Genomic DNA, 72089 nt, shown 5'->3' with positions numbered 1-72089 from the left:
TAGATAAAAATAAATCTTGCATGATGCATGTGACCCTAGGTGAAAATTTTTGAATTCAATGGTATAAACTTGTGTTTTTCACGCTTCCATTCCTTCAATTGGTATCAGAGCCACTATATTTGCCATTTAGATTGTTTATTATATGATTTAATTGTGTGATTTGATCATGAGATGATTGATCCATTGCTGGTTGGATCAAGAGGTGTGGCGGCATGCTTGATGAACTCCAACATGGTGCGCATGGCTTTGGAAGATCATGGTGCGCATGGTTGTTATTAAATTCTGCAATTGTTGCATGATGAAAGGTTCATCATATGACTAATTAAAATGTTTAATTAGGAATTTTAATCACACAATTAAATTATGATTCAAATCAGAATTTAAAAATTGTTTGAATGTGATTCAAATCTGAATTTTAAAAGTTGTTTGAATGTGATTCAAATCTGAATTTTTAAAGTTGTTTGAATCATATTTAAATCTGATTTTTTAAAAAATGTTTGAATGTGATTCAAATCTGATTTTTTAAAAAATGTTTGAATGTGATTCAAATCTGAATTTTTGAAGTTGTTTGAATGTGATTCAAATCTGAATTTTTAAATTTGTTTGAATGAGATTCAAATCTGAATTTTTAAATTTATTTGACTCATATTCAAATCTGGATTTTTAAGTTGAATATGAGATATTCAATTTAATTTAAGTATATATATTTTATTTAATTGTTAAATAGTGATATGCATGATGGATGATCATGGACTATAAAAGACCAATGTGATTGGATTTATTTCTTTTATGTTTCTTTGGGATTGTAAATTAATTAATTTATTTTAATTTATTTTGGGCATGTATTATTAAGTTTGTAATAATTTTTGGGTTGTAATTTCATTTATTTAAGTTCTTGTAAATTCGCCTTGGTATGCTAAGGATTACTATGTAATATTGGATTGCAAGAAGTTCAAGGAGGTCAAGAGCATTGGTGGGACCAGTGGGAGGAATTCAAGATCAAGTGTTGATTATGTACTCCTTCAGCAACTCTTGTATAATGAATGAATGAAATGCACCTAGGAATGCCCTGATTCAATTCTTGGTGGCTCAGAATTGAATCCCTTAGAAAGTCCATGATCATACCATATTTACTGCTTATCTATGAATGCATGAGATGTATGGGAATGTATGCAATTATATGATATATGCATGCTAAATAGATAATGTGCAAAGTGAGACCTTAATAGTAAATAGAATGACCATAAAATCTTCCAAACAAATGATTAAGTTGGAAATGCTATAATTAAAGTAATTATAACATAGGCCCTCCATTGGGGCAATTATTTTAAGAAATTTTAAATAGTTGCATAAGATGCAATTTATTTAAGAGATTTTCTTAAGAATAATTGTTAAGCATGAGATGTTGTAAATATGTAAATGGTTTAGTGGCCAATATTGGATGTACCTGAGGACATTAAAATTATTTGCATAATTACTGGCTCAATGGGATCAACTTAACTAATGCAAGATAAGTCAATAATGGATATACCTGAGATTTTGAGCATTAGGGGCTAGGTAAAGGATTGAACCTCACATGAGATGTGATGGGCAAAGAGTTGCTCACTTATAGTTTATTGTAATTCCAATAATGGATGTACCTGAGGATGATCAATAGAATTATAAGAATTCAATCACCCACTAGAAATCCATCCAACTAGGATTTCCGTTTTCTACTTTGGAAGTGTAGGATTCGCTAAGTTAGTGGGAGGACCAATTTGATTAAAAGACCATAATCATTTTGGTTAATTATATGATACATTTACTAATTAATCTGGTTATTTCTGCAATTAATTTTCTGATAATAATGAGCACAGAACAACCACCACCATCCAATATCCTTGCAAGCATACTTGATCACAATAGGTTGACAGGACCTAATCTGTCTGATTGGCTAAGAAATTTGAAACTTGTCCTAAACCTTGAACATATAGGATATGTTCTAGATTCAAATGTTCCTGGTCCCTTACCTCCAGAGGCCACACAAGAGGAACATGAAACTTTGGACAAGTGGAAGGAGCATGATATGAGAGCTAAGTGTTACATGCTTGCTTCCATGAGTAATGAGTTCTGAAGCAACATGAGAACATGCAGTGCGAGTGAGATCCTCCTTCACCTACAAGAGTTGTATGGTGAGCACAAAGAGAATACTAGGTATGAGATATCTAGACGGCTATTCCGTATGAGGATGTCTCGAGGGATGTAATGTTGGGGATCATGTCCACAAGATGATTCGGTGATTGAGCGGTTGGAACATCTTGACTTCAACATGGATTTCCAACTACGGATGGATTTGATCCTTCATCCCTTCCCGAGTCTTTTGGGAATTTTGTGACAAATTTCCATATGACTAAACAGAATGCACCTTAGCTGGTTTACTCAATATCTTTGGTTATTGCCCAAAAGAATACGCCAGGCAATAAAGGAAAAGAGGTAGCTTTGGTTGCATCTTCTTCTGCTGGAAAGTCCAACAAGAAGAAGGGCAATAAGAAAAAGAAACTTCAGATTCCTGGTCCTTCCAAGAAAATAGCTAAACAGAAAAGGAAAACCAAAGCTGACAAAGGCAAAGGAAAGTGTTTCCATTGCCAGTAAGAAAGTGTTTCCACTGGCCAGAGTATAGTAATCTAAAAGAATGCAATGCCATGGTGAAAACCAACTCAAGTTCAAAATATATTTGGCACTTAAGGTTATGTCATGTTGTAGAAGATAGGATTGCAAAATTGGAGAAAATGGGGATTCTATCCTCATTGGGCTCTGAGCCTACTCCAACTTGTGAATCTTGCCTTCAGGGTAAAATGACTAGATCACCCTTTGTTGGACAAGGGCTAAGAGCTGAAAATATTTTGGAGCTAATACATAGTGATGTATGTGGTCCATTTAAAGAAATGGCTAGAGGGGGTTTTCATTATTTTATTACCTTTACTGATGATAAATCAAGGTTTGGGTATTTGTATTTGATGAAATACAAACATGAATCTTTTGAAAAGTTCAAAGAATTTAAATCTGAAGTAGAAAATCAAACAGAAAAGAGTATTAAAGCTCTTCGATCAGATCGTGGAGGTGAATATTTGAGTACTGAATTTGATGAATACTTGAGAGAGCATGGCATTGTTTCTTAGCTGACTCCTCCAGGAACGCTACAGTTGAATGGTGTATCTGAAAGGAGAAATCGTACCCTATTGGATATGGTACGTAGTATGATGAGCTATACTGATATGCCAATCTTTTTTTGGGGATTTGCATTAGAATCAGCTTTGTATATTCTGAATAGGATTCCATCAAAATCAGTTTCTTCCACACCTTATGAGATATGGCATGGGAGAAAACCAAGTCTTAAGCATGTTAAGATTTGGGATTGTCCAGCTTATATCAAAAAGCTGAACACTGATAAATTGGAGACCAGATCAGAAAAACGTCGATTTGTTGGATATCCAAAAGATAGTTTTGGATATTATTTTATTTGCCTACTTCACAAAAGGTTGTTATAAGTAGAGATGCCACATTTCTTGAACAACAGTTTGTTCAAGAAGGTGGCAAAGGAAGGCAAATAGAGTTAGAATTGGAGAATTCTGACCAACCAACAGATCAGATGGATATAGATCCATCTAGTCAACCAATACCCGTTGATGAAACATCTACAGTTGTTCCTCGTAGAACAACCAGGGTATCTCACCCACCAGTGAGATATGGTTTTCTTCATGAAGAAGAATAAGAGTTGTCTACTCATGAAGAAGTAGATCATGGAGATGATCCACTTACCTATGAAGAAGCTATATCAGATATAGACTCTTCAAAATGGATTGATGCTATGAAATTCGAGATTGATTCCATGTATAAGAATCAAGTTTGGGATCTTGTTGACCCACCTGAAGGTATTATAACTATAGGGAACAAATGGGTTTTCAAGAAGAAAATTAGTTCTGATGGAAAGGTAGAGACCTATAAGGCAAGGCTAGTAGCGAAAGGGTTTCGCCAAAGGCAAGGAATCGACTATGAGGAGACTTTCTCGCCTGTTGCCATGCTTAAATCAATTAGGATTTTATTAGCAATAGCTGCATACTATGATTATGAGATTTGGAAGATAGATGTCAAAACAACTTTTCTCAATGGATACATTGAAGAAAACATTTTCATGGAACAACCTAAGGGATTTGAATCCCAAGATGGTTCCAAGGTATGCAAGCTAAAGCGATCCATTTATGGGTTGAAACAAGCTTCGAGGAGTTGGAACATCCGTTTTGATGAAGCCATTAAATCCTTTGGTTTTATAAAAAATGAGGATGAGCCATGTGTATATAAGAAGGTTAGTGACAGTGCTATCAGTTTCCTTGTCTTATATGTGGATGACATACTGTTGATGGGTAATGACACAGGTATGTTGACGACTATAAAGGTATGGTTGTCAAATACATTCTCCATGAAAGACTTAGGAGAGGCAACCTATATTCTTGGAATTCGCATCTATAGAGATAGAGCGAAAAGAATAATTGGTTTATCCCAAAGTCTATACTTGGAAAAGGTGTTAAAGAGGTTTAACATGCTTGATTCCAAGAGAGGATTGTTACCAGTGAGACTTGGTATCCATCTTTCTAAAGAGATGTCTCCAAAGACACCTGAAGAAAGAGATAAGATGGCCAAGATTCCATATGCTTCGGCTATTGGAAGTTTAATGTATGCAATGTTGTGTACTAGGCCGGATATCGCATATGCTGTTAGTTTGACTAGCAGGTATCAATCCAATCTAGGTTTGGAACACTGGATAGCTGTCAAGAATATTCTTAAGTACTTGAGAAGAACTAAGGATTTATTCTTGATTTATGGAGGTGGAGACTTGCAATTGGATGGTTATACTGATTCTGATTTCCAATCAGATATCGATAATAGAAAGTCTACCTCTGGATATGTGTTCATTTGTAATTGAGGTGCAGTCAGTTGGAAGAGTTCCAAACAGAGCACGACTGCAGATTCCACTACGTGTGAGTATATTCTTTGCATCGAGATCTTTGCAAAGGAAGTCGTTTGGATAAAGAAGTTCGTAGTGAGAACTTACAGTAGTTCCTTCCATTGAGTCGGTTCCACTACAATCGTGACAATAATGGAGCGATCATACTGAGCTAAGGAACTAAGGTCTCACCAAAATCCAAACACATAGAAAGGCACTACCATATTATCGTGAGATATAGTTGGGCAAGGCAATATAGCCATGCGAGAAAAATAACATCACCGAAAAACCTGTGATCCATTCACTAAGCTGTTGTCACAAGTTCAGTTAGATCGACATCTTGAGAAGATGGGTCTAAGGTATTGTAATGAATGGCTCTAGTGCTAGTGGGAGATTGTTAGTAGTATGCCCTAGAGCATATCATTTAGTATGTATCTTGTATATATTTTTATTAATAAAAGGCATTTCCACTTTTCCGTTTACATAATATATTTATGTGTAATAGAAAATGTCCATTGATATTTTGTTAGAAATATTATTCTTAAGTTGTTAAGAATATGAGTGACAATATTTCTAGCACAAAGTATCATAAATAGGTTCACAATCGAGGATACTTCATAATAAGGACATGACTTATCCAGAAAGATTGTATTCATGTTTGTTCCCAAGTTATTTATATGAGATATAAATAAGATGGAATGGTGAGTCTCATGCCATATGACAAACATGATAGGCACTTATAAATGATAAGTAGGCGAACCGGTGACACTTATGACAAGCACATGGAGTTTACTCTTGTCAATGTTTTGTCATAAATCATATCGATGCATATAATCTTTAGACACGAGATAGCAGTTATCTTGTATATAGGTAGTTTGAGTTTGATCGCTTTCATACTTGTATGCGTGTATGGGTATATGGGCATGTGTTGGCTCCTACTAGTTATATATGGAGGTAGGTATTGATCAAGATGGAATCTGTTCCTCTAAGTAAATAGAAATAAAATCCTATGTTCATTTAATTGTTCTTGATGTTTCAAGTTCTGGCGGAGACAGATAGATTTATTGTAAAAGAGTTTCGATGAGAAAATCTTTTTAATCAAGAACTGGAATTAAAAGAGAACATAATATTCATAGCAAATGGAGTTTGACATAAACCATGACTCCAGCTTGAGTTGGGATTTTGTAACAGAGAGATTCTAGTGCATGGTAACATATGATTATAGGTTCATTTAAGGTAAACCTTATTACTAATTGGGTGGCCATGGCATGCTATGCTAGGTGTTAACCATGGTCTATGAGGTTCATAAAATGATTTAGAGAAATCATTTATGGTAAGAAAGAGTTCTGATGATATTAAGAGTTGATATCATGTCTCATTGCCAATTAGTGATGAGCCTAGTAAGTCACACACATACACAAGTTATCACCTATTTAAATATGATTTAATTAATTAATTAAAGAGTTTAATTGATTAATTAAATAGGTTTGGTTTGCAATTAAATTGCAAAGTCCCTAGCATGACTTGAAACCAAATCTAGATTATTGGATGTGTAGTATAAATTAAATTTATATTTAAAGTGTTTAAATATGAATTTAATTAATGAGAAATTAATTAATAGAGATTAATTAATTAATTTATATTTGATATAAATTAATTAGAAGAAGAAAAATAATTATTTTGGGTTGAGAACTCAAAATTAAGACACAGGGGCATTTTGGTCATTTTTGCAGTGTGACACGTGGCACCATGAGATGGTGACACATGGCATAACACATAAGCTTGCCAAATGTTTTTTAATCATGTAAGATGATTAAAATCAAGATTACATATAGGTTTGACACTTGGCACAATGTGATTGGGTCACTTAAACTTAGAGCTAATCAAAGGGTGACATGTGGCAAGGGTTTAATGTGTTAACCTAGCTATTTAAGTGTTGTTATGAGAAAATAAAATACAACCAGCAGCCACACTCCTTTGTCACGCCACTTTGAGGATTTTTATCTCTTCTTCTTCATCTCTTATCAATTTAAAGAGATTAGCCATCAATCTCTTGAATTAAGAACACTAGAAATTGTTTCTAGTGTCCTGTTTACATCTTTAATCTCTTAAAAGGCAGAACTTGATTTTCTAATTAATAGAAAAAGCTTTAGAAGCTATTCAAGGGCTGCCATAGGTGTTCTTGGTGTGGACAAGCTAGAGGGACAATATCTGGTGTCCTGAAGACGAATCTCAAAGGCGCAGACACGCTGCAGTGCATCAAAAGGTTAGTGTAATCGTTCTTGATTTAATCTAGGGTTCTAAAATTAATCTGATTAATTTTAAAATCTTAAATGGCAAATACAGATCCAAAAACATATTAAAAGAGTTTTAATATGTTGTTTATCATTGAAATCAAATAGATAAAAATAAATCTTGCATGATGCATGTGACCCTAGGTGAAAATTTTTGAATTCAATGCTATAAACTTGTGTTTTTCACGCTTCCGTTCCTTCAGTACAACAATGAAGAACAAAAAAAACCACCCAAGTGTTTAAAGAATAGATTTGGAGGTGGAAACACAAAGGGATAAGAAGTAAATTTACTCATAAATCACAAGTCCTTCCATAGTTCCAAAGACATGTGCTAGCATTAATATAAATTTGTAAACTTCTTCTCTCTATAAATTATTCCATTCATCTAATTCCATCATATTTATTAGAGGCACTATTAGCTATGGATTGTTCAATGGTCTATTTGCCCATGATTGACTTGTATGATTGATTAGTGGATGTATGTTTGGGATGGCTTGTTTGGGCAAGTATTCAATTTCTTGTTTCCTTGAAGGTGGGAAATTGGTTTGTTGGTTGGTTAAGGGTAGGTTTGAAAGCTTGGATCGTAACTTTAGTGATTCTAAAGACAAATCCTCCATTTGTACTATACATTTTTCTTTTGCTTGAGGACAAGCAAATTATTAAATGTTGGGGGGTATTTAATGTGTCTAAAATAGTGTTTAGCTTTTAGTATTTTTATTATTTATTTTAGGCGTGTTTTTATTCAATGTTACTAAATTTTTACTTAATTTAGCTAGTTTTTAGTTTTTATACTTTAATGATTATCTTTTATTTGTTTTAGGTAATTTACTTGTTGTTTTTGTGTTTTGGTAGGAAAGTATCACACAAATAGCTGATTTAGGAATGCAATTTTATTGGATTTGAAAGCATATTTTCGTAAATAAAAATCTGTCTAGAAACTTGACCACAAGCAAGGTTGTGTCAGGAGATGTTTATCTCTGTTAAGATAATTGCTGCACTACTTGATCAAGATAATTGCTGTATTTAATTGTATATCTCTTCCCATATAGTTTAAGTCATATGTGATTAGGACTCTTATGTATTCCTAAGTAGAATTCTATATCTTCTAAAATTATTAGCAGTCTGAACTATAAATATTGTACTCAAATATTACAACAATAAGCAATATGAAAAATAGATTTCCTCTACCGTTTGTTGAAACATGGTATCAGAGCTATCTAATTAATTTTTTTTTCTCTCTTCTAATGTCCTCGCCATCTCAATATGTCCACAGTGAATTCCTCTTCTTCTCAACTTGTCCTTATTTCTTCTATCTCTTCCTCTCCTATTGCAGTAAGCTCCGCTTTTTTTATTTTTGTTTTTATTTTTTTTTTATCAAACTTACTTCTAAAAATTATTTAGCATGGAAGGCCTAATTTATTCCTCTTTTGAATTACCAAAATTTGTATGGTTTTGTTGATGGTTCCTCCCTTCCACCGTCCAAAACTATTCTGGCACCCTCTTTTGATACACAGTCTATTCCTAATCCTCAAAATGACATCTGATTCAAGAAAGATCAATTGCTTCACTCTTGGATTCTCTCCTCTCTTATTAAAGAAATCTTCCTTTACATAATCGATCGCTCCTCCTCCTTTAATGTTTGGCATGCTTTTGGATCTATATCACAGAATTGGCAACTTCAAATCCACATAGAACTGCAAGAGTTTGAAAAGAATGACATGATTGTTTCTCAATTTCTTCAACTTGCCAAGGTTCTTACTGATGAGTTAGGGGCTACTAGTCGTCCACTCTCCCTTACTAAATTTAATGCGATAATCTACCTCAATATTGTTAGAACCTAATTCAAACAGGATTGATTTAGTCTTCATAATATCTTTCAAGATTTTAAGGATAATAGCTTTTAAGGTTGTTGCATTTCAATTTTTAAAATAATGATCTAATCTTGACTAAGTGTTGAGATTTACATGGGATTTTATTTTATTTAGTTAGACTTTTGCTGTACAAATAGCATAATTAATAGTCTTTGGGTCAATAGAGTTGTACAGATTATTTCTTCCTATTTAATAAAAATGTTCTTTATTTTTCTGCATTTATTTTTGTTCTAATAGTGGTATCAGAGCCTCAATGATCTTATGGGTAAGAGATATCTTTAAACACAAATTTCTCATGGGTTATTGGAGAGAAGTGCTCCAAGAAAATTTGAAGTGCATCAATAATGAAGAGATTGGAGAGAAGTGCTCCAAGAAGATCAAAAGCAAAGGTATTGGAGAGAAGTGATCCAAGAAAATCAGAAGCAAGGTTGGTGAGAAGTGCATCAACAAATGGTGAGAAGTGCACCAAAATTGTCAGTTTGAGAGAAGTGCTCTAACACACAAATTTGTCGACTGGAGAGAAGTGCTCCAAGACTCAAATTGTCAGATGGAGAGAAGTGCTCCATTAAAAATAAATAAATAAATAAATAAATTATTTTGAGTCCATGTTTGAATTAAGGGAGAGAATGTTAGAACCTAATTCAAACAAGATTGACTTAGTCTTCATAATATCCTTCAAGATTTTAGGGATGATAGCTTTTAAGGTTGTTGCATTTCAATTTTTAAAATAATGATCTAATCTTGACTAAGTGTTGAGATTTATATGGGATTTTATTTTATTTAGTTAGACTTTTGCTATATAAATAGCACAATTAATAGTCTTTGGGTCAATAGAGTTGTACAGATTGTTTCTTCCTATTTAATAAAAATGTTCTTTATTTTTCTGCATTTATTTTTATTCTAACAAACATTGGTAGTGAGTTTCATGGAATTATAATTGCTTTTAACCTTCATCTAGACCCTGTTCAGTTTCATAAGTTATATGGTCAGCTGGTTGCCCATGAGATTCTTCTTCAAAATGCTCACGACTCACCTATTTCATATACAGTTCTTAAGCAACTGTCTTCCAAACTGCTGCTCCCACTCCTTTGGTGCCACTTTTTTCTTACCCATAATATTATAGCAATTAAGCACAATCTCAATTTGGCTCTCGTCCTTAAGGTCTGTGCTAAATATGTGGATGGCATAATCACTCCGCCATTACATGTCGCTAACGCAATGCTCTTTCGTGACCATGATATAATGGTGGCTCTTTTGGTTATCAACCTCATCCATCTGTAAATTACCCATATGGTGGATCGTTGGGACAACCCATCAGTTGGTTCCTTGAACCAGTGGCCAATTTTCATGTCGCACCTAATTTTACAACCTTAAGTGCTACTAATGAATATCATGGATCAGATCAACTTTATGTTGGTAATGGCAAAGGATTGCCCATATCTCACACTGGTACTGCCTTACTTCATTCCTCACATGGTCCTTTTTATTTAAATAATGTTTTACGTGTCCCTAATATTGTTAGAAACCTTTTATCCATCCAAAAATTCACTATTGACAATTCTTGTTTTTTTTTTTTTAAATTTTGGCTTAATTATTTTTTGATTAAAGACTAAGCAACCAAGAACATTCTTCTGCAGGGTTCAAGTAAGCATAGCCTCTACACCATTCTTTCCTTTTCCAAGTAAGCTATGACAACTCAAGCTCCCACCATCACTGATTGGCATGTTCATCTTGGCCACCCTCATCCTCGTACTGTTTCATGTATTGTCAAAGACTCTACTTTGCCTTGTTCATCTTTTCAATTTAGTCCTTGTTCGTCTTGTTACTTAGGAAAATTAGAAAAAATTCCTTTAGCATCTATTCAGCATAAAAGTACAGTCCCCTTTGAAATCTTTCATTCAGATGTTTAGGTACCAACCCCTATGCTTTATAGTTTAGGCCACTGTTATGCATTTTTATTTATTGATGATTTGACTAGGTTTACATGGATTTACTTTCTTAGGAATAAAAGTGATGTTTATTCTTTGTTCCTTAATTTTCAGAGTATGATTGAGCATCAATTTCAGTATACTATTAAGGCTTTTCACTTTGATTGGAGTGATGAATATCAAAAGTTAAATAAATATTTTCAATCAGTTAGTATTCATCATCAAATTGCATTTCCATACACTATGAATAGAACAACATTGCTAAAAGAAAAATTCGCCATGTTGTTGACACATAACTAACTTTACTTATGCAAATCTTCCTCTCAAATACTGGAACTTTGCTTTTCAAATAGGTGTCATGTTAATTAACAATCTTCCCTCCCCTATTCTCTAAAATGAATATCCATATCAAATATTGTTTCATAAGACTTCTAATTACAGTGACATAAGACCTTTTGGTTGTGCATTCTACCCCTTGTTAAGTCCTTATAATGCACATAAGTTTGAGTTTCACATAAAACCATGCATTTATCTTGGTCCCAGTCCCACTCATAGTGCTTATCGATGTTTGGAACCTGTCACTAATCGTATTTATTTGGATAGACATGTCAAGTTTAATGATAAAATATTCCCATATAGTGTGACACCCTTACCTGTCTACAGTATAGCCGAGCAAGATATGGCACACAGTGTGCCGAAGCACCATATCTTATTTTATTACAATTTACTCTTTTCATAATTTATTTATTTAATTATTGATTTATCACAAAGTGAAATTTATGTCATTTAATTTATTTATAGAAATTTTGAATTAATTTAAGGTTCGTAAATTTTACAGAAAATCCGGCAGAGTGTCGGCTAAAAATGGAGAAAACAGTTCTTCGGAACCTGTAGAAAACACTTCTAATAATTTTCTCAACCCACAATTCCAATTAATCATCATTTCTCAATAAATTTCTCATCAAATTCTCAATAATTCCTCAATTTGTCATTCATTCATTTCATATCAAAATCATACTCATATTTTGAATAAATACTCAAATTTTATCTATAAACACAAATTTACAGATAATCACATTAATACAAAATTACATTACAGAAGTTTTAAATGTACATAATAAAATAAAAGTTTAATTACAAAGTTTAACAAAAATTACAAAATATAAAATGGGACCTAGTATTCTACCAATGCACTGTAGCCTGAGAGGTGACTCTAACTCTATGCAGATCTGTGGCCTCACTTAGTCTGTGGTCTGCTGGGCTCTCTATCAGTCTCTCCAGAACCTACGCATGGCAAAAGCAACGCGCTAAGCAATACTGCTTAGTGGTGCCAATAATAAAATAAAAAGAACTAAAATAGAACAAGCATGCAGAGTGTATGCAGGTTTTTATACGGACAATTTCTGGTACTTAATTGTAGTATTATTAATTTTTTACTGTTTATATCAATTATTTAATTAAATTTATTAACTTCCATTTTTGGTTTCTCAAGTAACCTATACTGGATGACTGGACTAGATAAACGAGTAAACTGGCACTAGGTACTAAGTACCTCGGGCCATCACACCATTGGTCACAAGGTGTCTCCCGGTGTGCAACAGAACAGCTAATGAGCTATAATAAATATTTAGCACAAGGCCAGGTATCACAATAATATCAGAATGGCTAAAAGCCATAAAATCACCGAATGGCCACTTAAGCCATAAATCACAGAATGACATGATGCCAAATGCAGTACTGCTATCCGAACTCTATTGGCAAGCTAACCTATCCAATCCAATCTTATTAGGTCTACTAGGGCATATTACAAAATTCTTGATTAAATTTTTGTGTTTAACATGTAAGATTACTATTCATTTTACTATTTAAGTCAAAATATTGACTTTCTCATATATAATAGTTACATGAGTTTTAATCACATGAAATTACCACATTTTGATTCCCAAAAGTGTTGGCATTAGTTGCCAATCAATGCTTCAAACCAATAGGAAATAAATCAAAAATTTCAAATTTAGGTGCTACAGTTTACTATTCTATTAGGCAATTCTACAGTGAGAATTTGGCCAAATATTCTTAATCAAATTTGTTCTTTATTGTGTCTTCTTTAATTTCCTTTTTGAATCACTCCATTTGGAGTTTTCTAGCTCAAGATATGTCAATTTGAACAAGGCTAGCCGGATTGGTATCTGCCCAGAATTTTTGGGCAGAATCCCATTCTGCCAGATTTGGTAGCTCAACTTTGGCCAACAATTTCATTTGGTTAAGTCTATAATTAGAGTTTGTGCTCTACATAAAAGTTGTTCTAAATTGTCTAATCTTTTCATTGATATAAATTTCAGATCAATTGGACCTTTCTACACTGAGTTATGACCAAATGAATGAACACTGTTCATTTGGTCATTTTGCCCAGGCAGATTGTGTATTATCCGGATTTGGTAAAATTTTAGGTCAGTCTATTGTGGTTTTCTGGGCAGGATTCCTTCATCAAAGTTGTGCCATTATGTATCTAATTTCATGTCCAATTTGCCTTGCACCAATTGAACCTACACAACTCTAGTTATAGCTGCCCAAACTTGCTGGACTCACATCTAGCCCTGTAGGTCACTCAAGGCAGTACATCTAACCTCAATTGCTATGGCACAAATCATTTCATTTCCTAATAAAAAATAACCAAATGGTCACTAATTGACCATTAGAACTTCCTTTCACCAATACATGAGCAAAATCCCAAATTTGGTGTCCCAAACCCTAACTCCAACAACTTCAATTCTCCATATACAAGCAATCAATGAATTAAGACATCAAATTCATGTTCAATGGCAGCCATGTACAACTATAATTCAATCTAATCAATGAAAGCCTAATGTACCCCAAGGCTGCTGAAATTTGTAGAAATTAATTCTCTTAATTTCACACTCAATTCATACTCCACATGATGTGTACACAAAGTTTTAAAGATTAATTGGCACTAATCTTGACTTAGCCAATCTCCAAGACTTGAAAACTCCACTCTTTCTCTTTCTAATGGCTGCCTAGAGGTACTTTAAGGTGTGGGGTGAAGTTTTAATGAAGAGAGGTTAGAGTTTTGTGGTGAAATAAAGTGGGAATCAAGCTTGTGAAATGAGTTTCAATGGAGGTTGAGAGAGAAGAGAGAGGCTGCTGATTCTTTTGGAGAAGAAGAACAGAATTTGTTTGATTTTTAACTCAATTTTCTTCCTTTTTAATTGATTTAAGGGTGGTTGTTGAAAGGTGATTGGAGGAGCTCTTTTTAATGACATCATAATGATGTCATAATTCATGTTTTCCTTTCTTTTTTTTTTCTACCCAATTTCAATTCAATTTTTAGCAATATTTATTTATATTTTATATCATATAAATTATTTATTTAACTGGACAAGTTGGCAAAAAATCATATCTGAAGACGAAATGACCAAAATGCCCTTTGTTTGGCTTATTGAGCCAAAATCGTCTGTACTGATCTAAAAATTTTTTTAAGCATTTTCTTGGAATTCTAATGTCATCAAAACCTCAATGACTCTTCTCTGGAGTCTCAAAAATTATTTTATGAATTTTCTTCTGGGTTTAGGACTCCTAGCTGGAATGTGAATTTAGTTAGGTGCATTAAGGATAAAGAAGGAAAAGTGTTGGTGAAAGATGAGGACATTAAAGAAAGATGGAGAAATTATTTTAATGATCTCTTTAATAATAGTCAAAATGGTAATAGCGTGAATATAGATTATAAAACAATAGAAAAGAATGTGAATTATACTAGAGGGATTACATCTTTAGAAGTAAAGGAAGCAATTAAGAGAATGAAAGTGGGTAAAGCCTGTGGACCCGATGAAATACCAATTGAAGTGTGGAAGTATTTGGGAGATATGGGAGTGGCATGGTTAACTAAATTATTTAATAAGATTCTAAACTCAAAGAAAATGCCTGATGAATAGAGGAAGAGTATTTTAGTACCTATTTTTAAAAATAAAGGAGACATACAGAGTTGCTCAAACTATAGGGGAATTAAACTCATGAGCCATACTATGAAGTTGTGGGAGAGAGTTGTGGAGCATCGACTACGTCATGATACTTCTATCTCTCTCAATCAATTTGGTTTCATGCCCGGTCGTTCAACTATGGAAGCGATCTTTCTCATTAGAAGCTTGATGGAGAAATATAGAGATGTGAAGAAAGATCTACACATGGTTTTTATTGATTTGGAGAAGGCTTATGATAGTGTTCCAAGAGAGGTCTTATGGAATGTGTTAGAACAAAAGAGGGTATCTATTAGGTACATACAAGTATTGAAAGATATGTATAAAGGAGCAACTACTATTGTGCGCACAGTGGGAGGGGATACAAGAGATTTTCCGATCTCAATTGGATTACACCAAGGATCAGCCATAAGCCCTTACCTTTTTACATTAGTTTTAGATGAACTGGCGAAACATATACAAGAGAGTATTCCTTGGTGCATGATGTTTGCGGATGATATTGTTCTGATAGATGAGACACGAGAAGGAGTCAATCGAAAGCTAGAACTTTGGAGAAGTATTCTAGAGTCAAAGGGTTTTAAGTTAAGTAGAACGAAGACAGAATACATGCATTGCAAGTTCAGTGAAGGCCAAACTGGTGATAGGGAAGGAGTTAGTTTGAATGGAGTGATACTACCCCAAAGTAATCACTTTAAATATCTAGGCTCAGTCCTTCAAGTGGATGGGGGATGTGAGGAGGATGTTAGTCATAGGATTAAAGCCGGATGGTTGAAGTTGAGACGTGCCACGGGAGTTTTATGTGATCGTAAGATTCCCAATAAATTGAAAGGAAAATTTTACCGTACAACCATACGACCGGCTATGTTATATGGTAGTGAGTGTTGGGCACTGAAAGAGTCATATGTATCTAAGATAAGAGTTACAGATATGAGAATGTTAAGGTGGATGAGTGGCCATACTAGACTAGATAAAGTCCGTAATGAGAGTATTAGAGAAAAGGTAGGAGTGGTGCCAATTGAAGATAAGTTGAGAGAAGGGAGATTGAGGTGTTTTAGTCATGTGAAGCGTAGACATACGGAGGCTCCAGTTAGACAAGTAGAGCACATTAGGTTAGAGGATAGAAAGAAAAAAAGGGGTAGACCTAAATTGACTTGGAAGAGAGTAGTACAACATGACCTAGAAGCATTACACATTTCTGAGGATTTAACCCAAAATCGTTCAGAGTGGAGAAAGCGAATCCATATAGCTGACCCCAAATTTTTGGGATAAAGGCTTAGTTGAGTTGAGTTTAGGACTCCTAGCTGCGAGGATCGCAACTTCCCACTAGGTTACCCATCGCTAGGGCACGAACTCATTTAACTTGGTTATATTTTATTTCCAAATTTTTTCCTAAATTTTTTTCTTACCATTATTTGAGTTATTTATGACTCCTCACTCTAGTCTAAATATTTTTCTAGACATTCTAGCTGTCCAGACCGACACCGATCACCGAAACAGTAGAATGTACAGAATTGCTACAGTGAGGGTGTTACATACAGTCAGCACTCTTCTAAGATAATTAGCTCTTCCATCAGTCCTGGTCCATGGCTTGCAATACATCATCCATCCACTACTCACTAGCCTGCAACATTTCCTTTAGGTATGTCATTGCCTTCCCTTTCTATACCTACTAATATTAATGTTCCTGTTACTTCACCTAACCCACAGCCCATACCCCAAGTTGATTCGCCCATCTCGTCCTCTCCACTAACTCCCCACCCATCCTCCCCTTTATGCCAAATTATGTCTCGCTCGCTTATTGCTACCTCTTAGTTTTTACCAGTTCTTAATTTAGTAGTTGACCTATCCTACTACACCTAAAATTCTCAAGCTTAAAACCCACCTCGCACTCATCCAATGCAACTTTATCCCACTACCCTTTCTAAATGCCAGGCTCTTTTAATCATTTGCCAACTCAATTACCTTTAGAGTGAACCTCAAACCTTTACCCAAGCCAAACTATATGAGGAATGGTGTAATGTAATTCAGGTGGAGATTAATGCACTTCTTTCCAATAAAACATGGAGCTTGGTTTCGAGGCCAAAAGACAAAAATATTATTGGTAACAAGTGGATCTTTCGCATCAAAAGGAAACTTGATGGTATATATGTTGAATGCTACAAAGCAAGATTAGTAGCCAAAGGTTACTCTCAATAATCTGGTATTGACTATACTGAAACCTTCAGTCCTATGGTCAAAACTATGACAATTAGAACAATTATTTCTTTAGCTATTATGCATGGCTGGCCTCTTCGGCAATTGGATATATCTAATGCCTTCTTACATGGTTTCTTAGACACTGATATCTATATGGAACAACCTTAAGGCTATCTTGACACAACTCATCCAAATTTTATGTGTAAGCTACATAAGTCTCTCTATGGTCTCAAACAGGCCCCAAGGGCTTGGTTCTATAGACTTTTAGAATTTTTATTCAAGCTTGGATTCACTTCTTCCAAAGCTGATTCCTCTTTGTTCATCCTATGTAAAGGTACTTTAAAATTATTTATTCTAATCTATGTGGATGATATTCTAGTTAACTATTCAGATTCTTTAAAGTTAGACTGGTTTCTCAATAATTTGAAGACCACATTCCTCATTCGCGATCTTAGTCCCCTTCACTACTTCTCGTGTATTGAAGTCATCCTTTATTGAATGGGTTGTTACTCACATAATAAAAATATATCAATGATTTGCTACTTCAAAGTGGTATGGCTGATTCAAAATCTTGCCACACACTAATGGCCACTAGTCCAAAGAAATGGGTGAAGCATACTTTAATGGTGAGCAATACAGATAGGTGATTGGTGCTCTACAATATGTGACTTTAACCCACCTAGATATAGCTTTTTCAGTTAATAAATTGTCTCAATTTATGCACCATCCCATGACTAAACATTAGAAGGCAACAAAATGTCTCTCGTGGTATCTTCGTCACACAAGCAACTATGGTATCTTTTTTACCAAAAATTCCATACATCAGCTTCAATGTTTTTCCGACAATGATTGGGATTGTTGCCCTGATGACTAACGCTCCACTAATAGCTATGCAGTCTACTTAGGCACCAACTTGATCTCATGGACATTAAAAAAATTACCCACCATTGCTCATTCATCAATCGAAAGTGAGTGCAAGTCTCTAGCAAATGCTACAACTGAACTATTGTGGGTTAAATCCTTACTCAAAGAAGTTGGTTTCCCAAGTCAATCACCTGCCACCCTTTGGTGTGATAACATTAGAGCCATTTACTTATGCTCTAACTCTGTATTTCATGCTTGGACCAAAAATATTGAGTTAGACTATCACTTTGTTCGGGAATAGTTACAACATAATAATATTCAAGTGAGTCATCTCCTCGAAGATCAAGTAGCTGACATTCTTACTAAACCTCTTGGTCAAAAATTATTTGAGAAGCATTGAGACAAGCTTCGACTCCTTCCTTTTCCGTCTTCAGCTTGAGAATGGGTGTTAGGAGATGTTTATCACGGTCAAGATAATTGCTACACTACTTGGTCAAGATAATTATTGTATTTAATTGTATATCTCTTCCCACATAGTTTAAGTCTCATATGATTATGACTCTTGTATATTTCTAAGTAGAATTATGTATCTTTTAAAATTGTTAGCAGCCTAAACTATAAATATTGTAATTACAGCAATAAGTAATATAGAAAACAGATTTCCTCTACCCTTTGTTGAAACAGTGTGCGTCCTATAGGGCTAGATGTGTGCATACAGCTGTCAAAAATTTTAATTGCTGATCTAATTGGATTTTTATTTCCTATTTGGATTAGAGTCTCCTAAGGCAAAAAAAAAAAAAAAAGTCAAAATGGGGCAAAGATTACCCTATTTTAAAGGGAGAAAAACATGATTTGGAGTCTAAGGGAGGACCCTAGTGAAGGAACGGAAGCGTGAAAAACACAAGTTTATACCATTGAATTCAAAAATTTTCACCTAGGGTCACATGCATCATGCAAGATTTATTTTTATCTATTTGATTTCAATGATAAACAACATATTAAAACTCTTTTAATATGTTTTTGGATCTGTATTTGCCATTTAAGATTTTAAAATTAATCAGATTAATTTTAGAACCTTAGATTAAATCAAGAACGATTACACTAACCTCTTGATGCACTGCAGCGTGTCTGCGCCTTTGAGATTTATCTTTAGGACACCAAATGTTGTCCCTCTAGCTTGTCCACACCAAGAACACCTATGGCAGCCCTTGAACAGCTTCTAAAGCTTTTTCTATTAATTAGAAATTCAAGTTCTGCCTTTTAAGAGATTAGAGATGTAAACAGGACACTAGAAACAATTTCTAGTGTTCTTAATTCAAGAGATTGATGGCTAATCTCTTTGAATTGATGAGAGATGAAGAAGAATAGATGGAGAGCCTCAAAATGGCGTAACAAAGGAGAGGAGTGGCTGCTGGTTATTTTTTCTTTTTCATAACAACACTTATATAGTTAGGTTAACACATTAAACCCTTGCCACATGTCACCCTTTGATTAGCTCTTGGTTTAAGTGACCCAATCACATTGTGCCAAGTGTCAAACCTATATTTAATCTTGATTTTAATCATCTTACATGATTAAAAAATATTTGGCAAGCTTATGTGTAATTCCATGTGTCACCATCTCATGGTGCCACGTGTCACACTGTGAAATGATCAAAATGCCCCTGTGTCTTAATTTTGAGTTTTTAACCCAAAATAATTATTTTTCTTCTTCTAATTTATATCAAATATAAATTAATTAATTAATCTCTATAAATTAATTTCTCATTAATTAAATTCATATTTAAACACTTTAAATATAAATTTAACTTATACTATACATCCAATAATCTAGATTTGGTTTCAAGTCATGCTAGGGACTTTGCAATTTAATTGCAAACCAAACCTATTTAATTAATCAATTAAACTCTTTAATTAATTAATTAAATCATATTTAAATAGGTGATAACTTGTGTATGTGTGTGACTTACTAGGCTCATCACTAATTGGCAATGAGACATGATATCAACTCTTAATATTATCAGAACTCTTTCTTACCATAAATGATTTCTCTAAATCATTTTATGAACCTCATAGACCATGGTTAACACCTAGCATAGCATGCCATGGCCACCCAATTAGTAATAAGGTTTACTTTAAATGAACGTATAATCATATGTTACCATGCACTAGAATCTCTCTGTTACAAAATCCCAACTCAAGCTGGAGTCATGGTTTATGTCAAACTCCATTTGCTATGAATATTATATTCTCTTTTAATTCCAGTTCTTGATTAAAAAGATTTTCTCATCAAAAACTCTTTTCTGAATAAATCTATCTGTCCTGGCTAGGAACTTGAAACATTAAGAATAATTAAATGAACATAGGATTTTATCTCTATTTACTTAGAGGAACAGATTCCATCTTGATCAACACCTACCTCCATATATAACTAGTAGGAGCCAACAGATGCCCATATACCCATACATAGTACAAGTATGAAAGCAGTATCAAACTCAAACTACCTATATACAAGATAACTGTGCTATCTCAGGTCTAAAGATTATATGCACTGATATGATTTATGACAAAACATTGACAAGAGTAAACTCCATGTGCTTGTCATAAGTGTCACTGGTTCGGCCTACTTATCATTTATAAGTGCCTATCATGTTTGTTACATGGCATGAGACTCACCATTCCATCTTATTTATATCTCATATAAATCACTTGGGAACAAATATGAATACAATCTTTCTGGATAAGTCATGTCCTTATTATGAAGTATCCTGAATCTATTTATGATACTTTGTGCTAGAAATATTGTTACTCATATTCTTAACAACTTAAGAATAATATTTCTAACAAAATATCAATGGACCTTTTCTATTACACATAAATATATTATGTAAACGGAAAAGTGGAAATACTTTTTATTAATAAAAATATGTACAAGATACATACTAAATGATATGCTCTAGGGCATACTATTAACACCTAGCACACAATTGGGAGCAAGAGGGAGAAGATTTCTGTAGATTGAAGCTTAAAGATGCACCTACAACATGAATTTGATCTTTTTATTTTTCTTGAAGCTTTTATGATTTATTTTCTTCTTTTCTCATTTTCTACTATCTCTAGGATGAAGTAGACCTTTTTGTTAGGGAATGATGGACCCTAAACCTATGTTTTGATAATTTTACTTTCAATGTTATGATTTTTGTATTCATGAGTTCATGTAATATTTGGTTTTAATGCTTTATGTATGTTGATTAATTGATAATTCTAGTGAGGTTCGAATAGAGAAGTTAGGGATTAATGTTCAATTGAATGCATACTTGATTTTTAGAAAGGATGTTGCATATCACATTAGGACTAGGCTACCTGAATAAGGACCCTAGAATTAGTGTGTGGCTTGTTTAATTCCTAACCGAAGAGGACAAATTAACTAAAAGGGATTCCTGTTCTTTATACATCTAGATTCTTGCTACCAAAATAGGGACCATTAATTTAGATAAATATTCTACCTGAAAAAGATAATTGGTCATATTGAATCCTAAAATCTCATGATATAAAACTTGAATTGGATTGGTTGTCATATATAGGTGCACGTGAAATTTGGTCTTAACACTTTTATCATAAGAAGTTTCTTTAATTAATTTAATTATTTTCTTTTACTTTTATTGTTATTTTTTTTATTTAGTTAAATTCAAAATATTTAGTTTCTCAAATAACATTAAGGTAGTATTGGTTTAATTACAAATAACAATTTTGATCCTCGTTAGACAATATACTTTCTCATCATTATATTATTTGGAAACAATTAGTGTACTTGTTAGTGTTAGTTGGATTGCATCACACATTGAGTTGTGGTTAAATGATATAGGCTAATGTCAAGGAGTCTTGGCTTGTTTCAAAGAGAAGAACAGTAATGCTAATAAACATGGAAGTAGCTAACTTTAGTTGTAAATTTGGGTCTTGTATATCTACATGTGCACATTCATTTGGTTTGTAAAGAATTCTAAATCAAATTTTTGTCGTGAAAATATTTGAACTTTTATGAATTTGAATTAATTAAACTCAAGTTTTAACTGTGAAACTAAAAGTGCTTACTTTTAGATGTTTCGTTAAGACATATGCATGGGTTTTGGAAATGTCTTCACAGGTGAATTTTAATTTATTTTTAGATGAAATTCTGTCGGATTTTTAGTAGGATTCAATCACTTAAGTTGAATAAATTATATTAATATGAATAACAAGTTAAATAAAAGAAAATTGATGAACATGACTGTAAATACTAAATGGGTAATGGGAACTGTGGTAGTAGGAATAAGGGTGTTACAAGACATACTTTAGTTCAAGAATCTCATTTATCTCACTTCACTTCACCATTATATTTATAATCTCTCTTGCTACCTAAATAAACCCCTTATTTGTATTTTTTTGTATTTTATATGATATTTTAGGAAAATTTATAACATTTAGCCTCTATTTGTTTTGTAAAATATATTTTACTGAAAAACATTTTTTGTATGAGGCATTCAAAAAAGTGATCAATGAAAAATATTTTACTTGTTAAAAAGAAAATTAAGAAATTTTTAAGGAAAACGACTTTCTATTTTAAAAAGAATATGTCATTTTCTGAATTTTAATAATCTTATTAAAATTGTAAAAATACTTATACATATATAGCATAAACTCATATTATTAGTTTAATATTACAACTAAACAATAAAAAATATTTTAAAAAAAAATAATTTTCATAGAAAATATTTTTTAAATATAAATTGTTTTATGTGAAACAAACAAAATTTTAATCTATAAGGTCATGCACTTTTCTTAAAATTTTATTATTATTATTATTATTATTATTATTATTATTATTATTATTATTATTATTATTACTATTATTTTGTATTTTCTGTAATTCAAACATTAGTTAAATTTTTTTTTCCCTATTTATTAAGGTAAAAGGTAGATTTATTGGCACCTCATTTTCTTGATTCAAGCAAAAGCAAAACAAGAGCTTAAATTATTTGTGCATTTGGCATTATAATTGTTAAGACTGAAAAGAACCAACTCAAATGACACCAAAAATGAAAGAGGTTGACTATCATATTTAATTTTATATTATTTTAGTTCAACTACTTAAAAAGGCAACTCTTTTTTTTTTTATCAAAAAAAGGAACTCTTCATTAATTAATTAATTAGACAAATTATAAATTTGAGACAGAATAATTGACCTTTTGGAAAGAAAGAAAAAGCCAATTCTATTGCTTCCCATTAAAGATTAGAATAATGATGGATAAGAATATGATTTATTTGTTATTATAGCACGTTTTCTTCAAGTTCATACCCCTTGAAATCTTTAATCTCAAGAGTTCTAAAAATTGTATGCATAATTTCATCTACATCATTATGCTACAATAACTAAAGTTCATCTTAAATTTAGGGGCAAATTATAAAACTTACCTTATGGTTATACACTATTAACAAAGAGAGGATTTTACGTAAATAGCTAACCCAACTCAAATGACACAAAAAATAAAAGAGGTTGAGTATAATTGCTAAGCAATTACGGTTATTAAAATTAGTTAAAAAAAAAAATTGCATGGTAATCATACTTTTATGGAATCCACTTACATATTTGTGTTTAATGTTAACGGGATTAGGATAACCTACATGGGAACACATATGTATGATATAATTTCTCAGCTAAGACAGAGAAGTGGGTTGAGCCAAAGAAGATTTGATAGGCAATTGGGAGTAAGGGGGTGTTTGGTTTACCTGTTGGGTGTAGCTGATGGCTGATAGACACCCAAACAGGTAAATTGTGGTGTTTTTGGTAAGTTTAAAAAAATAGAGCTGATAGCTGATGGGCAACTGATATGATACCCATCAGCTGCAGTTTGTATCAGCTCTATTTTTAGAGCTGTTTCTCATCAGCTGATAACTGATCTGATTTTATTTTTTATTTTGATCATATTATCCTTTTTTATTTAACTTAAAAATTAATATTATTAATATTTTTATTTTTTTATTTATAATTTTAATATTTTAATTAACGTATTTCAACTTTGTTAAAATATTTTTTATTAATAACATAAAATATAAAATATTTATTTATATTCAAAAACTTAAAATTAATTATAAATTTTTCTATTAATAATAATAATAATTATTTTATTATTTTATCTATATTTTAAAAATTATTTAATTATCTTAAAAAAATAATTATTTTCTTATTTTAATAATAAAATAAATGATATAATATAAAAGATTAATAATTATATATTTAATTTAATAATAAAATAAATAATATAATATAATAAATTTATAATTTTATATTTATTTAAATAATAAAATAAATTATATGATATATACCCTTATTAGTCATTTCACATATTAACAGCAACAGTTAAATATAATTTTACCAAACACTTAATATAAAACAGCTATCATCAGCTATCAGTTATCACTATCATTACGATACTTATCATCAAATATCACTATCGATTGTATTCAACAGTTAATCCAAACAGGCCCTAAATTGATGGTAACGTAAGCCACACGGCACTTCCATTAAATATTAACGGACTAACTAATACTGTAGAGTGCAATTACGTACATTGTTCTTTAAATTATATACTGTAATTATTAAAATTTTTAATTTAGAAAATATTAAAAAGTTGAAATTTTTTTTAGTGATTTCCTTAGTAATAAAATCTTAAATACCCATATAAATTGCCCCATCTAAAGTGCATTGACATGGCTTCCTGGAAGCGCAAATGACAATTTGCTGGTTTTGCAAATGACTTATTGTAGGGAAGAGTTTTCTATATATTTAGGCCTTGTTTGCTTCAAATAGATTTCTTTGAGAAGTTTATTTCTTAAGAAATAACTTAATTAGGTTGGAGTAAGTTACTTTCTGAAAGTGAATAAATTAATAATCTTAACTTTTTTAAAAAAAAATTCAGGATAATGACGAACTAAATAATCTAAAATTCAATGCTTATTCCTGGGAACTTAAAAGCTCTAGAGTTGAGTTATCCCAACCAGCTAAGGCCGCATGAAGCTCAATTTGATGAGATCGATCTTGGTAATACTCAAGGTTAAACTCAATCCAATAAATTAGATTTTTTTAAGGAATTAATTAGACTTAAATATTATTATAAAATTAGATAAATTTATTTATTAGTGTAGAATTAAAGCTCGAATAAATTGAAAAATAAATTCAAACAAACTTGCTCAATGTTTGATTTTTGCTTTAAAATTTATTATTGTAATATTTATATAATATAATAAAATATATTTAAAAATATATCTATTTAATTACTCAATTATTTTAAAAATCAGTCAAGTGAAATATTATGTTATTTTAATATTCAGGTTAACTTATTATTTTATTATATTAAAATAAAATTAAATTTAAATATTTTACAAGTTGAATTATAATTGGACTCCTTTTCAGGCTGAGCCCTTCCTTAACTTGGCCCAGCCCAACATATATTGATAAGGGCAGCTACTAGTAAATATAGGGTTCATTTCACCTACAATCTTTCGGTTTAAGTGATTATTACCGTACGTCGACTTTAATTTGTATTGTATAACTCTCTAAATTTCAATTTAAATAGAGTACTTGTTAAAAGAAATTGTGTATTTTTTATTTTTTTAAATTCTATCTTATATTATAAAAATTATTAATTAAATTATGAATTTTTTAACTCTTATCAATTATACCTTACTGTCAATAAAACTGTTAACTTATTAACGGAAACGCTACAATAGAAGCCAAAAAAACACCATGATATAGTACAATTGGTAAGAGTTAAAAAATATATAATTTATTTGGAAATTTTTTTTTAGTTTGGACTATAATTGTAAAAAATTATGAGTATAGGATTTTTTTTTTGTTTGTAATTTTTCCAATTCATTTTAATGTATATAAAATTTCAAATTAAAATTGAGAGTTAAAACAATTCAATTTGGATTAATTTGATTGACTTGAAAATGTTTCAACATAAAAATATGATAAAGTAGTAGTGAATAAAATAAGAATGGAAAGGGAGTTACCTAATATGACATGAAAGATATAGCTAATTTTAACTAATTTTGCAGACTTAATTATTATTGCAGTTGTATATATTTTAATTAATTATATATAACATTTATAATAAATATTTAAAGAAAATTTATTTTTTTGTCGTTGGATTATGCAAAGATGACAATGTATTACTAGTGAAAACAGTGACGGAGCCAGTATTTTGGCTTAGGGGAATCCAATTAAAATACATTATTTATTAATAAATTACTTAGATATTGATTGAAGTGATTGATTAAAATAAAAATATTTAATAGATATAATAATAAAAATAAACGTTTTATTTTTTTTTGAAAAATTAATTTGCTAAAAATTAAATGAAATTGCTATTAGTTTAAAAATGTAATGAATAATTAATATTATGAATTGCTAAAATTAAAATATATTGTGGCCTAATATTAAAAAATTTGTCTAATTTATCTCAAATCTATTTTTTCAAAAAAATTATAAAAAATAAATTCAATTAAAATCATAAAATAAATAACATGATTTAACTTCTAATATCATGAAAGAAACTTCTTTTTTCTAACTTGAGTATGAAAACATTTTAGTAAGAAAAAAATTTCAAAATAGTAATGGGATTATAAGAAAAAAGCTATTAATGTTTTAAATTGATGAAAAAATATGAGAAAATTATGTTAATTTTTTTAATGATATTATATAATAATTTAAAATTTAAAGAATAAAAATTAGTAATTGTGGATTTCTTAGATAATAAAATAATAAAATAAAATTGATGAAAAGTATAGGGTCAAGTGACAATAATGATTTGAATTTTTTTTTTAGTCTAAGAATTTGTATTTATTTATATCATTCTTTTAATAAAAAAATTAATTTTTTTTATATAAAATTATTCTTAAATTCACTTAAAACTTTTAAAACTCTTAAGTTCCCATACTCATCAAAATTTAATATAAGAATTAAAAAAAAAACTTTTTTAAATTACCATTAAATCCTCAAAAATTTTTAAAATTTCAAGGGGCCCAATGCCCCCCTTGGCCCCTAGCTAGCTCCGCCCATGCATGAAAATGATCATTTTTTTTAATTTAATTAGTATTTTAAATACCTGAATTCATTCCAGATCCAGTTATATTACTTGAATAATATTTGAATCTATTTAAATTTATATATTTTAATTAATAATCTACATAAAATATATTTATAATTAATAATTTATATTTAAAATTTAATAATTTTAGAAGAAATTGCAAAAAAAAAAACCTATACTTTCAATTTGTTTTGCAATTATATCATATACTAATTAAATTGTTAATTAAACCCTATACTTTTTAACTTTTATCAATTATACTCTATATGGCTTGACGTGGTAGTTGACATAGCATCTCTATTAGTGAGATAACGGTTTTGTTGACAACATAGTAGAATTTGTTAGGGTTAACAAGTTCAAAATATAATTGACAATTTTTATAGTTTGAGGTAGAATTGTAAAAATTTAAAAAGTACATTTTTTTTTTCATAGTTATCCCATTTAAATACCACTAAAGTCATTCTTGTTAGAATTTGGTGGCATTTAGAGTAAGATATTGATGTAGAACTCTAAATTAATATATTATTTTTTTATTAATTTATATTTTTAATTTTCATACATTTATTTTCTTCATTCACTACTCTCATTTCTTTCTCTTCTCATGCACCTATTCTCTCTATATTTTCCTTCTCCTCTCCCTTTCTTTCCTGCCTCTTCTTCTCCTTTCTACTTTCATCTTCCTCCAATTTTTTTAGAAAAAAAAATATAAATCCATAACTCAACAAACAATTATTTTCATTCATAATCCATAATACTAGTTTACACCATTTAAACTACCTTAGCATAACTTGAAACCCCAAGAAACTTTTCGCCTTCCCATCTTTTTTCGTCATTTTTCTTCTCTATTTATTTTTTCTTTTTCTCTTTAAAATCTCCTTCTTGGGTAGCTATCAAAGAGTTTCTCACTTGTGGCTAACCCCAAATTGTTTTTTTTTTTTGCTTGTTTTTAGTTTTTTTTTAATAACTCTCAGATTTGTGTCCATTTGGAACAATTTTAATTTTATCTCTTCAGATCTGTTTTCATTAGGAACGAATATGAGGTTCTCTCTCGAATGTGTTTTCCTAATATTGGGAGTCCTATTCCCTTTAGTGAGATTTTGTTTTGTTTTTATTTCTCGTAGTATTTGATAGGCTTTTTGGTAGTTCAAAATACAATGTGGATTATTGAATTCATTTGGTTGAAAACTCTGGATATTCAAATATGGGCGATGATCTTTTATCAATGGAGTTTGGTAGTGCGGTCTGTTTCTCTATTGAAGTTAGGTGGTTTGAACTTTTCTGTAAGCCAAATATAGCAAGTTCCCAAAAGGGCAGTATTGTAAAAGGTTTCTTTTCTCATCGCAAATGAAAATGATCAATTACTAACTGGAAGGTTATTCTGTTTTACCCAGATCATATCTGAACAAAAGTTTTCAATTGCTATGTTTGTATTTTTTTTTCTCTTATGAGAATATTATGGTGTACTTACATTCTAATACTTATTAATTAATTGCCAAATTTCCTAAAAAATAACTTGAAACTTTTCAAATTATCCATAAAATCAAATTAAAAGTATAAAACTCCATAAGGTTAGACTTATCCAAGTGAAATCTTCCTTCAAAATAGGGTTAAAAAGCTCAAAATAAGTTAATTTGAAACTACAATTGTGAACTACCATCTATTGCCACTATACCCCTACTTTAAGGCTACTAATGTCTTTGCCTAGTCAATGGATTCAATTTATTTCTCTCTTCTTTCTCTTTCTTCTCTCCATATTTTTCTTTCCTACTATCTTTATTATTATTATTTTTTTTATCATTGAAAGAAACTTTAATATTTAAAAGAAGAGGCGAGGAAGGGAGAGTGGGAGACTAAAGGGAGAGATGGGAGAGGAGGAAGACAATGAATAGAGAGAGAATTTTTCGCTATATAATTTTTTTTATTATAAAATATTTAAAATTTTTGTTTGAATGCGTTTGCATCATAATTTAATTTTTTTATATTGAATCTGAATTAATTAATGAGTTCGAGATATAAAATTAAATAGTCAAATGCGAGCCCATGGTTCAAACTAGTAGAAGACCAAAGGGCAGAGTACAATAATTATATGAAGTTAGAAGCAGTTAAAGTGGTTACTTGAATTAAATGGTTTGTCACCCAAATTAGGAAGCAGTTATTAGAAAGTGTAGCACTACTTTCTTAAGCTACAAGAGGTAATGGGTTGTTGCAAGGTGGTTATTATGGCAGGAAGTGGTGAGAAAATGGTGCAAGTAAATTGGTTACAACTTCAGAAGCATGAATATGAAGATAAAAACCAATTTTCATGTGTACTTGATGCAATAATTAATTTGAGATATAGAAAACTGATATGAAGAGTTACAACATGATGTAATAGACTTATTCGCTGAGTGTTAATTGAAGCAGAATTTAGTCACCAAGTAACTTGAGTTTATAAATAGAGCATCAAGGCCTCAGTTTCAACATAAAACACAATCAAACACACAACATCAGCCAAATAAGCTCAATAGACACAATGCATTAGTTTAATTTTCTTTAGTTCAATATTTTTCTTTATATTTATGCGGTTTTCTTTATTTTTCAATATGATATTAGTTCAATTCAGCCTTTTAATTTTCATTCCAGGCAATCATTTTACAGTTATTCAACAAACATTTCAATTCTTATAATCAAGTTCTTCATATTTTCACTACAATTTTACAATTTCTTGTTCATATTAACTCTTTTGCAAGCCAGCTTTTAAATTTTAATGTCAGTTTACATTACCTGCACAGATTTACATTTCAACAATAAGCTCTTTTAATTCTCAAAGCTCAATTTTCATTTCCTGCAAATGATTTCATTTTCAAGCAAATTAGTTTTTTAATTTTTTAAAGCTCTCATTTATATTTTTTGCACATATAAATTTTCTCGGCTAGCAACTTATACTTTCAATCAAATGCAAAATTTACCTTTTTTGTACAAATTTATTTTTTTAAGCAATCAGCTATAAAAACAACTTTTACTTTTCAAGCATGGTCTTTACTCTTTCATGCACAAGCGATCTTTTAATTTTTTTTTTTTTTAGCAACTAATCCCATTTTTTTAAATTTCACAAAGTTGATACAAGTAAAGTTCTTGATACAATGCATCCTAATAGAGTCAAGGAACCAAAAAAAAATTAATCATTTATTTTTTTGTAAATCGTTCATATTAGAAGTCAGAATGACACATTTATATTTTATAATTGAGATTTTAGTGTTTTTAACATGCTCGTAATCCAATACACATATGAAAAAAAGTCATATTTACTTGACACGTTAAAATTGAGTAAAATCAATTTAGCACACAACCCAGATGAAAAAGATTTTATAATCACAGGTCATTTCAAAGTTGATGAACCAAAAATTGATGAAGGTTTTAACTGATAAATTTGAGTGAATAGATGATAAAAAGGAAAATGAAAATGAAGAATTAAATTAGTTATCTGTAGTTGTGCATTGCTATACGATTATCTTAACGAAATTTTTATTGAAATTAGATAGGTAATTTTAATATTTATTAAATTAATAATTTAAGAGTTTTGTGATGTAAATTAAAATCAATGAATATTAATATTATAATATCTAAATTCAAAACAATCGAGTGCAATTAATTCCGAAAGGTTGAGATAATAAACGAAAATTTAGACCACATATTCATTTATATAAGATTTAATTTTTTATATTTTAAAAATAATTAAAATTTTACAAATATGAGGTGTACGTTTGCCCAGATTATTCTATAAATTTCCTTAGGGAAGTATATGGTAGATTTGGTCCAATTGAGGATTGACACGTTTAATAAGAAAGGAAGGCAATTTCCCATTTCCCAATATAACGTGGTCTCATCACAAAATCATCTTTTGTCTTGGACCTGGCTGCCGCTTTTATAAAGTCTTTTGATAAATTTATGCAATATATATATATATATATATATATATATATATATATATATATATATATATATATTAAAAAAAATTAAAATTTAATATTATTAAATTTATTTTCATATAAATTTAAATTGATAATAAATATATTAATTACTTTTATTTTTTACTTTTTTTTAATATCTTTCTTACAATCCCACTATCCTCACCTGAATTTAAAAAATTGTTCTTAAAATATATATTATTAAAAAATTATTTAATTATTTTAAAATTATTATGATTAAAAACATATCAAATTATTATATATTAAAAATTAAAAATTGAGATATATCAGTGAGTTTGAAATTTCATTGGTCCAATTTTAAATCAAAATTAAATAGAAATTTATTAGATGCAATTGATCAAAATTGACTTTGAACTGGGTTGAAGCTGATTGGTCTAATTTTATGCCAAAACTAAATTTAAAAAAAAAAAATAAAATATCAATTTGAAATCAAATCAAACCAAATTAAAATTGAAAATTAAACCATAGCCTAGTTTTGATCCGTTAAACTAGGCTTGAGTTCAGTCTAATTTTGATTTAGTTTAATTTTAATTATGTTTATTTTAATTTATCTAGTTTAATTAAATTTAATGATCAAAATTTTTAATTTATAATTTTTTTTAAAAGTGAATAATTTAATTTAAAAAATTTAAAATTAAACTGAATCAATTAAAATTAATCCAATCAAATGTAAGTCAAAATAATTCCATTCCAGTTTAAATGTCTATCTTAAGAATATGTTTGGCAGAATATTAAAAAGAATTAAGAGTTAAATTTTATTCTTATAAATTTTAATTTAAAAAAAAAGATAATTACTAACCTAATCCCTAAGGGGTATGTTTGGTAAAAAGTTAAAAAATTAAGAATTAAATATTACTCTTATAAATTTTAATCTTTAAAGAGGGTAATTATTAACCTAACTTCCTAAAATTAACATTTAACTCCTAAAAAATATATTAATATTAACGAAGTAAAAAGTTAGCCTATTATTTTCTAAGTATTAAAATAATATTAACAAGAGTTAAAAGTTATAAGGGTAATAATTACTCTTTATTAATCTCGTACTAAATACCTCATTAAGGTTAATATTTAACTCCTTAAAAAAAGAGATGACAATGAGTAGCGTACCCGCGAAATTTATCATACCCAAATTTAAATCCGATTAATATTTTTTAAATTCGAACCCGTCCCAAACCCGATTAGAATTTACTCTTAACTACCTTAATTCGTCACAAATCCAATTATTATAATAAAAAAAAATCTCAAATATGTTTAATTTTATATATTTTAATTAATAATTTACATAAAAAATTATTTTAATTAATAATTTTTATTTTAAAATTTTAATAATTTTATAAAATATTTAAATTTCATTTTATATAAAATAAAAAATATAAAAATTTATAAATATTATTATAAAAAAATATACTTTATATTTAATTGAGTATTTATATAAACGAATTTGAGTAACAGATATTCAATATGTAAAATCTGAATCTAACCCAAACCCATCACATATATTAAATTTTAAACCTGAACATGTTCCGAACCTATTAGATATTACCTAAATTTGTCTTCTTAAAATTCGGTCGGACTTAATACCCACAAAAACTAGACTTATTATTATCCTTACTCAAAAAAATATAAATATTAATTAGATAAAAAATTAATATAATCTTTTTTAATATTTTAATAATATTAATAAAAAATTAAAAATTATAAAAATAATAATTATCATTTGTTAATGTCATAATACTCTAAACCTTAAACTGTTTAGGCCCAAAACAGGCGGCTGGCCTCCCCTTAGTTGGGATGCTGTTTTTAATACAGTGCATGCCATTTTTATTTTACATGATAATTTTTCAAATGTAACTTTTCGTTTTCATTTTAATATTCTTTATTTTAATTGCTCTAAAGTATTATATTTATTTTTTTTCCGGTGGACATATTATATTATATTTATTTTTAATTATTTTTATTTTTATTATAAATAATTCTCAAATGACTTTATTTGTAAAAAAGAAAAAAAGAAAATCTACTTTGTAAACCAGCGTTATATGTTAATGAAATATAAAAACTTTCAATAAAGTATAAAAAATTATATGAGAAAATTAATCTTCTTTAGCAATATTTTTGCATTTTCTTTTTATATTTTTCCTATAAATTTATTTTAAAGTATAAATTATTATTTAGTATCTAATTTAATCCTTATATTTTTAAAAATATATAATTTAACTTTTTATTGTTATTTTTTGAAAATTATTTAATCTTTCCATTTATTTTTGTCAATTTAGTTGTTAAAAAATTAAAAAGTTGTCAATAATGAAAAAAAAATAGTAAAAATTTAAGAACAAAAATATTTATAATGGTAAAAGTTTAAGGACTAAAGTATTTATTATTAACTGCAAAATGTTGAGAAAAATAGAAAAAAATGAAAATGTATAATGAAATCAAAATTTAGTAATTAGGTAATGTGCTTTTTATGAAGATCACATTATTAATTTCACTATAATACAGGTACTAAATATATCAATTTTCTTTTTTTTCTCTCTTATTTTGAAAAATTAAATTGTATGAAAAATATTTTTACAATTAAAAAAAATATTTTAATAAAAGTATTTTTCATTATTTAGTTAAAATATTAAATTAATGATATATTTTAAAGTCAAGTATGTGTAAGAGTTTTCAAAAAATATTTTAATTTTTTTAATAAAATATATTTTTTAAATTTTTTTATAAATATTTTAAATTTGTTTATGATTTCTTTGAACAACTTTCTTTACTCACATAGTTTGTCAAGAGTAGACAGGGTTATTTGATGAATTTCTCCAATAGGCTATTTTATAGGGTCGGTGAACTGAATGATGTTAATTTCAAAAGCACGTATATTGCCTCTCTTCCTGAGTAGATATTGCTTAATTTGTATTCAACAATTCAAGCACCTGATAGAGAATTAACACGAATTTTTATTGAATAAATTCACCATATGACTCTGTTCACTCTTAACAAACTATGTGAGCATATAAAGTTATTCAAAGAAATTATAAACAATACCAAATATTTACAAAAAGCCTGCAACAAGTCTCATTTTCATATTAATTGTAAAGAAAAAGCTTGTGCTTACAAGAACAAGAAGAAATTTCATCAGAAAAAGTATATGCACAACTATAGAAATCAAAATGCTGAAAAAACAAGCCCCTCCTTAGAGTACTGCACAAACAATAGCTTTCCATCTTGTACAAGTCATAAAACCTTCGTTCTATGGACAATCTGATAGAACTATCAAAATGGCATTCAAAATTTCAAGAAACTCTTCTGAATTTTCATCAACAGTTTTTCATACTCGTTACAAAAAAGAGAGATTCAAAAATCTGAATTATGGCTTTTTGAAACAGGAAAGGGTCACCTTAAGCCCAAATAACATAACTGTCCATTGATGAGTGAACATGGAGCTATTATTATTTTTTTAAGAAGGGCTTTATTTGTAGTTAAAGGTAATATTTTGATTGAATCGAGGTTTTGAATTAGGATAATAAATATAGGGAGTGGCAGTGCCACATTTGCTTTCTCTTTATCATTTAATTATCATCTGCCACTCACTTTCGAGACTCAACAAAAGAAAAAATTATTACTGCCAATCAAAAAGCTTCTGCTGAATTTTTTTAGAAATTGGATTTCGACTGTAAAGATCAGAACTTTCACTTTAGTATTCTCAAATATTTGTTTTAAAAAATTTAAAAAAAAATTTACTATATTGTATTATAAAATTTTCCTTCTTCTACTTGCTTCTCTTCCAACTTTTCTCAGTAAACAAACATTTCAAGCCATTGCTATTTACAATCTCTCTGTATATTTCTCTTCAAGATTAGCTGGTGTTACAGAAAACTCAAACTGTTCATGTTCATAATCAAGAATTTGGGTTCTTGAAACACTGTATAAACAGTAAGGTGCTGAACTCTCTCTCTCTCTCTCTCTCTCTAGCAGAAGCAGCAATGCAAATGAACCATTTTTGTTTGGAACTGTTTCTGCATCTGTCAAGGTTTCAGTCATGAGAACAAAAGAAGTAGCATTGTGATATTTGAAGATCTGTATTGAAAATGATTGATATCTTACTGCCTCTTCTTTTATTATTAATTATTAGAACTGAAACAATATTTCTACTACTGTGTTTTGCTTTTTCTCTCGAGCTTCTTTCCAGGAAAAGAATATTAGAGCAGAGAAAAAGCTTCCAATGCTTGTTAGTTCGGATAGAGACAATCCGGCAGGCCACAATTCTTGATAGGTTTGATATAACGATAAAATTTTATTTAGAATTTAAAAATCACAAAAATAATTTCTCCATAAAAAAAAAATATAAATCAATTCTCTTTGTATAAAATCTACATGCATTCAATCACTGCTTTTATATAAATATGCTTGTGCGTTTTATTTTTCAGGGCAGGAGAGACTTGCTAGCTGCCAAGCTTTTAATTAGGCCAGTAGAGCTGCTCTACTTTCTCTTCAGGTACCAATCTCTCTGATCTAATTCTCTAATTTTTTTTTTTAAATTTATTATTTGGTCTTTGAATTTTGATCAATATTATAATTTAATCCTTCTATTTTAAAAATTAAATAATTTAATTTTTTACTTATAATTATGTGATAATTAGAGATATTAATTTAAGTGAAAAGAAAAATATATTATTTATTTAATTAAAAAAATTTATTATTTAACACTTAAGATTTAAATTATACTGTGATTTAATCCTTATGATTTAAAAATTAAATGATTTAGTTCTTTAACTATGTTTCCTTTCAATTAAAATTAATTGTTATCAAATAAATTATTTCTTTTTATCCATAAAATAATTTAAAAAATTTTTAATAAAAAAAAATTAATAAAAAAAATTTTAATAATTTAAGCAATTATCAATTACAGGAGTTAAATCATTAAATTTTTAAAATATAAGAATTAAATTATAATATTAGTTAAAATTTAAAATTAAATAATAATTTTTTTTAATTAGATAAAAAATATATTTACTTTTTTTTCTTAAATTTATAATAATATTAAATAAAAATATCTCTAATTTTAATAAAAGTGTAGAGGAGAACTAAATTATTTAATTTTTAAAATATAAAAATTAAATTATAATATTTGTTTTATCTGAAAAAAAAAATATCCATTGCTCTTCCTTTCTGATGAGTTCTGACTTTTCCTCAGACATTCTGTTCCTCTGTTGTTTATTATGATAGTCTCTCGGGTCTGGATTAGGACACCATATAGCGTTTTTATGTACTACTCCTGAGGTGCATTGATAAATCATGCAACCCAGTCTCATCACCACACACCTGTCCAACAATCCTTGGTCAATCCCCGACAACCCAGGTTCCCATGTTGTACTGTCTTTGCATGTATTCGGTCTTAGGATCCCCATCAATTTTGGGTTCTTGAAGAAGGGTCTGGAAATTGTCCCCTAAAATTTTCAAATGAAAAAGGTTTTTTTTTTTTAAAAAAAAAATGCACAAATGTTTTTTTTTTATTTTTTTAATTGAATTTCAATTGAAATTTGAAGTTTTTGAATATTATTTCAAGTGAAATTCTAAATTACCCTTTGGCACCCATATCTAATGGCAAGTGGGCCTGGCCCATTATATGAGCTCACTTGATTTTGAAAGCCCAATGTACTGTCCCTAATTTCTTTTATTTCAATATTACCATATAAAAAAAAAAATTACAAATGGGCTTTTGACAGTATCTGTTTTACAGCTATACCCTCTACAGTTTTACCATTGCCCTAAACAAGGGGAAGGCACATTTTGTTCTCTCATCCAAGGAAGGCTTGCCGAGACCCCTACATTAAAGGGCAATTGACCTTTTCTGTTAAAATGGATACGTAAAATCCGGGGAACTCTCACCCTTCTAAGATGAAATAACTTAAATGCCCCTATATGGGTAAGGGGACCCATCTTTCAAATGGACCCGCCCTCCGTAAAAGGAGTAGCAATATTTGACCAAAGGTTCATCAAATCCCCATTTATCTTGAAGAACAAAAAGAGAGACTAGCTGCCGAGGCCTCAGTGCATGTGTATAAATAAATGCTTGATATTGATGCGTAAAGAAAACCATTGTTATTGCTGCTACCTGCATTTAGAGTTTGGCGTTAGCGGAGCTTAGTTTAGCTCCCTAGAATCCACAAACGAATGTTAGGCTAAGAAGCACTCTCTGCGTAGGGTTTTTTGGTGGCTGTCTCGAGAAATTTAGCCTCGGTCCTGGTGCCCTGTTGCGTCAGGACAGGAGAGGCAGGCTCTCCATAAAAAAATGGAACCCAAGGTCAGAGATCTCAACATGGAGACAGGGGTAATAGTGTAATAATGGGAATTGATAAAGGGTTGGAATGGAAAAGAGAAAGAGGAAAGAGGTTGCTTGCGCAAATCTAGCTAATCTAGGCATCCTTTGCAAGTAAAGCTTTGTGTTTTAAGGCAAAAGAATTGAATTGAAGAACCCAAAACCGTACAAAACAACACACCATTCTCTTTCTCTCGTTTCCCACAATTTAATTAACTTGGCCTCATTATGTTTAGACAGAACACTCACAAGGCAAAGAGCCCCAGAAAAATCTCTGCCCTCAGCCCTCAGGCCTCAGCACCTTCTTTATTATTGTCATTTCTCCTTCTTTTTATTATTATTACTGCTATCTTTCTAAGATAGGACAAGGAAACCCATCTCTGAGGAAAGCAGAAAGAAGAAAGAAGAAAGAAGAAGAAGAAGAAGAAGAAAAAACGTAGTGACAAATTGTTTTTCTTTTTCTCCTTCTTCAATATGATTCATCTTCAATTTCATTACTCTTGGTTTAATTTTTGCTTTTATTTATTATCTTTCATTGTTTTCTCCTGCTTAATTTGATGATAGGGTTGTGGTGGCGGTGGAAGATGAAGAGAGCCGAGGCTGAAATTACGTGGGAAATCGAAGCATGTTTGGTGTTTGTGATTAGAATACTGTTAAAGCAAATGGATCTTATTTTGGGCTTATTTGAGAGGTGGTGGACTGGATACTCGAGCAACTCCATTTCTGTTGTCCAATCCTTGCAGAAAAAAGCTTTCTTCTTCTTTCTCTTCTGCTTCCTTGGCTTCTGGTAATGATTTTGTTGGTTGGTTGGTTGGTGGTGGCGGTGGTGGTGATATTGGCTGGACGGCTCAATCTCTTCATTGTTATGGCATAGAACTAAAAAATCTTTCTTTTTCTTTCTGGGTTTCACTTTGTAACCTAGTCTTATAATGCTGATATGCAACAACAGGTTTAACTTAATTTCTTGCTCTTTCTTGTTTTGGTTTTGTGAATTTTCTTGCATTTTCCAGGAAACCAAACAATTAATCTCCATTATAGCTGAAGAAGCAAGCAACCTAACCATCTCCTTAAAGAAGGTAAAGGTTGGGGGGGTAAAGCTTTTAATTTTGGGGTCCCCTAAAAGATGCAGGCTTCCATGTTTCAAAACACTGTTTCATTATCGATTCAATTCAAAATCACTGTCAGTAGTCTTTTGCTTCGGTCCCTATTGTTAATTTATTGTTTTTTCCTTGGGAAATGTAGAGGTGAGCTTTGATGTTATAAGTTCAATCCTCTTCAGTTATTGTTTTGTCATCTTCATCAACTTGTACATTTTCTTTAAGAAATTTATATTTATATTATGAATTGGGGAATTTGCAATTAGTTGTCCCTTATTGCACTTTACTTATTTTGAAAAGTTAATTATTTATTTTTTATAATTTTAATATAAAAAAATTTAATTTGTGATTTTAATACTTATGATAATTTCATTTATTAATAGAAGGATTAAATTATTTTATAGATTAAAATTATAGAAATTAAAGTATAATATAGTGTAGAATTTAGATATTAAAGTATAATATAATATAAAATATAAAAATTAAATAATTATTTTTTAAAATTTAAACAAAATATAAGGATTAAATTATAAATTTTTTTTATTAATTATTAATGGAACATTTTTCTCTTGGAATTTAGAAACCCTCTTCTATGCTAATTTCTTGAATTTTCATTTACATTAAATTATTGCATATATAGTAATTTATTTGTGATATATTAATTTTTTTTAAATGTAATAAAATAATAATATATTATTATTTAATTTCTTTATTTTAATAAAATTAATTATTTTATTTTTTATTTTAAAATAAATAAACTCTATATTTTTATTATATCGATATTTTAATCTTTTTATTCAGTTTAAATAAAATTTTTTATTAGAAATATATGTAAAAAAATTATTTCGAAATTAAATAATTCAAAATTTAAAAAATAAATAAATTCAAAATTTAAAAAATAAATAAACTCTGTATTTATATTTTTTAAATTATAAAAATTAAATAAAATTTAAACTAACATTTAAAATGATTATCTAAAATGATTGAAAAATAAAAAAAATAAAAAAATAAAAATTAATTAATCTATTTTTTAAAATAGAGATTAAATAATTAATTTTTTTAAATAATTACTAATATATAAATATTATATTTTATAAAAATTGAAATTCAAATACTATTAATAATTTATGGATGAATTAGGTTGAAGAAAGAAAAGAACAAAGGCAAAGACAAGAAAGTTGAGGCAAGCCCAATGGTTGCTGCCTGGAAATGTCCTATCATTTAAGGACTGCAGATTGGGTTTTCCTCCATTTGGTTTCCGCTGCTCTGCACGTGATATGCCTCTACTAATTTAATACCCTAATTCCCTCCTCATTTTTATTTAACAATCTTTAGTGTAGGACCTCTTCCTTCCATGGCCGGTAGCTAGGTTTCCTGGAAGCAGGAGTTTGAATGGACACTAGTGTTTTTGGATTTGACATTTCTTGCAAATTCAATTCTTTTGCCATACTTAATGATGTTGAAAAAATTTTCACTTATCATATTAAATTTATATGATGAATGATTAGATGTTTATTCTAATGGTCTGACCTTTGAATAGGGCACCCATGAAAATGCTTCCAGTTCTAAATGATCTACAGCTCGATTACACGTTGAATTTGTTATTTTTAAATTTTTTTATTCAATATAATTAAAAAATTTTAATTTAAAATTAATTTAACTCAAGAAATTAAACTTATTAATTTTTAGACTCTAATCATGAAATTAAAAAAATTTAATTTGAAAATTAAGAAATTAAACTTAATTTTTAATTTAAATCATGAAATCAAAAAATTTAGTTTATAGAATTTAATTTTCGAGGTAAATTGATTTTAAATTGGAAAATTTAAATTAATTTAAATAAAAAGTTAAAAATTGATTAAATTGAATTTTTTTGAGAATTATAAGGACTATATTGAACATTTTGCCATTTGAAAATTGCAGTGGGGAAATAATTATATTGGTGTGCACATATTAAAGACAGTGAAACAACATAGGAGTGAGCATTATTCGGTTCAAACTGTTTTAATTTGATAATTCAGTTCGATTTTTAAAATAATTCGGTTTGGTTTGGTTTTATATTATAAAAATTTTGATTATTTCTGTTCGGTTCAGTTTTGAAGAGAAAAAAATAGATTAAACCAAACTAAATAGTAATTTTATATATTCAAATCGAATCGAATCAATTTTTGAATTGATTTATTTTTATGAAGAATTTATGAATTATATGTAATTATATATATATATATATTCTTTAATTTCATTGATTAATGGTTATTAGGTTAAAACCAAAGTCAAAATTAGATTAAATAACTTGAAAATCAAGTTTAAATTAAAAAATCAATCAAAAATCAAAATCAATCGGTTTGAACCGTACTGAACTGATCAATTAAATTTAATTTTTTATCTATTTTGATTCGATTCGATTTCTAAAATATATAATTTAATTTTTATGATTTAATTCGATTTAATTCGTTTTGAACCGAATACTCACCCCTAATTAAGGACACACCACATTACAAAACCATTATGTGTGGTTTGTTTGGAAGCGTAAATTTTGAGGTGTTCACTTTCCAAGGCCATAGCTTTGTATGGGCAATAAGAGTGCAGTTTGCTATTCCTATACCCACTATCAATCCAGGAGTGGGGCTGGGAGCCCTTCATGCTGACAGGTATATGGACTGTAGCTTTGTCAATTTGAATTGTCATGATTTTGTTTTATTTTTAATCTTCTTTAACTGTATTTTTGTTTTTGTCTACGACCCTCAGGCACCCAGTGACTCATGGCCCCGATTATTTCCAAAGTTAAGCTACAATTGGGCCCATATAGGGGGAGCTCTTTCAACATGATTTTTTTTCATTCACAAGGCTCGAATTGCATAAAAAATTTGTAATAATGGACCAAAATGAAATATGAGGTTAGCCCCTAAGTCCAATGTGCTGTGATGATGAAATCTCTTTATATTGGGCCTGTACACACTGAATAGTAAAATTCCAGGACTACGCCCCAAACACAAGCTTTGTTTTTATTATTACATTATTACTAGTCAAGAAAAGCAATTTTCTTTAAGAAATATTTTTAAAATATTATTTTATTAAATTAAAATCAATATTAAAAATTAAAAACCCTAAATCTAATATTGACATTAAATTTTTAAAATTAAAGATGAAGATTAAAAAATTGGATTAAAAAGGATTTTTTTTTTCAAAATTATGATTAAAATTAAATTTGAAGTTTTTTTTTAAAGAAAAATTAAAATTGAAGTTAAAATTGATTACAATCTAATTAAGAATAGAGTAGAAAAGGAAAAATTAAAATTTGAATTAACATGTAAGAAAATAAATTGAAATTTATTTATTTATTTATTATTTTTTTATTACACTTATGAAAATCACTCAAATAAAATATAGATATATCATATACTAATTGAAAATCACATATGTTCGATTTTCACATTAAGGGAGATTAAGTTTAGTTTGGTCGTATGCATCTAAGGTAAGAGTTGTAGAGATAAGAATGTTAAGGTGGATGAGTGGCCATACTAGACTAGATAAAGTCCGTAATGAAAGTATTAGAGAAAATGTAGGAGTGGTGCCAATTGAAGATAAGTTGAGAGAAGGGAGGCTCCAGTTAGACAAGTGGAGCACATTAGGTTAGAGGATAGAAAGAAAAAAAGGGGTAGACCTAAATTGACTTGGAGTATATTAGTACAACATGACTTAGAAGCATTACACATTTCTGAGGATTTAACCCAAAATCGTTCAGAGTGGAAAAAGCGAACCCCAAATTTTTGGGATAAAGGCTTAGTTGAGTTGAGTTGGTCAATTTTTACTTCTTTTAAAACTTTTTAAATTTTTTATAATTTAATTTTCATTAAATCTTTTTTATATACATATTTTCATAAAATAAATATTAATTCAAAATATATTATTTAGTAAAAATAATTCACATATTTTTGAATATATATAATTAAAAATTTAATTTATAATTATTTTTAAATTATAATTAATATTTAAATATATATAATCACTAATTTTAATTTATTTCAATTCATAGGATTGATTGATTTGGCGATTTCCTTACTCACCGAGCTCTAAATATGGAAAGAAGAGACATGGCTATGGCTAAGGAAAAAGAAGGAAATGACAGTGGGAAAATGATCGTGATTAGATTTTGTATAAAAAGAGATTTGGAATTATACTAATAAATAAGACCAAAAAAATTCCATATCTTAGTATTGATAATATTTAGCCTAATAAAGGCAAAAATGCTAAATGATAAAAGAATCTTGGAGAGGCTTTGCCTAAATTGTAGATCATGTGGGTTCTCACTCTTGCCCGCCCACTTTCTATCTTTCAATCTTATCTCTAACTCCAAATTATAATCAAATAATTTTTCTAATATTTGCATTTGGTTGTGAATTAAATATAATATAATTTTATTAAAATTAATTATGTTTATAAATAAAATATTTAAAAATTAACAAACATTATTATATACTATTTTATAATTCTGATGATACGTGACAATTTTTACTTAATAATATTAAAGCATTTTAGTGAAAATTTTATTTATTACAAATCTAAAATATAAATTTTATTATATATATAATATGTCTTGATAAGATTGAGTCCAAAAATATCCTTAAAAATTATTTTATTCCAAAAAAAAAGAAACCCCAAAGACTACATTTAGACCTCGCTTTTAAAAAATAAAAATTAAAAAAAAAAAACCCAAACAAGACAAAACACATAAAAGACAAACCCATCAACCATGACTGTCAACAACACCAAACAAAACCTGACAGAGTCATGCTTGGCTGGACTCCACTCCATCATAGACAAGCCATCACCAGCATCACCTCCTCCTCCTCGTCCACCTCCTTCCAGCACTGCATCGACACCTTAGCAGGACTTGCCACTACATGATGCTCTTTTTCTTTCTTCTCATAACTCCTATATACCACCCACCCACCACCTCCACCTCCACCTCTGGCAGCCAACTCCTGCTCCACAACACTACGACACCAGTACCCATCCACGTCACCGCACTCCATAGTACACCTCTGGACCCCACTACCATGGCACGTGACCGCAATAGAAAACTCGTTTGGTTCAAAACACTTGAGCACCCTGCTGGCTAGTGAGTTCAAGTTAACCTCGCTAGCGTCGAATCCCATCGCCTCGTAGCTAGCGTAACTGAAACCATCCTCTGGGGTCACGTGCACTGTTGAGAATCCTGAACCTTCAATCCCATTCATTGAGTACCCACATGGGTCAAAGTCAAAGTCGCATATTGCGTGACTCGGTATAATTTCAGATATCCCGGAATTTCTGGTCATTTCCTTAGCCGAATAATCCGCATCCGCCGATCTCTTGAAAAACACGGCCGCTTTTTTCTTGTCCAAGCCAGTCATGCACATCTCAAAAGTGATCATATCCGTCCGATCCTCCACTGATTTCCTTGATGATGCCGAGTAAATGTGCCAGTTGCGATTTGGCGAGGCGGGATCGCCAAGGAGAACATAGGCCTTGGGTTTTAAACAGCTGAAGAACCCGTTCAAAGCAGTAACCTCTTCGGAGAAGCTCCGGTGAGGGGCAGGTTGGTAATTAGGGAAAATGAAGCTGCCTCGAGAGTATTTAACGTCAGATACATCAAGTGAAAGGGATTCAGCGAGTTTCAGAATCGGTTCGATGGATAAAAGTAGCTTTGTAGTCCCACAAGTTTTGAGTACTATTTTCAAAGGGAAAATGAACATACTTGACTCGGAGAGGACGTAGGAGTCAAACTCATTATTGGAAAGCTGAGCTACAATGGTGCAACAAGCTGGCTCGAGGATTGAGTTCAGTTGGGACAGAGTCAAGGCACGTAGGCCTTTCCCAGCAGGGTCATTGAAAATGGGTGCTTCAGAGAAGGTGATTTCAAGGCGCTTTTCAAAGCCTTCGAATCCAATTGGGGAAGGAGGTGGTGGTGATTCAATGGCCATGGCTTATTGAGCTTAGTTTTTGGGGGTTGCCTTCGAAAGAATCGATTCAAGTCTTATTTTTGTTCAAAATCGAGAAAGAGAAAAAACAATAGACGAGAATGAGAATATGGGAAATCCTAGTCTAGCGATGAAGGCATTTTTGTTTTCTTTGCTTCTTGGGATCGTATCAGGATGGCTTCCTCACGCACTGCAACAAAGAGAACAAACATCAAACAGATTCATATAGCAATAAAAGCAAATCTTTTTTAAGATTGGTATTAGTGATATATACGTTAGAGTAAGCAGCAGATCGGAACTTCTCGATGCCACCGTTTGGACGGACGTCTTCAATGCTGTAGCCGAGGGGAACTTCGTATTGTATGGAAGAATTACTACTACTAGACTTCTTCTTGCCACCTTTCGTCTCCATTACAACATTCGCACTTCTCTGCAACCCAAGAAACAAAAAGAAACCAATTTCGATCAATCTCACTTAACGCAACTCTGAATCAAGAGATTCAACAGAAATAAATCAATACACGCAAAGCCATACATAATACCTAGAAACACAATACAAATCTCACATATAATTCTCTAAATATTATCGAAGAAGATGATTCTAATCTCCAGGAAAAGTTAGAGAAGAAAAGGGGCAGAAGTAAGTGCCAAAAACAGAGAAAAAGGGGAAAAAAAAGGCAAGTACATTTTGAGGGAACAACAGAGAGTGAAGACTGAAGGGAGGATAGAGCGGAAAGCTGTGTATTTATGGAGGTAAAAAAGGGCAAAAAAGCCAGAGGATTTGAATTAGTAAATCATCTGGATTGCTCATAGCAAAAAAGTACTGTTTTGGAGATTCTGGGTGTACGTGTATTTTCCACGCGGCGGCGCTGTGAGCTAAAAGCTGGGCACGTCAGGCTGTACCTGGCCCGAATTCACAGGGCCACTATACTTTAATATCACGCGTTTCTAAGCGCGTGTATTAGAATTTTATATTATGAAATATTATATATATATATGTATGGTGAATGAGAATTATAGGATCGAATTAAAAATGGCAATAATGAATAGGTGCTCATAAAAATTATTAAATTTAAATTTAATTAATATTATTAAAATTTAAATTTATCTTAATTTGATTAAAATTTATTTTTAATTATTTAAATTTAATTATCTAAAAAAAATTTAAATTTATTTAATTTTATATATTTTAATTAATATTATGTATAAAAAATTATTTTAATTAATAATTTATATTTTTAAAATTTAATAATTTCATAAAATATTTAAATTTTATTTTATATAAAATAAAAAATATAAAAATTTATAGGTCCCTATAGCTAAGACTTTGTTAGGACTCCATGTCAAAAACTACATATCAAAACTCATCACACAGCTTAATATTACCTTTCATTTCTTTAACTTTTCTTAATAATTTTAGATGTAAATCATCTTACAATCCATGATTATAAGTGCATTAATACATTATATGAAATATTATCTAATCTTTAATTATGTGTATTTTATAATTAAAAATTTTATATTTAAAGAATAACTAAAATACATATTATATAATATATTACACATTAACTACTAATTTTAAAGGGAATAAAGTCTAATTTTCTCTTTTACTTATTGAAGAGGTTTTAATTTTAATTTTTTGTTTAATTTAATCTAAAAATTTTAATTTATGTCTAAGTTAGCTCAATTTTGAGGTAACCACTTTGGTGCATGAGTTGTAATTTTTTTTAATTTTTTAAATATTTTTAAAGTTAATTATTTTTTAATGTTAATTGCTTAGTTAATTATTTTTAATCTTAATTAATAAACTATAATTAGCTATTTCTATATTTTACTTTTTTAATATTAATTACTAATATGGAAAAAATAATAATATTTTTATATTTTTTGTTTTATTTAATTATAATTTTATAATTTTAAATTAAAAGCATGAAATACAAAAAATAATTTTTTTATTTAAATAATTAAAATTTTAACTGATTATATGAAAATATAAAGATATTTTTTTTATATTTTCAGTTTAATTAATAATATTAAATAATAAAAATAATATTTTTATTTTTATTTAAATAATTATATAATATAAAAATAATATTTTAATATTAAAAAATAATTAAATATTAAAAAATAACATATATTAATTAATTAAATTAATTTAAATATAAATCAAAATTTATAAATTAAATTAAATTAAAAATTAAAAATAAATTAAATTAAACCTCTCCGATAAGAGCCTATTGAGCTTTATTCCAATTTTAAAGCGTAAAGGATAACTAAATTAATAGTTAGGACACTGAAAGTCGCAATATAATTTTAAGACTTGGACCGACATGGTTGGTTCAACCAGAAAATATGAGAATTGGGCCTATTGTAAAACTAAGCCAAAACCTATAAAACTTGGTTCACCTAGTGACGAGTCAGCCTAGTTTCAAATTTTTTTTTTTTTTGTTAATTTTTTTTACAAAACTACGTCATTTTATATATGTGACAGTCATCATTCAATGATGTCTGGCAATCCTCAATATGGCAAAAGTTATAAAATAACTTCGTTTTATTTTCTTTTATCGTACTCCTAAGCACAATGATGATATTTGTTTCTTTTTTAAAAGGTGACTATAAACTATTATTATGTATAATGCAAATTTGTTATTGGTTGTTTTGGATAGTTAGTTTTGAAAAATGACTGGCTACTAATAATTAAGTAATGTTAATTGAAATTTAAAAGTAAATGAGACAAGTTAATTAAATATTAAAATGATACATAAGTCAATATATTAAATTAATTTATAAAAGATTGCATTTATTAAGGTAATATTAATTTAATATATCAATACTTAAATTTAATATTAGTATTAATTAAAATATCATTGATTATTAGTAGAAATTTAATATCCTAGTATTAAAAATTATATTATTTTTATGTGGCTTAAATTTTGAATATGTTTTTATGAACCCGAATTTTAACTCGATCCAAAAACTTCACGCTGCAATCTAATTGAAATAAAAAGTGAGGTTTATAGTGGTAGCAGATGGCACAAGTCGATAGGCCTAAGTTTGGCAAAATACATTAAATCTGTCCAAACTGACCTATGTATAGCCTAAGTCCAAGTATAACATTGACGTAAACCATGCAATAGCCAATGCTAGCATTGCCACAATTGTCTTCAACTGAAATGATGCTAGTGAAGGCTCTGGTTCTCGACTCTATTTATGCAACTCTTATATGTCTAGATGAGCTACTAAAAGAAATGGATCTAAAGCGGTTTTAGACTTCCACTACTTGCAACTAGAGAAATTAATCCGCCTAGCATAAGGCCGCTGGCCGCTTGCAGGTGCCAGAGTGCACAACAGGCAGCCACAACCTCACCTAGTGGACTGCATCTCAAAATTTGTTCAATAGGTCAGCCATGGATTAACTTTTGTGTTCAACAAAATTTTTCCATATTTCAAAATTTTTAATTTGATCTTGCATATTCAAAATCTCATAATCGAAAATCCAATTTGAAAAACTCCAAAACTCTTCTAAAATCAATAAGAACAGGAAGAAAAATTTTATTTTGAAAGAATAGATAAATTCAAGCATATAAATTTAATTCTAAGTTGCAATTTTTGTCTTATTTGGGGTTGTCTATAGATGGTGATGGCAATAAGGAGGAGGAGAAGGACATGGTGGGGTTGATTTACTAGATGTGGTGGCGGCGGTAACATTAGGCAAGAGTTTAACGAATGCGAGATAAAAGGAAAAAAAAAAGGAGAAGGGAAAAGAAATTGAACAAAATAATAAATTCTTTTTCTACTTAGAAACTTGCTAGGGATTTTTATAAAACAAAATTAAAGTTTGAAGATTTTTTTAATAACAATTAAAGATGAGAGATGAAATTGAAAAAACCCTCAAAATTGAGGGACGTTTGATAAAAATTACCCAAGAAAAATACTTTTATTAGATTATGATTATATCTAATATGTATTCCACCTCATATCTTTCGGTTTGATTGGAATGTTAGTGTTATTTATATCTTTTGGGAAGCCGATATGTGTGCTGACTGGCTTGTTGGTTCGATTTTGTCTCTTCTAATAGCTAATGAATAAGCATTAATGGTGCCTAAGAGATGTTTTATGTGGAAAATGGATTTAACAAAAAGAAAGCTTAATGAAGCTAACAAATAAAAAATCACAAAATTAGAAAAAGGAAAGAGATATTTTCATGAAAATTAATGATTTCACTTTTAACACTTCCATTTTTACTAATTAATTTTCTTTCTGCCTCCAACATCCAAAACTCTATGTTTTTTTGGTAAATATCATATGCGATCACTCAACTTTATAAGTGTTGTTATAAAAATCATTGTGATCGAAAATTAAAGGTTTATAGTTTAACATGTTGACCTGTCAACTATATTATAAATAAAATTAGCTTATTTTATTAGTTTCTTAAGAAAAAAAGAAAATAAGATGCATAAACATATCTGGCTGCCCCTCTCGCCGTCAAAACTCCTCCCATTTCTCCGTTTCTTCTCAACCAACGACTATTAGTTAGGTAATTTTATTTGTAAAATAGTTGATAGGTCAATATGTTAACTTAAAAACCTTTAATTTCTAGTTATAATAACTTTTATGAAATCAAATTAAAGTTCGGTGAGTTTTATAAAAGAAATTAAAGTTCAGTGACTTTTATGAAAATACTCATAAAGTTGAGTGACTACATGTGATAATTACCCAATTTTTTTCTTTAAATAGAATAATAAAAAGGATATTTTTTGAAAAGAAATTACATGCTCCACATTTAAATTATGACATTCTTATCGTAGTAAATAAATAATATTGATAATTTATAAATTAATATTCCATTTTAAAATTATTAATCTATTAGGATATGACTCAAAATTCTAGTGTGGTTTAGAAAATATATTTTCCTAATTTGGGTGGGATAAATATTTCTCAACTAGATGAACATTTATTTTTGATGTAATTTAGGACTCCTATTTTAGTGTTATTCTTATTAGAGTAGGATTCCTGATGAGATTAGGACTGAAATGATTAACATTATAAATAGAAGTATTGTAGGGAGAAGTTACTTGACTTTGGCACCTATCAGCGATGCTAGAGGAGCCAAGAATGGTGATGGTAGAGAACGAAATGATGAGGAGAGAGAAAGAAGGATAATGTGAGGTGGTAACACTTTTGAATGGACACAATTCTGATGGCTATGAGTCCTTATCAACATCAACTTCTTGTAAACACCTATTCTTTTACCCCCTTAAATGTATGCTTTTTAGAGGTAATGAAGAGCCTTATGATGATTTAAAGGATTTAGAGGCATTTTGGGACACCTTAAGAATGATTGAAAAACTATTTTAAAATTGTTTTAAATGAAAATAGGTAAAAGAAAAAAATTAGGGTTCAAATGTTTTGAAAATGAAAAAGTGGACATGGACCAAGACATAGAACATAAACCTTTTGTTTAGGCCATGTTCCAAAGCCTCCAAAGTCCCTAAAGGGTCTAGGAAGTAATAGACTAGGTTTGACCAAAGAACCAAGCACATTAGGCCTTGCTAAAGGCCCAACTCAGCTACCTTAGTAAAAATAAGGAATGGCTTTAATTAAAATGGGCCTTATTATCTTTAAAATTAATTAATAATTAAAGGGATAAATAAAATAATTTTGGTAGGCTATTATCCCTTAACCAATTAAAAATTGAAGAGGAGGGAAATAGTTTTCAATCAAACTCATACTCTCCAAAGCTTATCAACCTAACCCTAATTCTTTCCCTATAAATACCCTATCTAAAGGACTTGAAATTAACTTTCATATCTGTTGGAGAATTTGGGAGAGATTCTAATTTGATAGAACACTCTCTTAAGTCCCATTGAAGCCCTATATGATTGCCACCCTCCACCAAAGAAGAGACTCTAACCAATCATAGCTTTTAGGTCACTTTAGGTGTCCATTTGACCTCTAATTGCACTCCTATTGCTCTAGATCTAATTTTCACCATTCCAAGGTGTCTTTGGGTGTTCTAGAAGGCCTCTAATCTAACAACTAAAGCACCAAAATAAGGTAAATTTGATTAAGTATAGAAGCTCTTATATACATGTATTTCGTATTTTATCTTGTTTCTATTAAAATTCATTGTAACCATCATTTTTCACATTTGAAAATATTTTTAAATAGATTTTTTAGGGTGTTTAATTAAACTTTTATTTTTTTGAATCATTCAAAATCATTTTTCTAGAATTAATTATGATTTTTCTAAGTTTAGAACTTGATTGAACCCAATTCTGCTTAGACTTATTTTGTTTAATATGTTTCTAGGGTTATTCTTAGTCAATTAATTTGATTCTTTTTTCTAAATTGAACCTTAATGTGTTAGCTTTCAGGAAATATTTTTTAATTTGAATTATCTCATATATTTTAACATGCATAATTATTTTAATTTTCATGGTTAGATCGATTATGTTTGTGAAAACTATGTTTTGTTTGATGTTTGCATGCAAATCCTTGTTGGTTTTGATTGGTTTCTTTTTCCCTAGACTAAAAATGGTATGTTAGCTTTTAGGTAATAAAATTTCATGTGATTTTACATGGTTTTGCTATTTTTAATTTAGTTTTATTTTACTGTTTAAAATCAAGTTAATTGCATTTAGATTGTCTTCTTACCATTTTATGCATATATACACCATATGAACTCAAATTGCAAGCTTCTTTTTTCCGTGTTTTAGATCATCATGCTAGGGTCATGCAGTACTTATTTGGAATCTTTATAGTTCATGTTCTAATTTGCCCGAAGTTTTCAATAATTTCATCTAGATTTGGAAATTTCTGGATTTATGGTTTAGGTCTCTTTTGCATTTTTATCCATTATCCACATTTTTACTAGCTCAATAAGAACTTTTAACTCAATTTGAATATATATATATATATATATATATATATATATATATTGGGTAGGGAATCTTTGACTCATTGTCCACCACAAAAACCTTGTTTAATTATGGTTTTTAAGAGAGAAAGAGCTTGATTGGCAAAAAATATATATATTGGGTAGGGAATCTTTGACTTATTGTCCACCACAAAAACCTTGTTTAATTATGGTTTTTAAGAGAGAAAGAGCTTGATTGGCAAAAAAATAGAGAGAGAAAGAGAGAAAGACTAATGATGCACTTGTATTTTATAGGTATTTAGGGGTAGTATTTGTTACATTTCATTCACATTTAGTTAGTCAATAGCATGAGTTTTAGTTAATTTCACTATATTTTAGAAATTATGTTGATTTAGCTTAATTTTTTGATTTGTATGTTATATTAGGTGATTTGATGCAATCCTAAGGCCTAGAACAAGTATGGAGGAGTTTGGAAGTCAAAAAGTAAAAACTTAGCTAGAAAGATTATATAGGTTGTGCCATGGAAAAGCATGACTCGTGCAACATAGATATAGGAGAAAGCCAGTACACGGGCTGTGTACCATGACATGTGCAACAATCCTTACCCTGTGTAATCTTCTATTCCTCCATAAGATGAAAGGTTACGGAGTCTAGAAAAATACACGGCCTTGCCCTGTGCAATGCTAGTGTAATGGATATCAGCAGAGAATTCTAATTCGACTCTTCCTCTTTTTTGCTCGACTCAGAAGGACTTATAAGGCTGCTAGGACTCTAAATTGAGTACTTTTATACCAGATATAAATACAAGAAGCAAGGATCGATTCTTTTACATTCAAGCATAGCAATTCCACCTCAGGAGAGATCGTTGGCAAGATTTCTGGAAGAGATTCTTAGCTGAGGTTTTAAAAGTTCAAGGCTACAAAATTCTCATTTTGGGTTTCTTCACTCTATTTCTTCTGATGTGTTTCTTTTAGTTTATTATTTTAACTTTGATTGTAGAACTCACTATGAGTGAGTAGTTTTCTTAATTTTGGAATTAGAGATGTAGCACTTTCAATTCAGTTATGACTTTTATTTAATTCTATTTCAATAAATTTGGGATTTCATTCTTTGATTCAATTTCTTATGTTCTTAATGAATGCTATGTGTTGACCTGCACTTAGTATTATTATAAGTATCAATTGAAGGACTTAACAGTGAAGAAGGATAAACAAGATTTTAAACTTAGGGCTTTTGACCTAGGGATGGGCTAAGATTGTATATGGACTTTATAATTAATCAAAGATCTTAATAGGGTTTAATTAATTTAATCACTACAAAAGTAGGATTTAAGTTGATTAAGATATAACTTGAGTGCATTGAGAGAGGACTTAAGGTAACCGAGGATTAATTTCCTTTAAACTATAATTCTCAATTTTTTGAATAGGTTAGATAGATTTGTGATTGATTGAAGTGTGAGTCCCTAATTTTGGAATGCTTTTACTATTTAATATCTTCAGTTTAGTTATTCTGCTCTTATTCACTTTCGAGCTATAATTAGTTTAGTTTACAATTCTTCCTTTAAATTAGGTAGTCTAAATAATTACAATTATTGTGTAGTTTGGTACTCAAATCAGATTTATCATGGGAATGATATTCACTCATTACTTTATTACTTATTAACGATCCGTGTACTTGCAAGTTTTGCACAATAAGTTTTTGGTGTCATTGCTAGGGAATTGGTGTTTGATATTAGACAATAGGCAATTTAATTAATTTAAACATTTTATTTTATTTAGTTTTATTAGTTTATCTTATTTTCTTCTTTTAACTCTTTTTCAGGATTTTCTATTTAGTTTATGATCAGAGATGGGCGTTCAGGATTTTTTCAGATCCCAATTCACTCAGAAGAGCAAGAAAAGACAACTTGCACTATCCTTATGGCACTTTTGCCTATAGGGAGAATGCCATTTGGTCTATGCAATGTCCTCGCTACTTTTTAAAGATGTATGATGGTTATATTTCTAATTTTATTAAAAATATAATGGAAGTATTTATGGATAGTTTCTCTATCTACGGTACTACTTTTGATGAATGTCTAATTAACCTTTTTCTAAAGTATTGTAAAGATGTGAGGAATTAAACCTAGTACTTAATTGGAAAAAATGCCACTTCATGGTTCACGAGGGCATAGTACTTGGTCAGTTAGTATTAAAAAGAGACATCTAGGTGGAGAAAGCAAAAATTAAAGTCATAGAGAAGATGCCACCACCAACATCAGTTAAAGGAGTGCAAAGCTTTTTGGGATATGTAGGCTTTTATTGTAGATTCATAAAAGATTTTTCCAAAATAGATAAGCTTTTAACACACTTGCTAAATCAAGATGTGCCCTTTAATTTTGATGAAGATTGCCCAACCTCTTTTTGTAGGATAAAGGAAGCATTGATTTCAGCACCTATGATGCAACCTCTAGACTGGGAGCTTCTATTCAAGATTATGTGCGATGTAAACGACTATGCAGTAGGAGCACTACTTAGACAAAAAAAAGACAAAAAAGGTCCATGCTATCTATTATGCCAGCAAAATGCTTGATGATGTACAAGTCAACTATGCAACTACAAAAAAGGAGTCTTTTTACTATTGTTTTTGCAATTGACAAATTTAAATCCTACCTAATGGGATTAAAAGTCATTATATAAAATGACCATACAGCTCTTCGATATCTGTTGAATAAGAAAGAAGCAAAACAAAAATTGATCTAATGGATACATCTCCTACAGGAATTTCACTTGGAAATCAAAGACAAAAAGGGATCCGACAATATATTTGCTGACCATCTCTCAAGGCTAAAGTAAGAAGAAAAGGGAGACCAAGTCAAAGAAATACCAATAGATGACTCCTTTCTAGATGAATATCTCTTATCTATAGCTCAACCTCCAGGGTATGTAAACAATTTCAATTACCTTATATGTGGAGTTCTACCACCAAACATGTTTTATTAACAAAAGAAAAAGTTTTTGTTTGATGTAAGGAACTACACATGAGAAAAGCCACTACTATATGAGAAATGCAATGATTGACTCATCCGAAAATGCATTCCAGGAGAAGAAGTTGAAAGTATACTTCAGCAGTGCCACTCCTCATATTGAGGAGGGCACTTCAGTAACTCAAAGACAGCGATAAAGATAATGCGGTCAGGGTTCTATTAGCCCACCTTGTTCAAAGATGCAAGAGATTTTGTGCTCAAATGCGGTCAATGCCAAAAGACCGAGAATATTTTAGGAAAGAATAAGATGCTCTTGCATGGAGTACTTAAAGTAGAACTCTTCGATGTATGGGGAATAGATTTCATGGGTCCCTTCCCATCTTCATGTGGAAATAAGTATATCCTAGTTGGTGTTAATTATGTATCCAAATGGATGAAAGCAATAACATCACCAACTAAAAATGTAACTCGGTCATTAAGTTCCTCAAAAAGTACATCTTCACAAGGTGTGGTACCCAAAGGGCCATAATCAGTGATGGAGGAAGTCACTTCTATAATCACCAATTTGAAGCATCTACGAAGTGACATACAAAGTGGCAACACCTTGCCACCTACAAACAAGCGGGCAAGTGGAAATTTCAAATAGGGAATTGAAGAGAATACTAGAGAAGACAGTGAATCGCTCAAGGAAAGACTGGTCCTTGAAGTTAGATGATGCACTTTGGGCATATCGCATAGCCTTCAAATCACTTATTGGAACCACCCCCTTCTACTTGGTCTTTGGGAAATCATGCCACCTCCTTGTTAAGCTAGAGCATAAGGCCTATTGAGCAGGAAAGACCCTGAATTTTGACCTTAAAAGTGCTAGAAAAAAGAGGCTTTTATAGCTAAATGAGTTGAAAGAAATTAGACAAGATGCTTATGGAAATGTACAAATCTATAAAGAAAGGACCAAGAATTAGCATGACAAGCATATAATAAGAAGGGAATTCAAAGGAGAGCTAGCCCTACTATTCAACTCTAAATTAAAATTATTTCCTAGAAAATTGGATCTAGTTCATCCGGACCCTTCAAAGTCTTATAAGTATTTCCTTATGGTGCAGTAAAAGTATAGAGTGAGTTATCAAGAGCATTCAAGGTCAATAGTCAACATTTGAAGCCATACATCTCTGGAGAACCTATTGAGAAAGAAGCAACACACTTCTTTACTGATCCACCTATTCCATGATAAACAAGTAGTACAGTCAAGCTAAAGACTATAAATAAGTGCTCATTGGGAGGCAACTCAAGCTTTTTATTTTCTTATTTCACAAAATTAATTAATTTCATATTGCATACCACCCAAATCTTAATCTTGAATTATTTCAGGTCAAAAGGCAAGAGCATGAAGAAGGAGAAAGGACTGGATAATCAAGCAAAACCACACAAGGGTAAACTTCAAATAAAGATGCTTCCTTAACTTTACTTGATATATTTTATGTGTTGTCCTAATGAATTCAAGTCCATCAATTGTGCATCACATGCAAAATAGCAAAGTATTTTTCTCTAGGATGCACATTCAAATAGGAATTGAGTCAAAATGGGATATCATTATGCATTTAATTGCTAAAACAATAAGTTTTCATAAGAAAGGTGATGAAGAATCACCTAAAAAGTAAGAAGCCTGAAAACAGTAGGTTACACGAGGTACCCGTTGATATGTATTTCATGTAGTCATTTAGGTTAGATTTTATAGTTATTTTATTCTTTTATTAGTTAATTTTAGTTAATTTCATCAGTTATTTAATTAATTCTTCACATTAGTTAATTTTTAGTTTAATTCGTTAATTTGTTTTTTTTTTAGGTTAATTGATGTTTTGATGATGTTTTGATATGTATTTCATGTAGTCATTTAGCTTAGATTTTATAGTTATTTTATTCTTTTATTAGTTAATTTTAGTTAATTTCATCAGTTATTTAATTAATTCTTCACATTAGTTAATTTTTAGTTTAATTCGTTAATTTGTTCTTTTTTTTTTAGGTTAATTCATTTTTTGATGAGTTAAAAGTCAATGCATGTTTGGAGAATGAAATTCAAGCTCAAAATTGCCAAAAATTGAAGTTCAAAAATTGTTGAATTTGAGGTTGTCGAAATCTACATAACATACTGCACAGACTGTGCATCTTGTATACAGAAATTAGAAGAAGTTTTATAAATTGCTGAAAGTTGCATAAGATAGTGCACAGCCTGTCCACCTGCTTATGCAAGAGCCCAGAAAAAATTTGAGAGCTGTTGAGAGTTACATAGGATGTCGCATAGCCTATGCACCTTCACAAAAGACAAACCTGAACCTGCCGAAAGACACACAGCTTCATGCACAAGCATTATTCAAGCTATGCTCATTCTTATTAATTGGCTGAAGAAGAAAATCTTCTCTCATATGTAGAGACCTCACCTCACACGATTATTAAGCCAATTCTAGGTTTTTTGTCAGGGGGTATTTAAGCCTCCTTACCTCACTTTTTGTAAAAAAAAAAAAAGGAGAACAATAAGAAGTAATTATCGAAGGAGAGAGAGAAAGAAGAGTAGACACACCATTTTTGGTTTGGAAGCTTGGAATTTTCATCTTCTTCACCAGATTCTTCATGTAAAACATTGGGTTTTCAGTTTTAGTTTATTTTTCATGTTTTATTCCTTATTCTACCTTGATTTTCTTGTAATGAATATGGATTATGAGTAGTTTTCTTTGATTCTGGAGTTAGGGATGTAATATTTGAGTTATTTTATGGATTTTGAACTGGGTTAGTCCCAATTTGATGAAATTTATGAGGTTTAATTCACTTCTTGTGACCTTATTGACATGCTTAATGTAGGGCCCCATTAAATTATATTCCTAATCCTTGGTTGAAGGATCGAAAGGAGAAGAACAAGTGATAGATAATCAAGAAATTGAACTTAATTAGCTTAGATATAAAAATAGACTAAGGATTAAGAGGGCTTAATAGATTGATTAAAGAATCTAATGGGTCTTGGTTAATTTTAAACTCTACAAAAGTAGGATTTAATTAATCAAGACACTATTTGATTCATTAGAAAAAGATTTCAAAAGATTTTAGAATTAGTCTCCTTTGAACCCATAAATTTCATAGATTAGGCTAGCTAGAAAAATTCCCAAATTAACTTGAATATGAATCCTTAACTCCAAAATCGTCTTTTTATCCATAGTTGCTTGAATTTTGAGTGCTCTAGTTTACCTCATTTTTGCATATTTTCATTAATAATATCTTATTTTCTTAATTTTAGTTATTTAGTGATTTAGTTAATTATTTAAATTGAATTTTGCATCTTCAAATCTTAAACTTTAAATTTCCAAATTTCTTTTATTTGTTCGTTTAAAATACAATTTTAACATAGTTTATTTTACATAAAAAATTTGCTTGAAAACACAATTCTTTATGAGAACGGTATCTTTTTCCATACTACTTGAATGACTCGTGCACTTGCGGTGGTTACACTACTATCAAACCAACTTGGGGAACACTAGTAGGAGGAAGTAGATCCTATCCTACAAGCCTTACCAACTCGTGTTCCACTAGTCACATCAGCACCAATAAACCCTGTCTTGGCCTATTTATAGCGCATGGAGGCAACATTTGCACAAAGGTTTAGAAAACTTGAGGATAGTCTCGAAGAAGTGCATAATAAATTGGACATGCTTTTGGAACAACAAAGCAGTTGACCATCCTCCCCCTTTGAAAACTTTTAGATTAGGCTTTAGTTTTTTTAACTTTTTGATTGGTGTAATGGCTTATAGGAATATAAAGCCTACCATTAGTAGTAAAGCCTTGTTCTATTTTGTCCATATCACTTCTTACTATTATTAATAGAAATGCATTGCTTTTGAATTCCAATATTTGTTATCTTTTTACTACAAGCATGCATAGTCTATAGTTGACATTAGGGACAATGTCAAGAATGAGTTTGGGGGCATAGTAAAGTCTTACTTTTCTTTCATTTTTGCTTTCTATTTTTTGCATTGCCTTTATTTTTCTTTTATTTGCTTTCTCTATTTTTGAGTTCAATTTTTTTTTTTTTGCAAATTGTACTACCTATTACACTTAATTTTGTATTTGCACCAAATTTTAAGTTTTTACCCTTATCTCTAGATACATAATTAAAAATTCTAACAACAAACAATTGTTCTCTCATACTTAATGAATTGAATATACTAAACAGAAACAAAGATTTGGATGGGTTGCTTGTAGATATTTAATTATTTTGGTGGGAAAAAACTAATCAAACTAACTCATAGTTATTAGTTTGTCACAAATGAATTTTAAAAACTTAGAGAAAATTCTTAAAGCTTGAAACAACTAAAGTATGTCTCACAACACTAGAACAAATCTCTTTGATCTATCAAGGCAAAATCCTAGTATATACTTGATTAAGAGATGATTTAGGCATTCTTTAGTTATAGCCTCATCATAGCTTTAGTCACCCTTAGTTAAAAATTATCCTTTGTAGCTAACTTGAGCCTATATTCACACTATTAACCTAACCTTTAGCCCAAACACTAGTCCTAACTCTATGAGAAAAGCTAAAATGCAAAAGTGAGAAACAAACTAGGTGTATAAAAAAAAAAGGTGGAAGAAAAAGAAAAGAAAAAGGGAAGCATAGAGAAAGAAGTAGAAATAGAAAGTGTAAGGTGTGTACAATAACAGAAGTCCTCCCAACTAGCCAAAGAATGAGTTTGGAGGTAAACACCAAAATAAAATAAAATCTTCAAGTTCAATGATGAAACACAAAAGGTCTTCATTTGATCACTAAAGAAAGCATACCAAGGCACTAAAAGGCAAATTTGCAAGAGCTTATTCCCTCTATAATTGAAAAAAAAAAGAAAAAATAAGGATAACCTTTAGTGTGAATCGATAAGCATAACATTTAGTGTGAATCGATCTTTTTACAGGATATTTCTTCCCATACTTTGAATATCCTAAGTCCTATTTGTTGATAGCCACATTACTCAACCTTAAAATCCCATTACAATCCTTTAGAAAGACCTTTTGATCTTTTGATAGTGTATGCTACATTAGTGGAGATGGAGAAGTAAGGCATGCCTATGGGGTTGGAAACACATTCTTTCATTCTTCTTACATTAATTTGCAATAGAGGTACTTTGAGTTAGTAATTGTTTCTTTGAATCTATCTAAGCAGGAAAAATTCTTTATGACTTATTAATAATTTTGCAATTGGAATGATTGGTTGAAACTTCATGAAGGAGAAAGATTTTCTCAAGTGACTATTGTTCTCCTTGTGCCTTAAAAGAAAATAATTGAAATGTGAAGATTGAGAGTCCAATCGGGAGCTAACGATTTTTCTTGCGACTCTATGAGATAAGGAACCCTTATGAGTTTTTGAATTCCAATTTGCTCAAAGACAAGCAGATGTTTGAGTTTTAGAGTATTTGATGTGCTTGTATTATATAGGTATTTAAGGGTAGTATTTATTGCATTTCATTCACATTTAGTTAGTCAATTGCATAATTTTTAGTTAATTTCATTATATTTTAGAAATTATGTTGATCTAACTTAATTTCTTGATTTATATGTTATATCAGGCGATTTGATACAATCCTAAGGCCTAGAACAAGTATGGAGGAGTTTGGAAGTCAAAAAGTAAAAGTTAGAAAGCTGGAAGGATTATGCAGGTCGTGCTTTACACAGGTCGTGCAATGGTGAAGCATGACCTGTGCAACATAGCCATGGGAGAAAGCCAGTACACGGGCCATGTACCATGGCTCGTGTAATAGCTCTCACCCCATGTAATCTTCTATTCCTCCATAAGATGCAAGGTTAGGAGGTTCAGAGAATTAAATGGCCCTGCCCTGTGCAATGCTACATGGGCCATGTATTGGATATCAGTAGAGAATCCCAATTTGATTTTTCCTCTTTTTTGTTTGACTTGGAATGTAACACCCCCGTTGCATAGCCTGGTATATTTTACTGTTCCGGTGACCGGTATCGGTCTGAATAATTAAGGAGATTAGAATCCCGTTTAAGACAACTAGATAAGCCCTAAACACAAATAATTAGTAATGTTTAATTAATTAACTACAAATAAGAAAAATAGAACATAAGAGGTTAAACGAGCCGAGAGTCACAGCGATGAGTGACCTCCTCGAGAACGACTGCGAAGTCATTTTAAACTCAAATTTCGAACCGTAAAAAGTGACGCTGCGGTCCTTAGGACCCTTATGAACACAGTGGAAAAGAGAAAATCATGAAAAAGAACTGTTAAGCCAGTCAAATAATTAGGTCAGGGAGCCGGAAGAAATATTGGATTATTTGCAAACCGGGATGAACCGGCGAGGGGCAATTTGGTCAATTGACCCCGAGAGCTGACTCCTGACCTAACTGTCAAATAAAATCGGAGAAAAGAAAATTTTGGAATCGAGAATTAAATTAAAGAACTAATAGAAAAAAAAAAAGAAAAAAAAAAAGAAGAAGAAGATAGAAAAGTCAAAGATGATGACATAATGAATGATGTCAATAAGAAATTAATTAAGTTATTTATTAAATGGGATTTTGTGGTCTTCCATCAACTAAAATAAATTAAGAAAAGAAAAAAATTAACAACAAAAAGTCATCTTCATCTTCTCAAAAACGTCACTCTCTTCTCTCCCTCACAAAACCACCATGAAAGCTCATTTTTGAGCTTGAAAGACTAAAATCCAACCATACAAAATTGTCCTACCATAAGTAGACCTTGTTTGGGCAACTAAGAAAGAAGATTCAAGGAAAAGAAAGAAGAAAAATTTGAAGAAAAGGAGGAAGAAAATTCTGCTCAAGGTATAGTACTATAAACTTCAAATTTTATTGTTTAATTAGTGTTAGTGTGGCATCAAGAGCTTGTAAATAAACTTGAAATGAAATAAAATCATGGGAGAAGGACTAAACTGAAATTTTGGCTTGGTTGATGGGAGTATGATTGGTATGGTTTGATGTGTTTAAAGGGAATTAAAGATGTTAATAAACTTACATTAGTATGGTGTTAAGATGGAAATGCACCAATTATGATTGAATGAGTGAGTTAGGGTTTCAATGCTAGGGTTTATGAACCAAAATTTGGAGAAATGCATAAATGGCATGTTTAACCTATTGTGAAATGAAATAATGGTCAATTATGACCAAATAAGTTGTGTGGGAATTGTTGGAATAAAAACCAAATTCGTAGGTTGAAGGGTCATGCTGCTGGCAGCATGACCAAACCCACTTTGAAGGACCAAAACTCAAATTTTACAAGTCCAATTGATATGCCACCAATTGGAGATGAAAATAGACATAAAAGAGCACAATTTTCATTAAGGAACCATGGCTAAAAACTGACCAAAACTTGGTGAAACAATTGACCAAAGTGAATTGATAGCAGGCTGCCACTGCACCAAACTGACCAAATGAACAGTAACTGTTCATTTGGTCATAACTCGAGCTAGGTAGGTCAAATTAACCTGAAATTTTACCAGCAATTAGATATGATATAGACCTAAAACTTTCATGAAGAACACCAACCAAAATTAGGCCATTAACCCATTCAAATCATTGAGCAAAGTTAAATTTACTGTACTAAGATTCTGCAGAATTCTATTTGAGCAGTAATGTTTGAAGGTTATAACTCTCTCTACAAAACTCGGATTTAGGCGATTCTTGAACCGATGGAAACCTAAGACATAGTAGAACATTTCATATGAAGAAAGTGAGACCAAATTATGAACTTAACTTGATCAAATTATTGACCAAAGTTGGACCAAAATCTGCCAGAACCCAAAATTGCAGCATGAACAGTGCACGTGAACAGTAAACTTATTTTGACCATAACTTGAGCTACAAAACTCCGATTGAGGTGATCCAAAAATGAGAATACACTTAAGACAATAAGGAACATTTTATATGAAGGAAGTTTTGTTAAATTCCAACAGTAGATCGACCAATGAAATAGTGCAACTTCGGAGAACCAAAACCGAAAATTTGCAATTTTACCAAAATGACCAAAGCTTTAAACAAATGACCAAAACCAACAAGTTTGGTGACCAAAATGTGATATGTGGGTGAAGTTGGAGTTCCCATACCTATTAAGCCTTAGAAAGTCAATAATTTGACTTGAATAGTATAGTGAATAGTAACCCGAAACACAAAATTTCGAGAACGTCGAATTTAACACGTTAGAGCTAGGTAAATGTGAAGTTAAGTTTATTTTGGATTTATTTTAAGCTTTAGTACTGAAACATTGGAAAATTTCGTGTTTCAGTGGAAAAGAATACCGGGACAGAACCCGAGGAGTCGAGTCAAGGCCAACAGATGTCTCGTTTGAGGTTTGTGCACAACATATACTTTTATAATCATCTTTTGCATATCGTTTTGAATAATATGAAATGTTGGATTATGATATTCTTATGATGTTTGATCTAAATTGTTGAAAATTATTGTGTATATTTGAAATGACAATGTTTAGCAAATTGTTAAGATAAGTTTTGAAACCACAGTGTCATGACCATATATTTGAACACCTCACTAGCATGACTAGTTGAGGTAATTAGTTTCGAATTTTGATTCCTTCTCTGGAGAAGTGTTGAGGTGTGCCAGTAGAAGAGGATGTGAATGGATATCCATATATTTGAGCTAGCTAGCCTTGTGATATGATTTCTCTTTAGCCTCTGGCTATTGAGATTCATGTGATTTCTCTTTAGCCTCTGGCTATTGAGATTCTATTTGTTTCGAATGGCGTGATCTAACTGTGGGTTTTATGAAATGTGTTTTGATACTTTGAAATGAACTTGGTTTACATGTAAAATCTCATAATGCATGATTGTATTTAATTTTCATGTTTAGCCAAATTTTTGAATGAATGTGCTTTAAGTTTTGCATAAAGATTATTTTAGTATATTGTGCACTGCGAGTCCTAGTACTCAATGATAGCCTTTATTGCATCACGAATACAGAGACTAGAGGAGCAAAGATGAGTCTTTGAGGTGTGAGAAGCTACCAGCCTAAAGTTTTCGGGTATAATTTATACCCTAACTGTAAATATTTCTTTTGATGTATATATTGCACATAAATGTATGGACATGTACATGGGTCTTGAGCAGCTTGTACAAAGTTTGTATAAAAGTTGTAATAAATTTTAGTTTGGACTTTCTGAATGTAAATTTTAGTATGATGAATATATAAATTGTTTATCTTGAATGGAATATGAATAAATGATATTGATGGACAGTACTTTGAAGCAATTATTGAACTTGTGAATTTGAGAAATTGATTGAGATTGAGTATGAATTTGAAGCAGTGGTTAGAAAATTATTGGAAGTGCTTTTATTTCAGGTATTTGAAGAACTGGTTTCTCAAAATACAGAGGAAACTCTGTCAAAATTTTTATAAAATTTGCGTAAAAATAAAATGGGCCAAAAATATTAACTAGTTTTAATATTAACTAAATGTTTTAAATACTTATTAGAAAATGCTCACCACTTATCAAAAATAAGAAAATTGTTTTAAAATCCCTTGTAGGGTACTTAATGAGTTATCGGTAGGCGAAGTGCGGTAGTTCATTAGGTATTCTACGGGATCATGTTATGCCTTACAAAGGGGTAAGGTGTGACATGGAAGGACTTCTAACTCTGCTAGGACTCTAAATTTAGTACTTTTACACCAGATATAAATACAGGAAGCAGGAAAAAAAAAAGGCAAGGATCAATTCTTTTACATTCAAGTATAGCACTTCCACCTCGGGAGAGTTAGTTGCCAAGATTTTTGGAAGAGATTCTTAGCTGAAGTTTCAAAAGTTCAAGACTGTAAAATTCTCATTCTGGTTTCTTCACTTTGTTTCTTCTGATATGTTTCTTTATTTTTATTATTTTAAGTTTGATTGTAGAACTCACCATGAGGGAGTAGTTTTCTTTATTCTGGAATTAGAGATGTACCACTTTTAATTTATTTATGAATTTTATTTAATTCTATTTCAATAAATTTGAGATTTCATTTTTTGATTCAATTTCTTGTGTTTTTAATGCATGCTATGTGTTGAGTTTCACTTGAAGGATTGAAATGTGAAGATTGTTATTGGATAAATAAGATTTTGAACTTAGGGTTTTTGACCTATATATAGGCTAAGATTCTATGTGAAATTTATAATTAATCAAAGTTCTTAATGTGTTTTAATTAATTTAATTTCCATAAAAGTAGGGTTTAAGTTGATTAAGATACAACTTGAGCGCCTTGATAGAGGACTTAAGGTAACCTATGATTAATTTCCTTCAAAGTATAACTCCCAATTTATTGAATAGGTTAGATAGATTTGTGATTGATTGAAGTGTGAGCCCCTAATTCTGAAATGCATTTACTATTTGATATCTTTAGTTTAGTTATTTTGCTCTTATTTGCTTTCTAGCTATAATTAGTTTGCTTTACAATTCTTTCTTCAAATTCAGTAGTCTAAATAATTACAATTGTTGTGTAATTTGATACTCAAACTATATTCCTCATAGGAACGGTACTCACTTATCGCTTTATTACGTGTTAATGATCCATGGACTTATAGGATTTTGCACAACAACTGATCCATATTCAGCAATCTCTAATGTAGATGTTTATTTAGCATAGGTAGGGAATCTTTGATTCATTGGCCACCACAAAAACCTTATTTAATTATGATTTTCGAGAGGGAAAGAGCTTGATTGGCAGAAAAATAGAGAGAGAGAGAATAATTGATCCGTATTCGACAATCTCTAGTGTAGATGTTTATTTTTGCATTAATGTGTATGTTCATAGTTTGAGCGTATACGGGAGCTTGATGATAAAAACCTATGGCATTTGATATGTGAGGACATGAATAATGGCTATTGCAACTTACAAGATTAGTGACTAATTTTAAACGGGTTTTAGTGATTTAAAATTGAAAATTAGAGTTTGCTAGGCTCAAAAGGAATCAAAAAACCTATTATTATTTATAGTTGGATCAAAACTAAGGCCCATTACTAAGAGAGCAGCGCCATGTAAACCCTCATAATCCTAAATTTCAAACTTATTAAAAAAAAATTATAATCACCATTTAAAATAAATTAAACTTAAATTATCCAAATTTAAATTGAATCTCTACTACTAATTGGCATTCAATCATATACAACTATCATATATTCATTACGTTTTTGGATTTGGATCATTAAAATTTTAAATTTGTTTATGCAGTAGCACGTCTAGGCTGAATAAACAAATCTTACATAACAAGTCACTTTAGATAACAATGCCATTCCCACTGCATAATACTGTTCCAATCACAGTTGAGGGATCATTTTAAAGCATAGTTATTAAACTTAAAAATTTTTATGCATCATATTACTTAAATATTTGTATATAAAATTTAAAAATACTATTAAATTTTATTAAATATAACTTAATAAATATTAAAGTTTTATTTTAAATAATTAAAATTTAATTAATTATATTTATTTATATTCATAAATATTATATTTAATTAAATTTTAATGATTCACCGGTTGAACTACTAACCAATTGGTTAAACTACTAATTTATTTGCCCAGTCCCTTTATCGGATTAACCTCTGAGCCGGATTTAATAACGTTGTTTTAAAGAGCCAAGGATAATTTTTTTTTTATTCAATTCAAATCCATTGACTTAAAGTACTTGTTTTCTTGTTTGAATTTCCACGATCAATCCAAAATATAAAAATTTCAAATTACACATAAAAATACCTTGTTTGAATTTTTTCTTTTAATACAAATGGCTCTGATTGAGAGTGATTCGATTGAATTGATATAAAAGGATCTAAATTGGACATGTTCTAAATTAATACAAAAAATATATTTATAAATTCCATACTTAAATAATGAAATAATTGTTTAAAGTATCTCATTTATAATCTCTAAACCAATTCTAATTTAATATAATTTTTTATATTCATTTAATTAAAAATTTAAATCTATTTGCAACAAAAAAACGATTACACTTATTTATTTATTTATAATATTTCAACTTAAAATAGCTTCACTTATTAATTGAGTCAATTCTTAAAAGTTAATAAAATTTTAAGTATTCTAAAATAACTATTGATTGTCCTAATTAATATACTACCATAAATTCTCAAAATAATTTATCAATGGAAATTGTTGGGAAAAAAATGTAAGTACAAGTGAATTAGAATTTGCACATTGGAAAGAGATGAAATAAGTGAAAGATATATAAGTATAAAGAACTTATAAACCTCCTGCTTTAAGGTTTTTGGGTTGAATATAGTGTCAAGTTCATGAGTGTGATCTTACGTAAGGTCTAGTAAGAAGATTCTTCCTAGGCTTTAGGACTCCTTGGATCTCATGAGGTGATATTATCAATCGTTTGGTAAGATGTGATCTTATGTAAGGTCTAGTAAGAAGATTCTTCCTAGGCGTTAGGACTCCTTGGATCTCACCAGGTGATATTATCAATCGTTTGGTAAGATGTGATCTTACGTAAGGTCTAGTAAGAAGATTCTTCCTAGGCGTTAGGACCCCTTGGATCTCACGAGGTGATATTATCAATCGTTTGGTAAGATGTGATCTTACGTAAGGTCTAGTAAGAAGATTCTTCCTAGGCGTTAGGACCCCTTGGATCTCACGAGGTGATATTATCAATCGTTTGGTAAGATGAGTATAGAGATTGTGGTTGGTGATTTTCAGGATACCCTTACATGTAGGTAGAAGAGTAAGGAGGCTTTTGGTAGGCCAGTGAAGTGGTGACTTTAGGTATAAAGAAGCCTAGTAGAGCATTGAGTTACTCTCTTAAAGAAGAGCCAACAAATGGAGTAGAGACTCTCTGTAAACATGATGGGTGTAGCGTGATGCTTAGAGATGCATGCTTATGTGAATGACAATAGTGTGATTGATGCATGATGGGTTTAATGGAGTAATTTGAATTCTTTGTAACATCATAATTACTTGAATTAAGAGAAAGGCATCCGTTCTTGAGGGAGCATTCCTAGTAAGCCCAACATAAAAGTGTAGTTAATTTTGAGTTATTAGAAAAAACAATGTAAATGTGAATGAATTAAAATTTTCATATTAGAAACAGATGAAACGAATGAAAGACATAACTATACATAACTATTTTAAAATTTTAAGTTAAATATAATATAAATTTATGAGAACAATTTTTCATAATTTCTATTAGAAGTATTTTTCTCAGGCATTTGGGTTCTGAAATCTCTAACAAGTATCTACATTATAGCTTAAGAGATCAACTTTTAAAATTCTAATAATATTATATATTTTTTTTTAAATATGAGCACCCTAAATTATTGGTAGCACTTTGGTCTCTTATACCAAGAGGAAAACAAAAGGAAACCATTATATATATAAAACAATGACAATGATTATAACTAAAATAATTAAGCAAAGGGAGTAGTTCCTGTCCCATATATATATGCAAGAGATTTTGATCCATGTGAAGAAGACAATTGGAATCATTATTTGTATCCATTATAAAAAATTGCACTCTTTCTACTTAGTCAAATGGGCAGTGCATGTGGCTTTCATCAAGAAAAATCTAAGTGCAAGGAGCATATAATTAATTTAGCCTAATTATTATCAAATTACGAATGCCAAAATTTTGTAGTCTACCCTATTTTGGCTGTACTATATCCTCTCGGACACAGAGGCAGCTCCCACTAATCACATATTTAACTAACAAAATAGAAGATTTCTAATTCTATTATATGTTTGCCACCAAGTGAGAGGTTCCTCATCTTTTGCCATGCAAATCACATCATTTCATGGTGTTCTTATTAATTCAATGAAATCCATATTTATTTATACCCATTAGATTGTGTTAGATGAACAAGCCCGATATAATATAAAAAAATTACATTGAATATATATTTATTTAATTAAAAAAATATCTTATTAAAGAATATTCTTTAAAATATACTATTATCAATTTTTTTTTTTTTTTTACAAATAGAGTTAGATGAGAGAAAAAGGTTCCTTCTCTCGTACCCTCTCCCTTTATTCTCTTGTTCCTTCTTCTTCTCCGTTTCTCTCTCTCTACTCTACCTCTTCTCCCTCTCTTTATTATATCTCTATTATAATACTATCTTTTTTAACTTGAGCGTCGGAGTGTTCTCACCAGAGATCTCCCTGCTAGGCTTCTGACTATTCTTTGTTTCTTTTGTAGGTCCCCTTAATTGAAACGATGGAAATGAGATTGATATCAGTAAAACAGTACATTTAGCTTTATCAAACCCATTTAGATTGTGTTCTTAATAATTAAATAAATAAATCACCCAATTGACCACAATTTGATGTGAAATCAAATAATGTGTGATTTGTTATCACATATTGTTGAATAGTGTTTTAATTTGAGAGCTACAACATATTTTTTTGTTCCATCATATGGTTGAAAGTGAAATTTAAATTTAATATGATATAGTAAAATTAGTTTATAATTTTATTTATTATAATTGTTTTTAAAATTTATGAATTTTGAGAATTTTTTTTAATATTTAAAATTTCATAAAAGTAAAAGATATCAGAATTTAAAAATCTGACATAATGATTTATGAGATATATCATTTATTGGACTATCAGTGAATGACTCTATAAGTACACATAATTAAATCAAAATGGTTTAGCCAATTAATGAAATAGCAAGAAAATGTTGTGGCAAGGCACATAATAAAAAAAATGCTAGTAAATCAATATGTTTTTTATTTTATTGAAAGTCGGTGCTTCGCATGCTAAACATAACTAAGAATTTTATTTCTGCTTTTTTTAAAAAGAAAATCTAGGTTGTCTTTTCTTCGATGTACAGTGTAACGTCAAAACTTAGGTCCAATCCGGATTAAAACTTTAAAATTATCCAAGCCTGTAGTAAACCATTTACGACTACCATAACAAGTGTTAAAATTATTAAAAAAAAAATATAAAAATAAAATATATATATATATAAATAATAATAATAAAAAAAAAAAAAAAAATAATTTAAATTTTATTTTTTATATTTTTTTTTTTTTTTTTAATTATAAATTATTATTTTTTTTTTTTTTTTTTTTTTTTTTATTATAAAATAATATAAAATACATTTTATATAGTAGTAATATATTAAAATTATATTGATGCAATAGATTTATGACAACAAATTTTATACATTTGGTAGTAAAATCATTGCTGCTAAATTTAACATTTCTTATAGTATATATATATTTCTTTTATAACATAAGCATTCTCTTACCAATTTGTTCATAATCAAATATTATAATTTGGCAAGAAGAAAAATTAAAGAAGTGGTTAACCAAGACTCAGTATATTTCTAACTAATTTATACCAAAAGTTAGGGAAGGAGAAAGAGAAAAGGATGTACAAACTCGCATGAATGAAGGAAAAGAGGGGTAAAGGTTTAAATCAAGTCAAGTGCATTAGGATGATGATCAACAAGTTTTATCAAGAGACATTGAGATTAAAGAAAGAAGGATGGCTACTTTGATCAGTTATTCAATGAAAGCCATAATGATGATTTTATAAACCTTAATGTTCCTTTGACATATAAGAACTTTAACTACACTTAGAATCAAATTTATTGGAGTTAAAAGAGACCATGAATAATATGAAGATAGGGAGAGCTTACAGTTCAGATGGTATCTTTATAGATGGAATTGCCTTGGGAAGGTTAAAGTATCTTTGCTAACCAAACCATTTAATGGCATATTAAAATCAAGATATAGATGCCAAATGAACGGAGGAAGAACACTTTGGCTCCTATCTTTTAGAACAAATGAAGACTTTTAAAGTTGTACAGATTATCAGGGCATTAAACTAATGAATCACAAGATGAAGCTATGGAAAAGAATGATTGAATGCAGACTTAGGACACTACTAAGGTATCATATAACTAGTTTGACTTGATGTCTATTAGATCTATAATAGAACTTGTATTTTTGTTAAAAAAGATTAATGAAAATTTATAGGAAAAAAAGGATTAATGGAAATTTATAGGGAGATAAAAAGTAATTTCACATAATATTCATTCAACCAGATAAATTCTTCATAAGAGTGGGTTTATATTAGGGATTAACTTTAAATTTATACCCATATGTCTTAGTTCTGAATGAGTTAATCTGTTAAATTTAAAATAATATTTTATGATATATGTTGTTTATAGATAGTGTACCTTTCAATAATGTCATTAAAGTACAAAGCACCACAAAGGAGCACGACAAATTGTGGGAAGTTTATAGTGGTGCCCTTTTTATTTTTATTTTGGAAGTTCCGTTTTCTCTCTTGTGTGGAGAGTTTTGTTTTCTGAGTTTTATTTTTCTCTCTTTAATGAGAGTTTTAATTTTAAAAATAAATTAATTATGATATATTTTTAAATTATGTAATTTGTATTTTTTAATATATAAAAAATTATACAATTTAAAATATTTTTTTAAAATTAATTTAATGTATTAAATAAATTTTCAATTTTCAATTCACAAAATGTTATAGTGTTTAGTGATGGGTATAATAATTCAATTTGTATCGAAAAAAGTTAACTGAATCGATTTAATAATTCATAAATTTGATTCAATTTTTTTTAATAAATCAGTTTATTTTGATTTTTAATTTTAAAAAATTTAGTCTATTTAGTTTATTTTTTTAAAAAAATTAGTAGAATCGAATTAAATAATTTATTTTTCTAATTAATTTTTATTATGTCTAAAATTAGAGTTAGGAATAACTGAAATTAAGTCTGAAATGAGTCCAAAATAAACTAAAAAAATTAAAAATGAAGTTCAAATTAATAAATTAAACCGAATGAACTCAAGTGGATTCGATTTAATTCAATTTATTTTTTTTTAACTTAATTTGATTTTATTCACTATAAATTTTGATTTATTCAATTTTTCAGTTTTTGGAATTGAATTGAAGTAGACAAACTAATACTCACCATTAATACCAATGATTATAATGAAGATCTCTAGTAAATAGAAAAGTGCATTGTCATTCAAAAAGTTTTTATTCCAAAAAAATGTTGTAATTTAATTTAGAAATTTATTCTAGTTATAATTAATAGGAGCATATGACATTTAAATTTAAAAGAAAAATTTTATTATTAATATAATATAATTATGTAAGAATTAAAATTTGAATTAAAAAATAAAATTCCAACTGTTGTTTAATTAATTAAAATGGCAAAAAAATAAAGTTATTAAACCAAGACCACCTCCAATGCAACAAAGCAATTGGTATATGGTACTATAATTGTACCATTTGTGACTAATAAAAAATTACTCTCTTTTTGTTAAATGACTAATGTGGTCCATGATAAGATCCAAACATATAATTAATGTATGATAAAAGTAAACTTTACTTTAAGTGATTTGTGCATTTTATTAATAAGAGTTTGAGATTTTTTTTTTATTTAAGAATTTGTATTATTATATTGTTAGTATTTAAGGATAAAATTATTAAATGGTGTCAATATATATTAACTTGATAAGTCTTTTTGTACTCTTTAACTGACGTGACAAGTGAGTCCACCTATTTGATTGTATATATCAATCTGCCTATTGATTTTCTTACAATAAAGGATAAATCTTAGTATATTCTATTTTTTTTTTCATTCTTTCTGACTTGGCATTGGATGAATAACATAATTATAT

The 72089-nt window shown here is 29.7% G+C and overlaps 1 protein-coding gene and 1 long non-coding RNA gene across 3 annotated transcripts; one reads left to right on the top strand and one right to left on the bottom strand.

Moving 5' to 3' along the window:
• Window positions 1-36778: 36778 nt before the first annotated feature.
• LOC110637832 (uncharacterized) lies at window positions 36779-38887 on the top strand. The gene is made up of 2 exons (XR_002491587.2): window positions 36779-37961; window positions 38090-38887. It is a non-coding gene; the product is annotated as an uncharacterized LOC110637832 (long non-coding RNA).
• A 4345-nt stretch (window positions 38888-43232) lies between these two features.
• Window positions 43233-45314, bottom strand: LOC110637831 (S-adenosylmethionine decarboxylase proenzyme). 2 transcript variants are annotated; one of them, XM_021788171.2, is made up of 3 exons: window positions 45128-45314; window positions 44860-45015; window positions 43233-44775 (listed from the first exon to the last, which is right to left on the bottom strand). In XM_021788171.2, the coding sequence occupies exon 3, from the start codon at window positions 44586-44588 to the stop codon at window positions 43437-43439; it is 1152 nt and encodes a 383-aa protein (XP_021643863.2). In that variant the 5' UTR covers window positions 44589-44775; window positions 44860-45015; window positions 45128-45314; the 3' UTR covers window positions 43233-43436. The 2 variants fall into 2 exon arrangements, with proteins under 2 accessions (XP_021643863.2, XP_021643864.2); XM_021788172.2 differs by having other exon boundaries at window positions 45152-45310.
• Window positions 45315-72089: the final 26775 nt, after the last annotated feature.

Source organism: Hevea brasiliensis, chromosome 17 (genome assembly GCF_030052815.1).
Source record: "Hevea brasiliensis isolate MT/VB/25A 57/8 chromosome 17, ASM3005281v1, whole genome shotgun sequence".
Taxonomy (NCBI): domain Eukaryota; kingdom Viridiplantae; phylum Streptophyta; class Magnoliopsida; order Malpighiales; family Euphorbiaceae; genus Hevea; species Hevea brasiliensis.
The sequence above is the reverse complement of the archived record's forward strand: the minus strand, read 5'-3'. Positions and strand labels throughout refer to the sequence as shown.

Coding starts and splice junctions, on each gene's coding strand:
- LOC110637831 (XM_021788171.2), bottom strand. CDS start 44,588: ATGGCCATTGAATCACCACCACCTCCTTCCCCAATTGGATTCGAAGGC.